General features: G+C 39.3%; 1 protein-coding gene across 1 annotated transcript; it reads right to left on the bottom strand.

The window, feature by feature from the left end:
• Window positions 1-18,762: 18,762 nt before the first annotated feature.
• LOC136881859 (zinc finger protein 782-like) lies at window positions 18,763-55,939 on the bottom strand. Its single transcript, XM_068229463.1, has 4 exons — window positions 55,840-55,939; window positions 52,268-52,395; window positions 40,173-40,264; window positions 18,763-20,716 (listed from the first exon to the last, which is right to left on the bottom strand). The coding sequence occupies exons 2-4, from the start codon at window positions 52,331-52,333 to the stop codon at window positions 19,768-19,770; spliced, it is 1,107 nt and encodes a 368-aa protein (XP_068085564.1). The 5' UTR covers window positions 52,334-52,395; window positions 55,840-55,939; the 3' UTR covers window positions 18,763-19,767.
• Window positions 55,940-72,089: the final 16,150 nt, after the last annotated feature.

Here is a 72,089-nt window from a genome sequence, read left to right as displayed (position 1 = left end):
TTGAGGTTTACTGCCGTAAAGATGACAAGAGTGAGGTTAACAATATTCCGTTGTTGGATTTTAAATTCCGCGCTATAACATGCATAAGGTGGCAGCCTTGAGGTTTACCGCCGTAAAGATGGCAGCAGTGAGGTTAGCGACGCTCTATTGTCCTTCAAAGTGAGGTTAGGGTTCGTCAAGAAGACAGCTGTGAAAAAAGCACGTGGCTATGTTTACCAAACAAGAGCACGTGGTCGTGACGTCACGGTCACGTAGTATGCTGCCTCAGCATGCAAAGTTCAATGTCTACACCTACGAAGTAAACATTCTGCTATGTTCACAAGATTTTTTACACATAACTATTCTTTATGCTTTAAGTTCATGCACATAGGCTATGCTAAGATAGCAGCACAAACACATGCGAACTTTGTACATTCTAATGGAATAAGTTTAGTACTGTGTGCATCATGGATACATGATGTGTGCACGCATTTAAAGTTGACTATACGTAATGCTGCTGCTTTGTTTAGAAGACTTTTATACATTGCTATTCTTTAAGTTCGTGCACACACAAGCGATAGTCGTACGCTCTGGCAGGAGAAGTTTAGTACGATATTCGATACATAAATTATCGATAGGTGATGTGTACACGCTTTAGAACATAGCTCTTCTATGTGCTTTAAGTTCGTGCACATGGGTTAGGGATACACAAAAGCGATTGCTACATGCTCTACCGGAAGAAGTCTAGTACGATAGTCGATGCATGTAAAATCGATATATTATGCTAAGATAGCAGCACACTTACACGATTTTAGCACAATCTAGTGGAAAAAGTTTAGTATGTTAGTCGTTTCATGCAAAATCATTAGATAATGTGTACACGCTTTGAAGCAAGGCTATTCTTTGTACTTTAAGTTCATGCGTCTTAGTTATGCTAAGATTGCAGCACAATCTACCTGAAGAAGTTTTGTACGAGAGTCGATACATGCAAAATCGATAGTTGATGCGTACACGCTTTGAAACATGACTATTCATTGTACTTTAAGTTCATGGGTATAGGTTATGCTAAGATAGCAGCACAATCTAGCGGAAGAAATTTAGTACGATATTTGATGCATGCAAAATCAATAACTAATGTGTACACACTTTGAAACATGGCTATTCTTCGTACTTTAAGTTCATGTGTATAAGTTATGCTAAGATAGCAGCACAATCTAGCGGAACAAGTTTAGTACGATATTTGTTGCATGCAAAGTCGATAGGTAATGTGTACATGCTTTGAAATATGGCTATTCATTCTACTTTAAGGTCACGCGTATAGGTTATGCTAAGATAGCAGCACAATCTAGCGGAAGAAGTTTAGTACGAGAGTCGATGCATGCAAAAACGATAGGTAATGTGTACACGCTTTGAAACATGGCTATTCATTGTACTTTAATTTTATGGGTATAGGTTATGCTAAGATAGCAGCACTATCTAGCAAATGAAGTTTAGTACGATGTTCGATGCATGTAAAATCGATAGGTGATGTGTACACGCTTTGAAACATGGCAATTCATACTGCTGCTCTGTTCCCAAGACTTTTAAGCATAGCTAATCCTAATGCTGCTCTTAAGGACGTCGAGCTAAGGATTGATTACGTGACCGTGACGTCACGACCACGTGCTCTTGTTTGGTAAACATAGCCACGTGCTTTTTTGACAGCTGTCTTCTTGACGAACCCTAACCTCACTTTGAAGGACAATAGAGCGTCGCTAACCTCACTGCTGCCATCTTTACGGCGGTAAACCTCAAGGCTGCCACCTTATGCATGTTATAGCGCGGAATTTAAAATCCAACAACGGAATATTGTTAACCTCACTCTTGTCATCTTTACGGCAGTAAACCTCAAGACTGCCACCTTATGCATGTTGTAGCGCGGAATTTATAATCCAACAACAGAACATTGCTAAACTCTCTGCTATCATCTTGAAAAGTTCAGTGTTCCAAACACTAGTTCGAAAAACGTAACTCATCGCACCTCGGGGATTTTATTAGGTAAGGCGTAACCCCTAGGTTCCATTCCTTGTTCTGAACATGAAACCATTTACAAATAAAGATTAATTTTCTACACTTAACAAAGTACAAGCGTTCTTGCTGATAGCGATCGATGAGGTTGTTGCTCCTTTAGCCCTTTAGCCCATTAGCCCTTTTGCCCATTAGCCCTTTAGCCTATTGGCCCTACAAGGAATGTGCGGTAAACTAATCTTCTTAGAACAAAGGTATCCCCTGACATGTTCTAAACACATGTTGTATCGAGTACAGTGTTCGGTTCTACTTATTTAGTGTTCTAAACACTTCAATCAATGTTCCCATCACATGATAAAGTTAACGGCATAGAGTGCAGTTTTCGATTCCAGCCTTGTTACTTTTCTTCTGTGATTTGCAAGTCTAAACATGCTTAATGACGTCATCACTGCAGCACGTGCTTACTCTAGCTATTCCGATGCAGGTTTAAACTTGTTCGATACAGCTATGCCTTGACATAAGAGGAGGCCTTAACAGCTTATGAAAAAGCACGTCGAATTTTTCAAATTACCCGCCACCACATTTCAAAGGTATGAGGTTTAGTGCTGTAAAAATACCTGCACGATGCAAAGCTAGCTTTCTTCATCAGAGCAGCCACCATCTTGTCTAAGCACCTCTAGGCCGTATCATAAGCAGCTGTGTATAGTCATCGTCTTGTCGCTGCTACCTCCCGCAAGCACCCCTAGGGAGTCTCATAAGAGCAGCAGTCATCTTGTGCAAGCGCTGTTAAGCTGTCTCATAAGAAGCTATGTATAGCCGCCATCTTGTAGAAATAGATAGCTGCCAATGCCAAAGGGCCTAAGTAGGAATCGAACCGTCGATCAAATCATTAGACTATGTTTTTCTTATGCTATCATGTTCCTGATACTGCAAACCTAGGTATCAGGTAGAAACATTTTGTCCGTTTTCGAGATATTTAACATTTTGCATTTAAGCCCCAAATGTAATGAATCGAACCTGCACGGTACGTTATACTCTCTACCATACCTAGACTTGATCATGTTACGAAGATTTGCTTCATTACGAGCTGAAACAGAGCTAATGCCAAAGGGCCTAAGTTAGAACCGAACCGTTGATCTCATCATTAGACTATGTTTATCTTGCTCCTCATACTGCGAACCGAGGTATTGGGTAGAAATATTTTGTCCGTTTTGCTCTACGATGCGCCGTTTTCGAGATATTTTACATTATGCATTTAAGCCCCAAATTTAATGAATAGAACTAGAACGACACGTTGGCCTCTAAGCTAGCTTTCTTCATAAGAGCAGCAGCCGTCTTGCGCAAGCACCCTTAAGGCGTCTCATAAGGAGTCGTGTATAGCTACCATCTTGCGTCCGCCATCTTGCGCAAGCATCTTTAGGGCATCTCTAGCCATCTTGTGCAAGGACCCTTAAGTCGCCTTATAAGAGCAACCGCCAACTTGCGCAAGCATCTCTAGGGCGTCTCATAAAGAGCCTTGTATAACCGCCATCTTGCGCAAGCATCCCAAGGGCATCTCATAAGAACCTATGTATAGCGGCCATCTTGCATAAGCACCTTTAAGGAGTCATGTATAGCACCATCTTGTGCAATTAGCGTCGAGAGATGGCTGATGTAGAATTTTTCTTTTTAAATTATCCGCCACCATATTTCAAAGGTATGTACCTAAAGAGTGTAGCACTGAGCTCTATAGATTAAAGATGGTATCGAGCTAAAGATGGCAGCACGGTGCTCGCTTGATTAAAGATGGCGGATGACAGCTAAGAGAACTTTTCAAATTGCCCGCTACTACAGAGAGCAGCACGGTGCTCTGTAGATTAAAGATGGCGGATGACAGCTGTCAAAAAAAGCACGTGGCTTTGTTTACTAAACAAGAGCACATAGAATTTTTCAAATTGCCGCCACCACATTTCAAAGGTATCTAGCTAAAATGGCAGCACGGTGCTCTCTTATTAAAGATGGCGGATGACAGCTAACAGAACTTTTCAAATTGCCCGCTACTACATAGAGGACAGCACGGTGCTCTGTAGATTAAAGATGGCGGATGAAAGCTGACGAAATTGCCCGCATGATAGCAGCACAGTGCTCTATTGATTAAAGATGGTGGATGACAGCTGTCAAAAAGCACGTGGCTTTGTTTCCAAACAAGAGTACATATAATTTTTCAAATTGCCGTCACTGAGGTTTGTGATGCAAGGTGGCGGATGACAGCTGTCAGAAAAAAGCACGCGAGTTTGTAAAGCACGTGGAATTTGCCACCGCCACAAAGAGGGCAGCACGCTGCCCTCTTGATTAAAGATGGCTGCTGTCACGTGGAATTGCCTGCCACCACAGGTATCTAGCTAACGAGGGCAGCACGGTGCTCTCTGGATTAAAGATGGCTGCTATCAAACAGCATTTTTCAAATTATCCGCCACCACATTTCAAAGGTATGTAGCTAAAGAGGGCACCACTGTGCTCTATGGATTAAAGATGGTGGATGACAGCTGTCAAAAAAGCACGTGGATTTGTTTACCGATTCAAATCTGGCGCCAGTAAGGTTAAGTTGGTAGCACTAAGGTTTAGGCCCGTTAAGATGGCAGCACTGCGGATGACAGCTGTGACGTACCACTTTTCAAAGGTAAGTAGCTAAAGAGGGCAGCACTGTGCTCTATAGACTAAAGATGGCGGATGTCAGCTGTCAAAAAAGCACATAGCTTTGTTTCCAAACAAGAGCACGTGGAATTAACCGCCACCACATTTCAAAGGTATCTAGCTAAAGAGGGCAGCACTGTGCTCTGTTGATTAAAGATGGCGGATGACGGCTGTCAAAAAGGCGCGTGAGTTTGTTTCCAAACAAGAGCATGTAGAATTTTTCAAATTGCCGCCACCACATAGAGGGCAGCACGGTGCTCTCTTGATTAAAGATGGCTGCTGTCATGTGGAATTGCCTGCCACCACAGGTATCTAGCTAAAGAGGGCAGCACGGTGCTCAAAGATGGCTGCAGTCAAAAAGCATTTTTCAAATTATCCGCCACCACATTTCAAAGGTAAGTAGCTAAAGAGGGCACCACTGTGCTCTATAGATTAAAGTTGGCGGATGACAGCTGTCAAAAAAGCACGTGGATTTGTTTACCGATTCTAATCTCGCGCTAGTGAGGTTAAGTTGGTAGCACTAAGGTTTAGGCCCGTTAAGATGGCAGCACTGCGGATGACAGGTGACGAATTTGCAGCTACTGCGATAAAGAGGGCAGCACTGTGCTCTGTGGTTTAAAGATGGCGGATGACAGCTGTCTTAAAAGCACGTGGATTTGTTTATCTCACGCTAGTGAAGTTAAGTTAGTAGCACTAAGGTTTAGGCCCGTCAAGATGGCAGCACTGCTGATAACAGGTGACGAATTTACATCTACTACGATAAAGAGGGCAGCACAGTGCTCTGTAGTTTAAAGATGGCGGATGACAGCTGTCAAAAAAGCACGTGGCTGTCAAAAAGCACGTGGCTTTGTTCACCACGCGCTAGTTAAGCTGGCACTACTGAGATTTAGGCCCGTCAAGATGGCAGTACTGAGGATGGCAGTACTGAGGTTAGCGATGCGTTTTTGTCGATGACAGCTGTCAAAAAGCACGTGGCTTTGTTTACAAATTCAAATCTCCCGCCGAAATTCAAATCTCCCGCCAAAAATTCAAATTTCCCGCCAGAATTCAAATTTCCCGCGGGAGGAGGCGCCCGAACCATCCAATTATACTACTATCCTAGTTTAACTTAAATGACAGACACACAATAAAATGAATTAAAGAAAAACAATGATGTTAACATCGCCTCACTAGAGGGGGAGATGTAACAGATTTAAACAAATTTAAATTCTGCGTGTATAATCTGCAAGGATAGTTGTAAATATATACGAGCATGCTGAGAATATATGTTAGGCCTACATTAGTTTTAAAAGAGTAATCAACATTACATGTAATATTTTATTTTCAAATTAAGATTAAATAATATAAAACTAATTACCAGAACATTGGAATACTTGACTTAAGTTAATATGATTCATTGTATGGATAGAAGCTATCCTTGTTAAATGATCTAGATAGATTTAACTGGTAGACACAATAAACTGAAGTAACATAAACACTATATTGGTATAGCCTACTAGAGTGAAATACAAGTAATTTAAATTGTAAGTCGATCTGGGGAGATATTTACGAATATATACAAGCATGTTAAGAATGTACCTACATAATTTAAGGGCAGGGTTACATTATATTACAGTAATATTGCAGCTAACATTTTATTTACAAATTAAAATTAAATAATAGAAAACTAATTACCAGAAAACTGGGGTACCCGACATAGTTAATATGATTTAATGTGTGAAGAGAAGATATCCTTGTTGAATGATCTACATAGATTTAAATGGCCGACACAATAAACTAAATTAATATAAATTCTGTAACTTCTGTTGCTCATTTATCTGAAGTTGCCATCGCATTTGTGATGCTTTCCAGCACATAAATTCCAATTCTCCAATAATTGAAATTCTCGTTCACTGCTGTACGAGGGTATTTACTCCTCTTATGTTCTTTCATAAAATAACATTTTAAACAATAATTACCTGCTTCTGCCCCTTCCGCCGCCCCTCATGTTATGACACATAACAATTACAAACAATACAGTTGGCTACACATTTAATAGATTTCAGACAACTTAATAATTTTTAGACTATAGCACAGAGCACTATTATAGAGAAATACACGTGCATAATATTATTTTGGAGCAACATCGAGATTGAAGTGTGAAACTATAGGTTGCTTATCGGCAACAATATTATTCTATTCATACAAGAATGCAAAGATCTACTTCCACTGTTGTTTTCACACAATTAACCTTTAAAGATATTTCCACAAATTGAACATCTAATCAGCCATACTCCTCAGTAAGTAGATAGAAGGGCATTAAGGGGAACTTATTGGACAAACAAACTTTCAGGCAGAGCAAAACTCCACGACACTTCTCCAGAGAGATTAGAATGTTATGTAATAATAACAATAATTTACACACCCCAGCTGTTGTTTAAAGAAAGACCTGTTAGGAAAACTTGGCGCTGTTTAATGTGAAAACTGCGACCTGAAACTTGTGTTAGTGGACTAGTAACATCCACGATTTTACCACTGAGAAAATTTACTATTGTATATATCGCCATGGATGGGCGCTGGCCCAAATCATGTGAACTCCAGAAAAATAGTGTGAAAATCGTAACATGAACGGTCGGAATAGGTGTGATACCACACATCCCAGGTGTTGTTTAAGGAAAAACCTGTTAGTAAAACGTGGCACTGTATACATGAGAAAAGTGCGACCTGAATCGTGTGTTAGTTGACTGGGTAACATGGACGATTATACCACTGAGAAAATTTAATATTGTATACATCGCCATGGATGGGCGCCGGCCCAAATCATGTGAACTCCAGAAAAATAGTGTGAAAATCGTAACATGAACGGTCGGAATAGGTGTGATACCACACATCCCAGGTGTTGTTTAAGGAAAAACCTGTTAGTAAAACGTGGCACTGTATACATGAGAAAAGTGCGACCTGAATCGTGTGTTAGTTGACTGGGTAACATAGACAATTATACCACTGAGAAAATTTAATATTGTATACATCGCCATGGATGGGCGATGGCCCAAATCATGTGAACCCCAGAACAATAGTGTGAAAATTGTAACATGAACGGTCGAGCTAGGTGTGATAGACCCAATAACAAAACAATTACTTACTTACTTACTTACTGGTCGGCGCTACAGTCCTTGTAGGTCCTTGGCCTCCTTTATCACCTGCCTCCATTCATCTCGGTCCTCAGCTTTTCTTCTCCAACGTTTAACTCCTAACTTTCTAAGGTCATCCTCAATATCATCAATCCACCTTTTCTTGGGTCTTCCTCTCCTCCTCCTTCCATCAAGTTTCCCTATAAACACCTTTTTTTACTGTGCAGGTTTCTGCCATTCTCTGAACATGACCGGCCCACCTAATTCTTCCCTGCTTAATTTTAGCAACAATATCTGGCTGGCCAAACAGTCCTTGCAGCTCTACATTTGTCCTCATTCTCCACCCATCCTGCTCTCTTACTGCACCGAATATCTTTCTCAATATCTTCCTTTCCCACCGTAACAGCCACTGTTCTTCTCTGGAGGTCATCACCCAGCATTCTGAGCCATACATAACTATTGGTCTTAGTACTGTTGTGTATATTTTAATTTTTGTATTCCTGCTGACATTCCTGGATTTAAACATATTTTGCAAGGCGTAAAAGCATCGGTTTCCACTTGTTATCCTCTCCTGTATTTCCACGGAGGTTTTATTGTCCTCTGTTATTATAGAGCCTAGATATTTGAAAGATGTGACTCTTTGATATTCCTTCCCATTTAATCTTACTGGGGTCCTTCCTCTTACTCCCTCTGTATCTCCCATCTTCATATATTTTGTTTTGTTTATATTCACTTCTAGTCCTAGGTCCCGTGCTTTCCTTTCTAATACTGAGTAGCTCTCTTCAAGAGCTCTTTCATTTCTTGCAATTATTGCTACATCATCAGCATATGCTATCACTTGTACTAATCTGTTCAAAATGGTTCCCCCTGGGTTGATGGGCAATTCACGGATTACTTTTTCCAATGCTAGGTTAAAAAGAAGTGTGGAAAGTACATCTCCCTGTCTTAGTCCTCTCTCCACTAAAAACTCCTCTGACAGATCTTGCTCCACTCTCACCTTGCATACCGTTGTTTTCAAAGTCATTTCTGTTAATCTAATCAATTTCCTTGGGATTCCAAATTCTTTCATAATCTTGTAAATTTTACCCCTATCTAGACTGTCATATGCCTGTTTAAAATCAACATACAGCTGATGTAGCTGTTTGTCATATTCATAAAATTTCTCTAGCACTTGTCGTAATATAAATATCTGATCCAGAGTAGAGCGATGTTTTCTAAAACCTGCTTGGCAATCCCCTAATATTCTTTCCATCCATAATTCCAATCATAAGGCTAGTACCTTACCAAAAACCTTGTACGTTCCATCCAGCAAGGTGATCCCTCGATAATTTCCACATACTGCCTTATCTCCCTTTTTATGTAATGGGTAAATTATACCCAATGTCCAATCCTTGGGTATTTCCTCCTTTGTCCAAACCTCCTTAATCAATTCATAAACAGCCATTTCTATTCCCTCTCCCCCATATCTCAACAGCTCTGACTCCATTCCATCTTCACCTGGGCTCTATTATTCTTTAATGCATTAATTGCAGCTTTGACCTCTTCTAAGTCTGGCTCTTTTACTGATTCCTCTTCCAATTCTCTTTCTTCCCCATCAACATTTATATTTTCCTCCTCTCTATCATCTTCATTATTTCCATTGAGTAACTCGTAAAAATACTCCTGCCATCTTCCAAGCACTTTGCTTTTATCACCCAGAAGGTTTCCATCTTTATCCTTGAAGAAAACAGCTCTTGGTTGAAACCCTCTCTTAATGTCTTTTGTTCTTTCATAGAACTTTCGTACCTCGTTTCTATCCTTCATTTCATCCAGTTCTTCGATTCTCTTTCTTTCAAAAGCTCTTTTCTTATATCTACATATCTTATCTGCTCTTCTTCGTTTCTCTCTATACTCTTCTACTGTTTGTCTTGTTCTCCTTTGAAGCATTCTGTTCCTAGCATCATTCCTCTCTTGGATTAATGTTGAACATTCCTCATCAAACCATTCTGCTCTCTTTACCAATTTCTTCTTTCCCAGGGTACTATCTGCAACTTCGCTGATAGTTGTTTTCAGTATCTCCCATTTATCTTCCACTTCTCCTTTCTCCCATAATTCCCTTTTTATTGCCAAAGATTCAGCTATTTTCTTTTTGTATTTCTCTTGCAATTCCTCATTTTTTAGTCCTTCAATATTGTGCTTTGCCTTTCTTGTTACTTTTTCCGTTCTTGCCAAATCTATTTTTTGTCTGTACTTGACTCTAACAAGATAGTGGTCTGTATCTGCATCAGCACCTCTGCAGCTTCTAACATCCATAATATCTGATGCATGTCGCCTGTCTATGATAACATGGTCTATTTGATTTCTTGTCACACCATCTGGTGAAATCCAGGTCTCCTTGTGAATGTTTTTCCTAGGATGCCAAGTACTTTTAATTATCATCTGCTTTCCACTCACAAAATCAATCAATCTCAATCCGTTATCATTACTTACTTCATGCAGGCTTTCTTTCCCTACTAAGTGTTTGTACACTTCTTCTCTTCCAATTTTTGCATTTAAATCTCCAAGGATAATTTTCACATCATGCCTTTGAACTTTATTAATTTCTTCCTCCAATTTGGTATAAAATGCATCTTTCTTCTCATCTTCTGCCTCCTCAGTAGGGGCGTACACACAAAACACAGTTACGTTGAAGAATTTTGCCCTAATTCTCACAGAGCACATCCTATCATTGATTGGAGTAAAGTTGATCACGCCTTGCTTTACTGACTTATGTATGAGGAATCCTGTGCCATTACTGCCTGCTTTTTCTCCACTGTACATCAAAATATGTTGTCCAGACATCATCATCCCTTGCCCTTTCCATCTTAGTTCCTGTAGAGCTGCTATTTTCACTCCATACTTACCCATTTCATTCCTTAATACTTTTAACTTGCCAGGTCTCTTCAATGTCTTAACATTCCACGTTGCTAATATAATATCATTTTTCCTTCTCTTTAGCCGTTTTTCTCGCCGGTTCGTCACCAAGTTTTCCAGTCCTGCATTATTCATTCTTAAGGTATCCGTAACAGTTGGTTTTTTTACGAGGTAGGGGAGTTAACCCTACGCTCAACCCCCAACCTGGAGGACCAGGGTATCACTCTTAGTCTGGATCATCACCTTAGACCTGTCCGGCTTGGGTGGCCCTACCAGGAGCAGATGCTCCCGCCGGCATAGCTCTAAGGATCATTTGACCACGCAAGCCTCCAATAAACACCCGGCAAAATATATTTTGCCTTCGTCAAGGTGGTGATACCTTCGGGAGGAACAAAACAATTACGTAAACCGTTTTATTGACTAATTTTGCACCAAACATATTATTCAATAAAATGGCATGTCAATACCCTGAAAACGTTCTTAGAATAGTCGACTCAATTAAAAACTGAAAAATATGCATAATATTTGGTTTGCAAAACACACATGGATTTGAAATTATGTGGCAAGCAATATGTACTTAATACATCTATCTGTTAAGAGTATTGTCAAAAAATGAACACAATGATTCTCAATATAGCAAGCAAAATGTAACATGTATATGACACTTAGAGAAGTTCCAACTGGATCACATTCGTCGGGTTCTTCTGCCTTTATCAACAAAATAACGAGGACAGTTATTTGCTTTTGAAACCTTTGTAATTACCGTAAAACTGGAATTAGCCATAGTTTTATCTCCAATGTCTCCTTCTCCTCCTTCAATAAATTAGCTCTTGGATTCAATATTAGTGGTTATCACAAAATCTGGGTCAGGGTTTGAATCATCATTCTAGGGTCAAACAGTCATCAAACAAGATGAGTCTTCAGTCATAAACATATCTGCGTGTTGAATATGAGGGTGTAGCCATCCTATAAAATCTTTCCTAAGATTAAGAATTCCAGAAAATAACGTTGCAATGTACCGTATAACACGCGCGTTACCAACAGAGTCCAAATATGTTTTCATAGCAAGTGTACTTACAAAAAGAACAAACGACCAATGATTCATAACATCAGTGTAGATATTCACTAAGGTGAGCCACAAGGTTTGTCCGAAAATTAGTATTGTAATAAAAGGTTTTTAAATCATTTATTAAAATGGCTTTATCGTTCTGCAGTGTTAGCTGGTGAGTTCTTCTTAAGACAAAACTTCTACGAAACCTCCTACACTTATAATACAGAATCATCTATTCTGGGGACTGAGTGAACAGGTGTTTAAAAAATGACCACCCTCGTTACAAGAGTGAGAGAGGTTCCACCAAAATCTTCAGAAGAACGTTCCCGTTCCACATCACAAGTCGGCATATGTGGTTTCATTGCACGCTTGAGAAAATTTACATTCACATTGAGAACACCTGCGTGACCGTAGCTTGGGAGGACTCACCGGTTGTTTTCTAAATTGCTTCTTCCCTAAATCTTTTACCTCATTCATTACACCAGTGTGAACGTTTTCCGTTATAAGTGACCTTGTGCATTTTAACAACAGGGCCCGGTTTCTTCAACGAATGTTAAGTGTTAACTCTGCTGTTAAGGAGACTTAACACATATTTTAACAAAATGGTCGTCTCATAAAGGATTGTTAACTCTAACAAATTGTTAATACATGTGTTAAATTAACCTGGCAGCAGCCCTGTGTTAAACCTCTTAACAACTGCTAAAATTTCTAAATGGAGGCATGTAGAAGACGTAAGTTTGAAGCTTTACTGCTGTATGAAGACTATTTATAAACTGAAGAAGGCAAAGGACGACCCATACTAATGAATAACTACTTTCTAGAGTTGTCAGAAGATATATTTCTAATTACCAATGTCATAATGAACAAGATACCAGCAGATATTGAAAATAGGTTAGAGTTTCCAAAAGTGAGGACAAATATCATGAGGCAGGATACGCTTCGGACCACATGGAGGTGATAGAACACTAAAAAGCGAACACATTTTATACAAACTTGTCAGGTCTGCAACCTAATAATTTCCGAAAAATTTATGGATCCCCCGATTCTAATGCAACACCTATGTACTTAAAGAGTTGCAATCTCGACAAGTCAACCATTGGCCGAGTGGTCATCATACTTATCTCCGAACCGTGACGACTTGAGTTCGGGTCCCACCAGAGCAGTGGCGGTGCGTTCTATATGTTCAGTTGTTCAGTGAACCCCCTAGAAATAGATAAGTCTATGTAAAATGGTTTATTACAGCCTATTCCTTTAATAAACTCGGTATATCCACGCACGTGGCGGTATTTTTGACATCAACACTCTGTTGCTCTTCGGAACCAACGAAGAGGTTCAATTTCAGGACTGCGCGAGCGGGGCCGTGAGACGTAAGGAGGGTGCACAAGGCGAGGGTCTGTGAGGAGCAGGGAAAACATAGCCCAGGAATCGCTGGCGACTGGACCAGCGATACACACGAGTTATATCGAGCAGTTCCGAAATTAGTCGAAGCGGAGTCAGAGAGCGCGGTTAAAAGTTTGCCGTATGTGGTAGGTTTTGGAGGGGTTTTAATTTGACGATTTTGCAATTCTGATGTAATTAGCCGCAATGAGCCAGAATATTTCGGAAACTACGTTTTGTATAGCATCAATAGGCGTACGTAGCCTACGTTTATGTAATTAATGAAACGTTTCATTAGTAAGTGGCGATTGTTTTAAGAGGTACAACCATCCTCTACATAACACTAAACATAGAGAAGAAATGGAAGGGACCCTACACTTCGAAAATGAAGGTGTAGGCCAAATAAAAACAAAGGCCACGAAGGGCGTGAAAATTAAACACTCCCTGGGCCTCGAGTGCCCTAATACCGTCGGGGTAGTAAAAGAACAAGGCTTGATCAAGGGAGATCGGTAGGATAGATGAAAGTGAGGAGCCTGGTGCAAGTAAATGGAAGCAATGCCAGGACTCAGCAAAGGGCCCCGTGGTTGCCAACCCACGCTCCCAAGTTGAGAGCCCCTGGAGCTTTTCATTAGTAATGCGTGTTTTACGAAAAGTAAGCAGCAAAACACGTCAATACATAAATAACAGTAGTCTGCCTAACATGTTCTTGAAGAAGTTATTTGTACGCAAGCAACGTCTCCAAAATCAGAAGAAATTGGATCAGCTTTAAGTAATCTCATATTCTCCGTCTTTCATCTTAATTGTTTTGGTAACTTCTTCGAGCTGTAGCCGTGTACCTTCAAAGGAAAGTCGCGTTTCTAATCAAGCAATGTCACTATTTTACATCTACGTAAACATCAAGTAACAATAAATCTCAACACGTTATTTTCGACAGCAGTGAACCCCCAGCCGCTATATCCACGCGCCGCCACTGCACCAGACATATTTATTAAAATACATATTATTGTTTCAGGGTATGTGAAGGTAAAATGCAAATAAAATGAATAATCAAATTGCAGTGGCACTTTATTTTCTACCTCAAATTAATATATATATATATAGAAAGAGATCCAGCAGTAACTGTGAGAACGTTTAGGCGTATATTAATTTCAGGTAGAAAATATAACTCTACTGCAATTTGCGTAATATTTTTGTTCCAATTTTTATCTTGACGTTTCCTCAAATAGTAATTTAATCGTCTTCTTCTTTATCTGTTTACCCTCCAGGGTCGGTTTCCTCGGACTCAGCGTGGGCCTTAAGGGCAGTGTCCTGGAGCTTCAGACTCTGGGTCAGAGATACAACTGGTGAGTTGACAGTACCTCGTCCAGGCGGCCTCACCTGCTCTGCTGAACAGGGGCCTTGCTGGGGGATGGGTAGATTGGAAGGGATAGAGAACGATGAAGGAAGGAAGCGGCCGTGGCCTTAAGTTACGAGAAGTGGGAAACCACGGAAAACCACTTCCAGGATGACTGAGATGGGAATCGAACACACCTCTAATCAGTTGACCTGCCGAGGCTGAGTGGACCCCGCTCCAGCCCTCGTACCTCTTTTCAAATTTCGTGGCAGAGCCGGGAATCGACCCTGGCTCTCCAGGAGTGGCAGCTAATCACACTAACCACTACACCACAGAGGCGGATATATTAATTTATTTTGTTCAAAAATCATAGCTGCGACGAGACTCGAATTTACGTCTACGAGGTTCGCAGACTTGGCCATCACTCCGCCCCGCTGTGATGCAAGTCCCTTGCATTGGAATCGGGGATTCATCAATTTTTCGGAAATTATTAGGTTGCGGACCTGACATGTTTAAGTAAAATTTGTTCTCCTTTTAGTGTTCTACCACCTTCACTTTGTCCGAAGCGGATCCTGTATAATGATATCTGACCTCTTTTTTCGAAAACGAAAGCCTTTAAACCCTTATACACGAGTTAACGTTGAGTGTCTCCCCACAGGTACATTGAAACTCGGTGAAATCGGTTGACCGAAGGGTCTGACCTCTACTTGTTAGATATTATGCTTGAGACACTTATGTAATTGTAGGCAACTATGTTCACGAGTGCAACAAAAAGGGTGTAGAATCCTGCAAAGAATTCCTGCTGCCATTGTAGCATTACATTATTTTCCCCGCAATAAAATAATGCCAGGAAACCATTCAAAAGACATCAAGTATCACGTTTTCCCGGCGATAAGAATATGAGAATAGGCTATATCGAATGTTGTGATCTAACAGTCCGTTCTTTTATTTTTAAGCACATTCGCATAATTTTAAATTAGAATTAAATGAAATAAATCTCGCATTTATCATAACGCTTTTGTTCCTCTTACTTAACTTAACATGTTTACGTCTTACCGGTCACCGCCAACCATAACCTAAAATAAAGTCAACCATGTGTCCATTTCAGCACACCACTAGGAGCGCTTTATGTAAAGAAACAACAGACGCTCACTGCCAAACGCGTTCAGAAATCTCACTGAAATGTGTTAATTTGTCTTTAACAACTGTTTCGTAACCAATGTTGGAAACGTGTTCGTTAATCAGGGCACTTTTAAACAAAGTGCTAAATTAATAACAATTGTTAGTTAACATGTGTTAAGTAAAATTTAACAAGCAGTTGAAGAAACCGGGCCTAGATATCTTTAATTACTTAATGTCACATTATTTACAAATTTGTAGGCGCCCAGCAATATGAGAAAGGCAGGTGTGGTAGAAGACGAGATAAAAGGGAAAACACTCACCAAAAGAGTGCGGAAGCTCTACAATATCTTTAGCAGTTGCTCATTAAGCGTGCAATTTTCACGAAATCTCTTACCACATTATCTACGGGAGTATGAGCGAAATTCAGTATGTATGAAGAGGTGTTTCCGAAAATTATACATGCAGGAAATGCGCCACGACAGCCAAGAAAGGAGTGACATCAGCCGAAACGTTCACCATGAGATTACAGAGGATTATACATGTCTTTTAGCAGGTGCTCATAAGATGTGCACTTGTCACGAAATTTTTTCCACAGTTACGGCTGTTTGGGCGACAGATGTTTCCGAAATATACGAGGGCAGATCAAAAAATATGTTGCACTTCCCAGTTATGGCCATTTGTTATACCACCTATACAACAGCAACACGACTATAACGACATACACTGTAACGTCACTTTTCCACATAATTTTCAAGAGACACCAAATATTTCTGCGAACGCACAACCAACTTGTCGATGCAGGATGCATAGAAATTTCCTACAGCGTTCTGCAACCACACGGAGACAGCGGCCTTCACCTCGGTCTGGAAACGCCGACCACCGGGCTCCGTTTTGAACTTACCGAACAGATGAAGGTGACATGGCGCTAGGTCAGGACGGTAGGGTGGATGTTGCCAGAGCTCCTACTTGAAACGCTGTAGCGGTTCTCTCGTTTGGCGGGCCTTGTGAGGTGTTGCCTTATCGTGCAACAAAATCACACCGGGGCTCAATTTCCCCCGACGCTTCTCTTTCATCGCTTTACGTATCCGGTGCAACGTTAGACAATACGACGCCGCGTTGATCGTCGTTCCTTTAGGTATGAATTCCACGTGCAGCAAACCCTCCATGTCAAAGAACACCGTCGCCATAACCTTACCGGCTCAAGGTTGAACCTTGGCCTTCTTTCGTTGTGGTGATGAGGGGTGCACCCATTCCACTGATGTTCTCTTCGTTTCGGGGTGACTCACGTTTCGTCGCCTGTGACGATTCGCCGCAGAAACCCCTTGCCGACTGCGGCATAGCGTGGCAAAAATGCCAGGAATGATTGGAAACGTCCCTTGTGCTCATCAGTGAGATGTGGAACCCATCTTTGACACAGCTTAGGATATCCAAGGTCCTCGTGAACAATGGCGAACACACTGCTATACGACATGTTCAGCTGCGTAGGGATTTCTCTGTTTAATGCACCGGTAGTGTCTAATGATCGCATTCACACTGTTGACCTTTGCATGGGTCCTGGACGTTGCGAGCCTGCCTTCGCGATGGTTGTCTGGTACCCGTGCGTCAGGCTTCGAATTGCTGACACCACTTTACGATATCTAGCCGGGAAATGGCCTGCTCCCCATACACGGCACTCATTTTACGATGAATATCCGTGCAATTCTTCCTTTTGGCCCATAGGAATCGGGTTGTTGCACGCCCCTCATATTTGGAGTGGACGTGCAGTTAACGCGCCATTGCATTTGGCCTCTGTTCGCACAATACTAGACGAGACACCACAGCGACCTGCCTAACAGACGTGTGGGCAGTGTCTGTCCCTTTCTCCACTGTGCCCACGTTTGCGACACACAGCGAGATGCTGCGCCGCGTTAGTGCATCTTAATTTCTGAACTTTAGATCCGTCCGTCCGTCCATCCATCCATCCATCCATCCATCCATCCATCCATCCATCTTCGCACTGTATTCAAATGTAGGAGATATTAAAATTGCCAATATTTAATTTATCATTATCATTATTTCATTTGTATATTTATTCATAATAAGTTAAACTGGAAGGTATCCATATGTGATATGAGTAATTTGTTTTGTACAAGCGGAGGGGAAACAGTCGTAATTACAACTCGGAAATTTGTATGAGTCATGCGGACATCCCTGGGTCCGATGGGGTGATTATGTTAACGTTGTTGTCGGAAGTTCCTATGAGTCATGTGAATAGCCCAGTGTCAGATGAGGTGGCCTTGTTGAAGTCATGAGATCCGGAAGATGTTCGGGTGACGATATCTTCTACAAGTGATTGGATGGCCAGGATCAACCAAGACGTATCATGTAAGAGTTCTATATAGGCATGTGATTTAACGGCGAGAAGCATACTAGACTTGGCTTGATACTGGAATTTGAACTTTGGTAGAGAAAACTTGACTTCAAACAGTGGAGGAGAGATGCACCTTGTAGAAACCTGGTTTTACTGTGTTTGTGAAGTGCGGTAACAACCTACAACTGTGGAGTGCTTAGGCACTTGGTATTATATGTTGGTGAGAGGTATGGGGTGCTGTATTTCAGGTTTCCACAATTTATATTCTGGAACAACAAGCGTGTTTTGGTCGAGTGATGTACCTTTAAACCAAGTGTTAGAGTCAGTGAACACAGTATTAGTGTGATATAACAGGTGCAATTAATGAGAATATGCAAGTTGTGTTGATACACAGACAGTGAAGGGTACTTCCATACGTATGTGCTTTATTCAATGGGTTGACTGCTAGCGATGGCTTGGTCCTCGCTTTTGGTCTCCCACTGGTTTTATTTATTTATGTGTAAACATGGTGTCTACCAGCTATATATTTTGAGTGTATTTTATGTATATTTTGTTCTGTTGACGAGGTGCCCATCACGGATACTTTTCAGAATACACTTAACTATATTGAAATCAGTGGAGTCATTGATGAAGCTAGCAGAAGTCCCTACCTATTGAGTAGTTTCCCGAAGGCTAGGAAATGCTTGAAGAAGATGTACCAATACACAGCCTTATGTTCACGCCGTGGTAGAGAAAGGACTATCATGATCTATTAAAATTCGAGGAATCCATTCTGGTGAACTCTGACGCCTATACTGTGAAAATTTGCAAATACAATTTTATTAATTTATTTTATTTAATTTTTAGTAATTTATTTAGATAGATTTAATTGGACGCCGAAGCGTGAGGCGATTCATTATTTTATTCACATTTGAATTTACTTTAATCATATTGGAATGGTTAATTATTAACATCTATTTACAAATGGCGGCCTGCGTGAGGCGTTCAAGTATTTTCCTTGATATCAATATTTTAGTAATATGTATAATGGTTATTAATGATTTTAATTTTTATTCACATATACTACAATAGGTGTGTAAGATTTTGTATATCCAGTTGGCACTCTTCAATTATCTTCCTACCGCATCTTCTACGACTATCTCTAGTATGCATAAATGGGTCTTCCTGAGTAGAAGTCTTATCTGGGCAGTATGCGTACTTCGTTGGTCAGGAAGATGTGACTTGTTAGAAAACTTACTGCCACACTTATAACAGGAATTTGGGCGACTACCAGTATGCATCAACAGGCGTTTCCGAAGTCTTGCCTTTTTATTGACGCTCACCAGTATGTGTAACTAAAGTGCCTCCTAAGACGACTTTTAAGTAAACTTGGAACCACATTTATCACAATAATGAGGGCGCTCAACAGTATGTGTAACTAGATGGTCCTGAAGTCTTAATTTTCTGGAAACCTCTTTACCACACTGATTACAGGATAAGGACGCTCACTAGCATGTGTATCGAGATGTTTCCGAAGACCTGACTGTCGAGTAAACATAGAACCACATTGATAACACGAATGTGGACGCTTACCAGTATGCGTGACGAGGTGTCTCCTAAGACTTGTCTTAAGAGTGAATTTAGAACCACACATATCACAGGAATGTGGACGCTCACCAGTATGAACATATTGATGTTGCCGAAGACTTGACTTTTCAGCAAACTTAGAACTACACTGATCACAGGAATATGGACGTACACCAGTATGTCTAATCAGGTGTTTCCGAAGGTATAACTCTTCGGAAACGGTTTTACCACACTGATTACACGGATATGAACGCTCTCCAGTATGCGTGACGAGGTGTCTCCTAAGACTTGTCTTAAGAGTGAATTTTTAAGCACACATATCACAGGAATGCGGACGCTCACCAGTTTGAAGATATTGATGTGTCCGAAGACTTGACTTTTCAGCGAATCTTGAACCACACTGATCACAAGAATAAGGACGGACACCAGTATGTCTAACCAAGTGTTTCTGAAGATATAGATTTTCGGTAAACATCTTACCACACTGATTACAAGGACATCGACGCTCATTAGTATGTGTGATGAGGTGTCTCTTAAGACTTGACTTCTGAGTGAATTTAGAACCACACATATCACAGGAATGTGGACGCTCACCAGTATGAACATAGTGATGTTCCCGAAGACTTGCCTTTTTAGCGAATTTTGAACCACACTCATCACAAGAATATGGACGGAGACCAGTATGCCTAACCAAGTGTTTCTGAAGATATTGATTTTTTGTAAACATCTTACCACACTGATTACATGAATATGGACGCTCACTAGCATGTGTGACCTGGTGTCTGATAACACCTGACTGTGTAGTAAACACAGAACTACATTTATCACAGGAATGTGGACGCTGAGCAGAATGTGTAGGCATGTGACGCCGAAGACCAGCCTTTTCAGTAAACTTATAACCACATTGATTACAGGAATTTGGACTCTCACCAGAATGTGTAAGCATGTGACGCCGAAGATTTGAATTTAAGGAAAGCTCCTTACCACATTGTTCACAGGAATGTAATCGCAATCCAGTATGTGTAAGCAGGTGACGTTGTAGATCGGAATTAGAAGAAAAGTTCTTACCACATTGTTTACAGGAATGTCGACGCTCACCAGCATCTTGACGCAAGTGACGCCGGAGGAGCGACATCCGAGAAAACTCAGAACCACATTTGTTACAACAAAGTGCCTTTTCTCCTTCATTCCATATGATACAATTACTGTTACATGTACCCACTGGACCCCCGGTCAGTAATGTGATGTTCCCACAGCTAGAAGACAGAAAAAAAAAATTATAACATTTTACAATTAACACAATAAAATCAAATACAATATCCAGAAGCAAACTCAATATATGTACCAATATTGCTTCTTATTACATAGCACTACAAATCTCAACAATATCAGATAAAGGCTCGAACACAATAGCCCATATAATTTCCAAATGCCAAATAGAATATGTGATAAGTTTGCGCTTAACCACAACAAATCGAAACAATTCAACTTTGTTTTAACTGAGACTGAAAATATTTAGGATGCCAAATAAGAACTAATGTTTGAATAGCTTCATCCTTAGTGAAGTTACATGTTGACAAGATTTATCTATCATCTACAGGGACATTGACAAGGGCTTCTGGGCCATATAGCATCGAATTTATGAGATACGTATGTATACTATAAAGCCGGGAAGAAATTACTGACTGAAGCTCCTCAGGTACTTCAACAGAGCTAGTACCCGTCAACACATCAACGTAAAACAAAGAATATGAATTAGGGTGAAATTCTGTGCGCTCGTCAGAAAGATGAACTACAAATCTCAGAACAAGAAATGGGGCAGAAATTGTAACAACAGTAAGGTGGTAGTCCTTGATCTCTTCATCAGAGGATTCATGCCATGCTATATTCTTAAGACTCAGTGGTCGGGATATATTAACACAAATTTATATATCTTAGGAATATCAGCTGATTGAGTAACAAGATACATTTTGAAACTCAAAGTAATATATAGGAAATCAGGCTGAATTTCAGAGCCAACCATTTACAAAAAGTTCCTAGCTATCCCATTTCAAGATTTACACCTGTCAAACTCAACTCCTGGCTTGGTTGTCATGCTAGAATATTTGAGCACACAATGATGGGGCATATGAAAGCTTGATGAGATAGAAGTCACAAGCGGTACGTTTCCCATGTGCCCCGTTTCACTGTATTCATGCATGAAACTTACATGCAACTGTTTAAAATCTGGAAAACTAGAAAACTTATTTTCAATGTTTTCGATTTGTTGAACAGCATTATGCTTAGACTAAGCTGCAGGTGACACTTCAAGACGAATATGAAGTTTGTCATTAAACACCAGAAACATCCATTTGATCATTATTCAAGAAAATGTCCTTCGCATGCCATTTCTTCGGGAGTAAGAAAAAGTTGATGGAATTCTTCAAGCTTCCAAAACCTTGGCAATTTTGTGTAAAGAGAATCAAGATTTATAAGCCCGACATACCGAACCTTGGCATTATTCTTTACACAATACTCAGGGATGGTGCCTGACAATCCCCAACCAAATTTGGTCATCTAACAAGATGAGATACCTTTCTTATGGAAGATATTAGGAGACAAAATATTATAATTGACTTCAGCTCTTAGCAAGATATAAACAGCAGAATGCTGCTAAAAATATACTAACACCTAAATGACTTCACGAGCAATATACCAACTGGAACAATCAAGTTGCTGTGCAGGAAGTTGGCTTGTGGTTGTATTCACAGCTGCACAGTTCAACTTCAATGTATAATCTGACACATTAGAGAACGAAACAAGATTGCATGTAGATCATTTCAGGCGATACACCTGTATTGCCTACGCCAAATATAGGCAGCAAGAAATCTCAGTACAAATGCCAAGCTTCGTGATAAGACTACAAGGCACTAAGGATAAATGACTCCCCCAGTCCAAAAAATCTTTAACTAGTACAACCTCTCCTGAACTGTTCTTCACTGCTACACAAGCTGTGTTAAAATAAATATTTGAGTGGGTGGCACAATTGTAGAACTTCTAACATTTCTATAATTATTGGGAATTGTTTGTTCTTCATACACCAATAAGGTGTGGGGTCCACTGTACCAGGGTCACTTGTGTTGCTTACACTGTTTAGATAAATGCGAAGCAAAAACATAGATAACAAAGGTTACTTTGACTCTCAAACTTGCTGCGATAATCAATGTTTTTGTGAATTTATACATTCAGAATTGCTGATTATCAAGTTTTCGACACTGAGAAATAAAGAAAATGCTCTTGTTGGTACTGTGGAATAAAATCTAAAACGAACGACAGTGACAAAATCACCATGATTCATAGACAAGAAGTGGATACAATTCGCAATGCCTTATTTTCAGAGATAATGCTTGTTGTCCAAAAGGGTCCAAAATCTACGTAACTGAACCTTGCAATAGTATTAATTACTGGTAAATCAGAACCATGGCCTTCCCCCTGTAGTGGTATTAAACACAAGTATCGTACTCATGGCGTTCGTCTCATGGTGGTATTAATCACAGGTAACACAGACCAAGGGTGTTCCCCCACATTAGTGTGCTACGCACAAGCAATGCAGACCGATGGTGTTACTCACATAGTGGGGCTGAACACAGTCACCGACTAGATCAATGATGATGATAATCATAATCCTGGTTTAGAGGGGCCTACCCCCTGGGTAACCAAACCATACTGGTATGAGGTGCAACAAATTGAAATGATAATTAAAACTACAAAATTTATTAATTGACAAGAATATAAAGTAAAATAAATGATGATTAGCATGATTTCAAAACAATCAGTGGATCCAATTGACAACGCTTTAATGACTTCACTATGCAGTGTCGGATTAAACGTAAGTTTACGATAAAACATACAACATAGCTAGGAGTCCCAATACTCAATACTGCATCAGCCTGTTTTCATCGAAGGGTCGGTGTGCTTTCCTCTTCCATAGAGCAAGTTTGCTAAATGTTTCTTTAGGTCCTATAGCCAAAACATCCACTCGAGGGATGGTAAGTTCGAATCCACAGTTACGAAGATAGTTTTAAAGTGGTTTCACATTTTCATACCAAACTGGTTAACATAACATCAATGTAGTGTGAAACTCCTTCTCCTCAAAGACGTTGCAGCGCTTGACCTCCTCCTTATGGACAGAGTAGTGTATGACCTCTTCCTACTGTACCGGTAAAAGAGCCCGACTCTCAGATTATATTTTAAAGTAAGTAAGAATATAGTTCTCAGGGCTAAAACAGGGTGACTAGTAGCTAGGGCTCGGTACAGGAGGTAGGGTCCTATCTACAAGAAAACTTTGACTCTGACTGAATACGTGTTTATTAATATAAGACATGAAATTGCACATCACCTCCAGGTAGATATAAGCTGTCTTGCACATAGTCCTATAATATGGCTCGGATTCTCCAGTTCACCAAGCCGAGCAGGTTGGAACACGTTCCAGAAGATTCCAGGGACTCCGTACAGAAGCAGCTGGACTGTCTGGGTTGGTAGAAGGTAGAGATGCCTCGAACTTTCGAGGCCCAGGTTGAACCCCGATGATCCTGGTGATGTTGAAGATAATCATTTGCTACCTGAGTCCAATGTGACTGAGAGGGTTGATGTCTCCAAGGTCACTCACAGTACTGATAAATCTGAGTTCATAAGAACCTTGGATGATTAACCTATTAGTGAAGTAACTGGTTATTATTCGTCAAGATTTTCAAAATTTTACACTCATAAAATGATATGTCTCTGCATACGAGGATTATGAATACTTTCAAAGTTAACCACTAGCCAAGTCCTCATCTCTGAATAAATATTGGCAAAAAAAACACAAGTCCCTTCTCATGAAACTATAACCAAATTTAAAGTTCATCACTGGCGAAGGTACAAGTCTTTGAATGAACACGGACGAAAAACATAAGTCCATCCACATGAAAATCTGAATAGATTTAAAGTTCATCACTGGCGAAATTTATAAAGTTTTGAATCAACACTGGCGAATGTACAAAAATTTGAATGAACATGGACGAAAAATACAAGTCCATCCACATGAATAAATTTACAGTCTATCACTGGCAAGGTATCCAAGTCTTTGAATAAACACAGGTGAAATACTAAATTTATGTTTTAAAGACGTTGAATGAAGTTAGAGTTCATCACCGGCAAAGTTTATAAGTCTTTGATCCAGTACCAGTAAAATCACAAATTTATGCTTACGGGAACTTAAAGCACATTCAGAGATCAACACTAGCAAAGTTTATAAATCGCTGTTTATTAGAGGAATGGGTCACTTAACACTCGCAAATATTGCAGGTTCAATTTATGAAGAATTCGCTCTTTAACACACGTAAATAATACAAGTCCAATTATGAATTTAGCATACGTAAATAATACAAGTCCATTTCATGAATAATTGGAAAAATTCCAGTCTCGAACACCCATAAATATTGTAAGTTCAATTATGAAGACTTAGAAAATGTTCTTTAACACTCGAAATATTGCAAGTCCACCTGAGAATACTTGGAAGAATTCGTTCTCCCACACTCGAAGAAAATACAAGTTCACTTTATGAATACTTAGAAAATTACAGAGTTCCTCGTCGGGACTGTCACTACACGACGATAGTAGCAGCGAGAGTATCCACGCTGACTACTCAGCTGTAATGAGTGAACAGGCTACAGTGCGCCCTCCTTTTATTCGATCCGGGGCGTCTAGGTCACAATACGGCTTGACTGAACATCTCCTGAATCCCTCGATGGATTTACTTGAAACTTGAGGATTGCGACGTTCAGGTGATCCCAAACAAGATGACATATCGCTCAAGCCGCTAGCATAATTATAACGGGAGTTACAAAATTTTCCCCGCCGAACATTCGGGAAGATGTGACGTGGAATCTAGAATATACGAGTCCAGGCTGGGAACACGTGTTGTGACGGGCGGGCGGTCTAGCTAGCCCCCGTGGCTACGTCACAGCTCACAGCTGTCCTTCACTCGCTTGCTTGCCCCGCTGACGGTAAACAAACCAGGCGTGCTCAGAACATTACGCGTGATAATTAAATGTCATTTATACCCAAAAAAAATATACATGTACAGGTCGTAATCGGTACATATCCCTCCCTCTCAGGGAAAAGAAAATACGAGGAGGATTTTCTTTACTTAACCTTATTCAAAGTATTTTTTGAGATTGAAAGCATTGTAGATGCCTTCAAGGTTGCCATCTAATCTTGCGACCCCATAAGCACCGTTGTCCAAAGATCTAGAAATCCTGAAAGGTCCAATGTACAAGGGGCAAAATTTCGCATAGATCCTCAATTCTGGACGAGACATCGCAGGTTTGCGAATTAACAGCTTGTCTCCCACTTGCAAGGGTGGTCTGAATTTTCGATTCCTATTTCTCCGCTGTCTGATATCTGCAGCGTTTCTCAATTTTCCCAAGGCCTTAGCGATTCTTGCTTCTTGACCGATGGCTGCATCAGACGGAGCAGGAAGAATAGCACCCCAAGGGCGATGAGGAATATGCCCATGATGCACCAACATCGGAATATCTCCTGTAGATTCGTGGATAGTGGAATTGACTATTTTCTACATCACTGGAAGCACTTCAATCCATCTCCAGTGTTCCTGCTGGCAGTAGACCCGACAGAATCTGGCAATTTCTCTCATCAATCGCTCAGCAGGGTTGACATCGGGATGACGAATGGAATTCATTATATGATGAATCTCCAACTCTTCTATCGCCGCCTGGAATTCTGCAGACGTGAACTGGCTTCCATGATCGGTTAGTAGAAACGTAGGTTTCCCCATCTCAGGGAAGACATTCCTGCGGAGTCACCTTAAAATATTTCCAGTGTTTGACTTCTGGATAGGTAACAACATGGTGAATTTTGAAAAGACATCAACAATAACTAAGACGTGCTTGTTACCCCTGGCCGCCTTGGGAAGTGGGCCGTACAGATCAAGCGCCATCACCTCCCGTGGGATCTCCGGAATGATAGGCCTCGGATATTCCCTCATAAGGTAATTGTTTGGTTTAATCCGTTGGCACAAGTCACATGTTCTTATGGTCTTTCTTATATCATTACGGAGGTATTCCCAGATGAACCTTTCCTTAATTACACCAGCCACTTTGTCTACTCCAGCATGTCCTGTGATGAAATGGCAATGCCAGATGATGGCTTCCCGAAGTTTAGCCGGGGCATAAATCCTTTTAGCAGTCTTGGTTGTATTAATGTACTTGTAAAGTAGGTTGTTGTCCCAAGAAAAAGATTGGGCTGCCTGCTCGATCCGTGCATCGTCTGGATCATGTTGTGGAATCGATCTTTCACAGAAGCGAATTATTTCTCTCAGCCTGTGATCTCTCCGCTGGGCTTGGGCTAGATATCGAAGTTTTCTTAGAAATTCTTCGTCATCACTATTAATGACTGAAATTGGACAAGCTACGGCCGCATCGGAAGGATTCCGACCGAGAGCGTCGGCTAATACGTTGTTCTTTCCAGATCGATGCACGATAGAGACATTGAATTGTTGGATGAATAATGCCCTTCTGGTGACTCGTTCATTCGTAAGGTCGGAAGACGGAATGAAGGTAAGTGCCTTGTGGTCCGTGTAAATGGTGATTGGAAACCCAAAGACAACCTTTTTCCAATACAAAAGCGAATATACAATCGCTAGGGCTTCTAGCTCCGTAATGGTTTATGACTTTTCATGTGTCCTAAGCTTCCGACCCACAAATGAAATGAACAACTTGACATCGGGCCTATTAGGGTCGACTTGGTAAAGAACGGCTCCAATTCCTATCTTACTGGCGTCACATTCAATATGGAAAGGCCACTCGTAATTAGGATAGCAGAGCTGCACATTATTTTTGAGCATCCTTTTAGTAGCAATAAAGGATTGCTCACATTCAGTAGTCCACTTCCAGCGATTGTTTTTCTTCAGTAATTCCTGGAGAGGCGCTACAGTTTCTGTGTACTGAGGGCAATGTTGCGAAAAGAATGAGCAAAGTGCCAGGAATTGCCGAACTTGCTTAATCCTGCAAGGCCTAGGAAAATCCGCAATGCATTGAATTTTGGCAGGATTTGGGCGGATGCCCTCCCCGCTAATGACATGCCCAAGAAAAAGAACTTCCGTCTTGAAAAATTGACTTTTCTTCAAATTAATTTTAAAGTTCTTTTCTCTCCATTCCTTAACCCTCTACTGCATGGATTATTTTTCGTTTTCGTTTGGTGAAGAAAATTTCAAGCTTTAATGTTCAACACACGTTCAGTGTATTAGATGTACCAGCAATTCTTAACTGGGGCTAATAGCTTAACACTCATATGTGATGTGGATTGCCATAGTTGAATATATATACGATTTTTCACGATTTTACGCTAAGCTTTTAACATTCAAAGACCGAACATTACTACCTACTGGCCATGGGTACGTACTGCAAGGCGCAAGTACAACTTGCAGAACCGTAGGTCGGTAATGTCTTTGAGGTTGAGCCAGAGGTACTCCTGAAGCCTGTGGTAATGTGATGGGGAGGGCCCACGTAAAATAAACGGTGGTTGGCTCGCGTGGATGTTGACGGGGTGGAAGGAGTACCTTTGGTTGTAGGGCTGTTTTGACTTATGTTATGTAAAAAAAAACAAGGCATCACTGGGATATGTGTTTAATTGATTGTACAGTTGAAGGTGTGCCGTAAAACTACCTCTGTCTACATTAATTATCCATTTATAGAGATGAAAAGTTATTTGTTGCCAAAAGGCAACAGTATGCAGTAGAGGGTTAAGTACAGTGTGTACATCTTCCAAGTGCTGCTCCCATGTATCAGATGCTATCAAGATATCGTCGACATAAATAGTGGCGATGGCCTTTACTTTATCAGATAACTGGCTTTCCAACACTCTTATGTTCATCCAGTACGATATGGAAGTACGATGATGTCATGTCCATACCTGAAAAATATTTCTTTCCATAAATTCGCTTAATGACATCTTTAAGCGGAGGAGGGTGGTCATATTCAAGGACCAGTCGGTCATTCAAGACACGAGCGTCCAAACACAAACGTAGATTACCATCGGGTTTCCTTACTATGGTAAGTGGATTAATATAGGGCGTAACGCATTTTGAGATAATTCCGTCAGCCTCCATCTGACGAATCAGTGTCCTGGTTTCATGCATGTACTTCTCGGGCACTGGATATGGTTTGCGTTTATAAGGCGAAGCATCCTTGACGCTGAAGTGGTGCTTAAAATTTTTAATTTCTTCGGGCTTCTCATCAAAGACGTCCGGATAAGGTTGATAGATTTCTTCCTCCGCTGCTGCTAAGTCAGGGTGGTAATATGGGGCTTCAGTTACACTGGAGATGTAGGTGAGAAAATCGGGCCCTTTGTCATTTAAAATTTCATCAACGGGTCCCCCTTCATCGGGATCTCCTTCTTCTTCTGACACGGGTCCCTCTTCTTCCTCGGGATCACCCTCTTCTTTCAGTACCTGGTCGACTGGGGCGGCATCGCCAATCACACCTTCGACTTGTGTACAGGGTAAATCGATCCCTTGAAGCCTAAAATCTTCACCATCCACCAGCTGCAACTCTACAGAACCAATCCTACATAGATGAATGGTGTTGGCAGAGTAGTCAATATTAGCCTTATATTTAGACAAAAAGTCTGAACCCAAAATAAGGTTGAATTTCATAGGCGAAACTATCAGAAAGGCATGTTCACACACTTCCTCATTAATGGTGAACTCAAGGAATACTTGCTGCTTGCATTTGATGTTCAGGTCAGGAATAATGCCCTTGATCTTCACTTGTGCAACTGGCAAAATCAGAAGATCACATTTATCCTTAATCAATGTTATCAGTTTGTCAGAAATTAGGGACACTTGCGCTCCCGAGTCCACTAATGATGATACTTGGAATCCCCCAATGGTAATATTAATTATGGGTAGACTTCGCTGGACATGTTGACGAATAGGTACCTCGTCCTCAAACACTAAGTCATCATCGATGTGCCAATAATTTATTATGTCTACGTGAAATGACCCGACCTCCTCATTTTCAGGCAAACTTATTTTGGAAAAATTTAAGTTTTTTTGTAACAGCACCTGTGGATTTTGAATTTTGACCAAAGGTGTTCTTTCTCCTATGATATTCTTGATATTCAAGAGAAGTCGCTCCAGGTTGATGACCCTCTTGTTTCATCTGATGAAGGTAGTCCTGTGTTTCCTTCCATCGTTTGTGCAAGTCCGAATTATTTGAGTCTTTACTCTCTTGTTTTTTTTCTTGTTTTAACCAAGTAGGTTTGGTTTGGTATGGCATCTGGCCTCGGTATGGGCGTTTCCTAAACCCTCTATACCGCGTAGGTGATGATTGAGTATCTCTTTCTTCCTTTCTATCCGTTCGTTCTGGACTTTGTCGTGGTTGTTCAGAAGCATTAACCTGAACTGGATGGGCGGCTATGTCCTTACACTTGCTTGGTTTCAAAGTTCCCTGCGCATGAGCAGTATCAAGACGTCGCAATACGGCATGTAATTGAGCCAAGTTCTGAATGTTCGCTGCTACTAAGATTTCTTGAACGTGAGAAGGGTATTGTAATGTAATAACCTGAGTAAGTTCCTTCTCAGGCAGAGGAGGATCTAAATACTGCATCTTCTTCAACTGAGATAATAAAAAATCTGCGTATCGAGAGGTGTTAATGGAGGTGTTATACCTTCTCGAATATAGTTGAAGTTTGATAAGGTGTTGAGTTTCTGCGTTCCAAAAACATTCAATTAAAGCTTTCTCAAAGTCAGAGTATGTCTTGAAATTAGATTTGAATACGGAATACCAAGAAAGAGCTTTGCCTTTGAGTAATCGGGCAACTGTTCTTAGCTTTCTATCCTCGCTAATGTTATGTTCTTGAAAATATTCTGCTACATTAATCAGAAATTCTTTAGCAGTATAATCTTCTTTACCAGAGAATTTAGGAAGTTTTTCCTCTTGGATTTTAACGATAGTCGTCTGGTATGACGTTCCTTCGACTCCTTCTATCGAACTAGAAATAGGTCTGGAAGTATCTCGAGATTCAAGATTAACGACCTTAGTGGCTAGTTGTTCGAGATTATTTTTTACATCTCCCACCTGGAGTTGGACTATTCCTTCGACTTGTTTGACATCGTTCTTCAATTCAGTTTTAAGTTCACCAACATCTTTGCAAATACGACTAATTTGTGTGGTCGTATTATCGGCTTGCTGCGTGAATCGTTTGCCAAACTCGCCCTGCTTAGCTTTTAATAAAGAAACGTCGTTTCCTAGTCTGGAAATGTCATTCTTAACCGTGTCCCGAAGAGTATCTTGGACAGAAACAATTTTAGCCTGCATTTGCGAAAGCTGACCATGTGACTTTTGAAATTCGGCCATGAATTCCTCAATATCCTGTGAAAGCTGTTGAACGGAAGGAACAACCTTCTGTAAATCTTCCTTAACAACTTCTAAGACTTGACCTTTAATAGTTTTTCTGATCTCCTCGATGTTACGAGTAAGCTGAGAATTAATTTCCGTAAATCGGTCATCAATTTTCTTATTGGACTCAGAGAATCTTTCTTCTATCCTAACAGTTGCTTGGTCGAAACGAGATTCTAATTTCGTGTTCATTTCAGTAAATTGGGATTGAACCACGTCATGTAAACGCTTATCTAACCTGGCATCAGCTTCCGCTAACCGCCTATCTATGTTGGCATTTGATTCAACTGAATTATTTAACTTAGCATTTGATTCAACATTTGCTTGGGCTAAGTTATTTAAACATTGGTCTACATTGGCATGATTAGCATTAGTTCGAACATTAGCCTCAGCTATGCTAGAAAGATTAGTATTAGTTTCTGTAATACGTCTCTCTAAGCTAGCACATGTCGCAGTAAGCCTAGTCTCTAAATTGGCGTTAGCCTCATTCATATTACGCTCTATTTTAGCACATGTTGCAGTAAGCCTAGTCTCTAAATTGGCGTTAACCTCATTCATATTAAGCCTAAGGGCTTCAATTGCTGCTAGTATATTTTCGATATTTAGAGCAATTTAAATATTTCAAAATGTGACACTTAGAAAATTTCAAATGGAAATTGCAATATCAGTGGCTTTAAAAGTTCGAAAGCACTCAGTTCATCATATATCAACACATAGAAATCAACCATATGACAAAGAACACATAAAACACAAATTATTTGCCACGTCCAGGGCATAAGTTTCACTTAGTAAAAAAGAAGAACACCACGTCCAGGGTGTTGTGATTGTCTATTAATTGATAGCACTGTTAACCTAGCTATCGAGCCCCAACATGTAGGGTGCCACGTATATTACCCTCCTCTCTGTACCGGTAAAAGAGCCCGACTCTCGGATTTTAAAGTAAGTAAGAATATAGTTCTCAGGGCTAAAACTGGGTGACTAGTAGTTAGGGCTCGGTACAGGACGTAGGGTCCTATCTACAAGAAAACTTTGACTCTGACTGAACATGAGTTTATTCATATAAGACATGAAATTGCACATCACCTCCAGGTAGATATAAGCTGTCTTCCACATAGTCCTATAATATGGCTCGGATTCTCCAGTTCACCAAGCCGAGCAGGTTGGAACACGTTCCAGAAGATTCCAGGGACTCCGTGCAGAAGCGGCTGGACTGTCTGGGTTGGTAGAAGGTAGAGATGCCTCGAACTTTCGAGGCCCAGGTTGAACCCCGATGATCCTGGCGATGTTGCAGATAATCATTTGCTACCTCAGTCCAATGTGACTGAGAGGGTTGATGTCTCCAAGGTCACTCGCCGTACTGATAAATCTGAGTTCATAAAAACCTTGGGCGATTAACCTATTAGCGAAGTCACTGGTTATTATTCGTCAAGACTTTCAAAATTTAACACTCATAAAATGATACGTCTCTGTATACGAGGATTATGGATACTTTCGAAGTTCACCACTAGCAAAGTCCTCATCTGTGAATAAATATTGGCAAAAAATAACACAAGTCCCTTCTCATGAAACTATGACCAAATTTAAAGTTCCCACTGGCGAATGTACAAGTCTTTGAGTGAACATGTACGAAAAACAAGTCCATCCATATGAATAAATTTACAGTCTATCACTGGCGAAATTTATAAGTCTTTGAATCAACACCGGCGAATGTACAAGTCTTTGAGTGAACATGTACGAAAACACAAGTCCATCCACATGAATAAATTTACAGTCTATCACTGGCAAGGTATCCAAGTCTTTGAATAAACACAGGTGAAATCCTAAATTTATGTTTTAAAGACGTTGAATGAAGTTAGAGTTCATCACCGGCAAAGTTTATAAGTCTTTGATCCAGTACCAGCAAAATCACAAATTTATGCTTACGGGAACTTAAAGCACATTCAGAGATCATCACTAGCAAAGTTTATAAATCGCTGTTTATTAGAGGAATGAGCCTCTTAACACTCGCAAATATTGAAGGTTCAATTTATGAAGAATTCGTTCCTTAACACACGTAAATAATACAGGTCCAATTATGAATTTAGCACACGTAAATAATACAAGTCCATTTCATGAATAATTCGAAAAATTCCAATCTCGAACACCCGTAAATATTGTAAGTTCAATTATGAAGACTTAGAAAATGTTCTTTAACACTCGAAATATTGCAAGTCCACTTGAGAATACTTGGAAGAATTCGTTCTCCCACACTCGAAGAAAATACAAGTTCACTTTATGAATACTTAGAAAATTACAGAGTTCCTCGTCGGGACTGTCACTACACGACGATAGTAGCAGCGAGATTGTCCACGCCGACTACTCAGCTGTAACTGAGTGAACAGGCTACAGTGGGCCCTCCTTTTATTCGATCCGGGGCGTCTACGTTACAATACGGCTTGACTGAATATCTCCTGAATCCCTCGATGGATTTACTTGAAACTTGAGCATTGCGACATTCAGGTGATCTCAAACAAGATGACATATCGCTCTAGTCGCTAGCATAATTATTACGGGAGTTACAAAATTTTCCCCGCCGAACATTCGGGAAGATGTGACGTGGAATCTAGAATATACGAGTCCAGGCTGGGAACACGTGCTGTGACGGGCGGGCGGTCTAGCTAGCCCCTGTGGCTACGTCACAGCTCACAGCTGTCCTTCACTCGCTTGCTTGCCCCGCTGACGGTAAACAAACCAGGCGTGCTCAGAACATTACGCGTGATAATTAAATGTCATTTATACCCAAAAAATACTCATGTACAGGTCGTAACCGGTACACTACTCAGTACTCATGTCTGTTACAAAACTGAGGAAACCTCAGATTTATCTCTTGGACATCTTAACAGACAATCAAACATACACCTTTATCAGATAGACCTAAACAAATTGCTGTTAAAATTTAAACTTCATCCATTCAGATTAAAATAAATGCCTTCCTCACCACCTCCACTAAGAAACAAATGATGAATCTCTGAGTTCTGAGATAAAGATTTGAACCCCAAAACCTAAAACAAAAACTACACCCGTATTCACTTAGCGAGCTGGTAATGATATAATCTTTTTACAGAGAATATGTTCATCATGGGATTCGATTATTGAGTAGTATCACTATTCTAAATAAACTTATGTTTTAATGGTCCACCCTTTCAATCCTATATTATGCAATGTGTATAGACTATGTAGTATTGCAAAGGTGGACCATTAAAACATACGTTTAATTATTACTGTGATCACAATTCAATACTTATCAAAACCATGAAGTTTATATCCTATGATATTGAGTATTATGGCAAAGCAAATATGAGCTGCCACGTATCAACTACAATAAAAACCAACAGAGAGCACCAAGAGAAAGAAATATACTACTTGTGGGAAAAGGAGAATGAAGAGAAGCAGGCTAGGAGCCTGGAAGACAGAGATTCTCCAAGCCCAAATCATAACACGTAGCTTGCTATTGCTCCAGAGGAATAAATTCCACTTGCATTGACTGGATGAACAAACAAACCACTCTCAATCAGGCGGTACATCACATCTCAACATCGAGTGATATTCTAGTACAGTTTGATTTACGAGCTGCGAACCCCTTGTTGGTATTTATCCCATTATATATCAGGAGCTAAGCAGAGGTAGCAAAAAACCCACACTGCTCACACAAAGTACAACGCAGCGGCACAACATCAAACAATGGTCTCCTTGTCCCATTCTGCATAGTGAAGATGAGAAATCTGAACCCGGATATCAACAACTTGCTCCAAATGTGCAATATAATCATCAAGCTTCTGCCCAATGCCACATGAAATTTTCCCTTAGAAATTCAGTAAAGCAATGATGACCACCCCATCAAAACTTCTAGAATTTTTTACACAGTCCTAGTCAACAAAACAGGACTGGCACATTTTTGACACATGCGGCACAACTAACCGCCTTTGCATCCAGCCTCCACCTGGTCAGCGGTGCAACATGGGGTTGACAGCAGCCACACGCAGGACGTTAGATCTTATTACAGCTGGAGACTTTAATTTGACATTAATTACTGGTGAGCAAAGTATTCTTGTAAATTTTGGACCTGCACATTGATCCTTAGCTGTGTTTATGTCATTCTATCAGTTGCACTTGGTCAGTAATATTCCTAATGCAAATGGAAATACACTTGATCTTATTATTACGAATGTTAACACATTAACAGTATATAGAAGTGAGTGCCCCTTAGATGAGGAGGATTGTTATCTTCCTGCAATTGTAGTCACACTACTATTAAACAGAGAGCGTAACCACGTTTCACAACAATCTAAGTAGTTATTTGCCTTTATAGGGGCTAATTTCCTTTAGATGTATGAAATGTTTGAGCAAATGGATTGGTCTAAGATTGTAGAATTTACGAACACTGGCCAGGCTATTAAGTATTTTTATGCTCAGGTACACTCCGTATTTTGTGAAACGGTACCAATCAAGAATATTCACAAAAAGAAAAATATATGGTGATGTCAAGATACATTGCTAGGTTAGGGCTGAGGATCAGAAATTCGGGGCTCGTATTTGATGTAGAGCGGGTTGGAGTAAGGGAAGGGTAAGTCTATCATGTAATAGTTGTATCATGATTTACTAGTATTTACTAGTATCTTGATTTACTAGTTGTCTATACATATGTAATAGTTGATCGTAAATAGCTTGTTGTTGTTGTTGTGTATATGAAGTAATTTTAAAATCTGTGATTGTGATGTGAGTACTGTATTTACGATCAGTATTTTCTACAAATTTCTGAGGTGGGGAGTAGCCAGGAGGTACATAAATTGTTGCTAAAGCTATTATTTGATTTCCATTAGTGATTTCTATTTTTAAATTTTCAGACAGATATTCATTTAAAGAATGATAATATTGTTCTGAAGGGATGGATTTATAAATACTAATTGCTACCCTCCGTGACATCTACTGGGGCAGCAGTCACTTGACCTTTTAAGAACACACGTTAATGTCATAAATATTCATTTACTACAACAGCTGAATAGGATCAACAAGAAATGATGCACAGTGCATTCACGTCCCAGAGAAAGTTCCGTCAAAGTGAGTCTGGAAGATCAATCGTGCCGCTAGCTGGATCTGGAACAGAATATCAGGACGTGGGAATGGGACAATATTCCGGAGCTAAATAGTGATGATTTCAGAATGGTCTTAGTGGAAGGAGGGGAAGAATGGAAGGGGAGGGTGGGGCAGGGATGTAAATTGGAGTGATAGGTAACACTTTTTCCGGCTGAGTGGGAGAAGTTTGACATTTACCCTTACATTTAACTGAGAATGTTGGATGATTTTCACTGCAAGTGTTGCATTTGAGTGATCCCTTTCTGCTGCAAGCACTTGAGGTTTGTTGACCACTACAAATAGCACATACATTGTGAAGAGAGCAATATTAGGTTGATCATAGAACTGGCAGTGATCGCAGTGTCTGCGCTGTGGTCAAGATGACCAAGAGGCTTCCACAAGATGCCGCTTCACATAGATCAGCAAACTATCCCTCAGACGCTGGTTCATTGTTGCCATAATCCGGGACAGGATACTCATCAGCAAGGTGTGTCCGTTAGAATTCCTGATCAGAATGGTTCGGAATATGTGATGTCCTTTTCCTGCAGACGGCCAGTGATAACGTCCTGCTCAAAAGTTTAAAATCAACAAGTGAGTGAATCCGTGGTCGCTCAGCTATGATACTGACCTGCGTTACATCCATATAAGCAATTCAAATGTGTTAGGCCTTACACCACATCCTTAGTCCCATAAAAATGTATACTCACTATCTTGTACAGCACTACACAATCAACTCCGATTCCCTCAGGTTGCCTTCCATTAAGCCCCTATTAGTATTAAACGTTACACGATCTCACCAGTTCCATTAGCAAAATGTGTAGCCACCATCTTGTTCCAAGTCCACCACAGAGTCCCGAAGGTCACCTTCCAATCTTTCCCCTCTATGAGTGAAGCATACTTGTTAAGTCTTACACCATGTCCCTAGTCTCATTAGTACAATGTGTAGCCAAAATTGTGTTCCAAGGTCCGCTCCAAGAGAGCTAACTCTTCTGCACATTGCACAAAAGATAACTGGAGGTATGTTGTCAAGGTCGGAAGTAGTATTTTGAAGGCTGTTAATTACCTCGATCTCTGTGAATTAAAGGATGAAGAGGGAGAGTGGTAATGGCTTAGCTGTGTTTGGGTATATATTTGTACTTTTCCCTCACCCATTATTGGCCCCTTTAAATTTCTCACAGAACGTTGAGGCAATGGCCTCGGGGAATGCAACTATTAACGTTAAGGTAGCATGCACTTCGTGCTGATTTGCCGTATTAAGGTATTAACACATGTCACTGCAGTTGTTACTTATCATGTTTATGTAGTTCTTGTGTGCTTCATGGATGAGTTTCTTGGTGGCATTCCTCACACATTTACATTTGTTCCTCACAAGATCGCTTGTATCCTGTTTCCATTTCCTGTAAACCATATTCCTTTTGCATATCATTTTGACGAATATTTTGTGATCTATGAAGAGTTTTTATTGGTAACAATGGGTAGATGGCTTCTTAGAAGTTATGATAGCAGTTCCCAACCAGCATTTTTGTAGTAATAGACTCTTCTATTACATTTACTTACTGGTGGAGTCTTGTATTGTTTGGTAACTGTAACTGCTAGGTGTTCGGAGGAACGGGGGATTACTGCAGTCTCCAGTACTGAGGATGGAGTGTTAGTATGGAGAAGTGTTTTCATTATACAGGTTGGTTCATTAATTAATTACTTAAGGAACATGTAGAATTCTACAACGAAAGTTGCTGTTAATGGACTAATGGGAAGAGGCAGGAGGTGATGGCGATCATGTTGCCAGAACATTTCCAAGATAAAATCAGCAGCCTTCTAGATACTTTTGAATAAATATTGTATATTTTGTACATGGCTTAGAGACAGTAGTAAATCCTCATTCATGTCACCGGTGGAGTTTGGAGCCCGGTAGATGGAACCCAAAAGGAACTTGCTTCCAGTGAACATGAATTCCACCAAAACAAACTCTGCCTTTGTTTCGAGCAGCTCAAAGCACACACGGTTGAATTCGGGTTTCATGGCAATAAGTGATCTTACCCCTGAGGTTTTCTAAATACTGTGTATGACTGAGGTACCATTTCTATGTCATAGATTGACAAATTCAGCCAGGATTCACTAACACACACAATTGGTGGATCTATAGCAGCAAGAGTGGCTAGAACTGCCTGTTTACACTTCACATATTTCAGGCTGTGAGTACTAAATCAAAACACAGTAACTGTCCTGTCATGTAAAGCTTAATGTTATGTTAAAAAATGATTCTTAGATTGAGGAGAACTACATTTCCAACATGACCATGCTTGCACCGCTGAGTTAATTTTCTACAGTAGAAATGTATTAATCATTCCACATGTTCTCTAGACTGCTGAGTAAAAAAATGTACATGTCACAAATAGCTAATTCACATTATGTTTAGAATTACACATGTTACACAGGCATTTGAATGAGACTTCTGAGTTTGGTCCTGGGTTAAATTCCACATTTCCACTAAAAGCAACTGAACACATCACAAGGTGGGGAAATGATACGGGCGGTTTGGCAACTTTGCACCCTCCTGCAATCCTCCAAACCCCCAGACGTCGGATACCCATTCCTACGGTGGACTCACGTTAATCTCACATTTACATACTACTAATAAGCACTTATTAATTTCTAAATCTGTATACAATTCTCTGTTTGTCAAGCAGTACTTTGAAACTACTTTTGTAGATGTTATTACAATTTATACCATTGAACTCGTATCACTACGGAGCTACTTGCCACTGCTTTGAACTATTTTTCTGGTCATTTTGTTGTGATGAGCTGCAAATTTCAATATTCAATAATAGCATTCTTGCAAAACTAAACATTTGACTCCTTTACTTTCATGCAACTCAGCCAGACACGAGACAGTGTTGCCAATATTCCTATCCCACTGGCCTGAACACTGAGGATGCACAGGCCAACCTCTTGCTCCGAATCAACCCCACTTTTGTTTTCTTTTACTCACGTTTTAACTGTACCAGGATGCATTCCTCAAATAGGTTGCTTACCTGTTACTCATGACCATATTTCAGTTTTATTGATTTGATAGTCCTTGGAATATTGTAATGTGTGAGTGAGTGGTGTATCATACATCGCCTGTGATTGTGCAGAAATCAGCTACTACAAAGATTGTGAAAGGGCAACAGGAGGCTATGTTAAATGTTGGAGAGCAAAAAAGACTTGACATTTAGACACTTAAATATCTCCAAACTGCATGGAGCAGTTTATAATGAGGTGATAGAGATGAAGAAGAATAAACACAATACAGATGATGGAATATAACACACCAGCCACTGTGCATCATTGTTGGATTTTTCAGCTACTGGATTTAAAGATCAAAATTTCAAAGGTCAGAATAAATTCTGAGTATGGAGAGCAAATTGAGTATATCAGAACGTGGTTTTCAAAAGGCAAATAATCAGGCCTTGAAATATAAGAAAGATTCTAGGCAGGTTTTTGATGTTACTCTTCCACCTGGAACAACTTTAAAAATATGTACCTAATAACATCAAGATAAAAATCTATTATACGATAATACGAGTCATCATACTTAATGGCTTTCAAAACTTAACAAGCCACTGAAGGTGACCGTAAATATACCGATATCACAGAAAGAAGGTGTATGCGAAGTCTCTCTAATGAAGGAAATAGGGGTTTTGAAAGAATCATATAGATGTACAGAGGTATGAAAGGAGACAGAATCAAGTGCCTAATACATAGCAGGTTGATACTCTGGACTGGTCATGTTGCAAGAATGGCCAACAGCAAAGCCACGGTCAACCAGACACCCCAAGAACACCTATTACAATAAGGAGATAAGAACTGGGATGGTAATTTTAATAATAATTGTACTGGCTCAGATACTGAGTGGTGCCAACTAGGCGGCCTGCTGATCACTAGATACTACAGGCTGATTTGTTTTAATTTTGTGGAATTTTCTCATGAGCCATGATCAAGCCAACAAGTTCAGAACACAAGTGAAGTACAGGATACAGAATTCAGGAATGATGTCGATGGATCTGTGCTCATCTTGAACCCAAGAGTCTTCAGAGGGAGTTACTCAACATGTAAATAGCAATATCCATATTGTCGAGGTTTAGGGGTGTAAAATCTAATTATGCTAATCTGTACTTACTCCTCTTCTCCTTTTTCTTCTTTGAAACAGGCGACCAACTGACCTACTGTGTGTTCTTCTACAGTTATTTCATTCTTAATATCGCTGGAAGGCTGTAAGGAACAAAAGTGCAAAACAAATTAAGAAATGTAAAGTAAACAGAAAACTAGAGTAAAAGACATGGCATAGCTGATAAAATAAACTGTATAGTTGCACAATACAAATATCAATTTATTCTCCCAATGTAAAAAAGAAACAAGCAAACAAGGGTCAAGTCAAAATTATACGAAGAACAGGAACAAGAAAAGGAACTCATAATAGAACAAAGGGGACAGCACTGGAAGAGGGAACAAAAGAAGAAAAACTTGAAGGAGAGAATAATCTGTGCAATTTTTTTCTTCCCTTCCTACAACTTCCTGTCAACTTGTTCATCCTATTATGTGTTCTTAAATGACTGGTCACTTGTTTGTTTCTTTGTGTTCCCACAGATGACTCTGATTGTCAGATAGACATACATTGGATCTTCACCTGAGAAATGTCAATATATTTCCCACCATCTTCAAGTTCGTATAACAAATAATCAGTTGTTGGACTTTTCATTGACTCTAGACAATCTGAAAGCTTTATTAATATAGACTTACAACATTTACATTCAGATTTTAAAAGATTATGCTGGCCGTGTTTTCTACGGATAACAAGTACACCGCATTCCCAGAATCCCCAGAATTGACTATGAAAAGTCAGAGATTATTATCAGACTCTAATGGCTAGTTGCTGGTTCAGTCAGGCTGTATGAGAACAAAGAAGTTGTCAATTGATAGAGGGGTAGAGTCCTTAGTCTAAAAAGTCAAGAATAATGGCCAAGAAAATTTGTTTTGCTCACCACACACCGACTTATAAATTCCAGGTCATCAGGCTGAGCAGAGGTCGCTTGACAGGGTAATACTCATCAGAGGTGTAGAGCCACAGGTTTTGATTTGGTATTAAAAGGACTCTGTTCAGAGAATTTAAAACCAACTATTATATTTCATAGACATGACCAGAAAGGCCAAACATTTTTCCTAAATTATCATTCAAGTGAAATAGTCTACACTTGACTTGCAATGTTAGATTAGTGTTATCTCTCGGGTTAAGATTTGTATCTAATACGAGCTGTTTTTGGGCTAATATTTTCAGCACTCTTCTTGAAATTTCTCCTTTCCTCTCAAGAAGAGAGCAGAAAATATTTTAAGTTCAACATAGTTACTAACTTAATAGGTGTTTTTTTATTTATTTATTTACAAATCGAAAGTTATTCTATTTCAAGTGTTTTATTAAATGACAATGCAAATGTAAAATTAGACACAAAGAAACATTTTATTCTTTTTAGACGTATATAAGGACTGAAGTTCCAATAGCAGGCAGATTTAAAATTTCAGCATGTGGTGACTAATTTAACAGATATTTTTAAATTTATGATTTGAAAATTTATATTTTAAAGTCTGTAGTAAATGGCATAGTAAGTAAGTAAAGTTGAAACACAAAGAAATATTTTAATAATTTCAAGATTTATATATAATTGTCCTGTTGATAAGTATATTTGTACCAATGTACAAAGACCAAAGATTATTCATGTTTTTTCACTGTTGAAAAAGAGAGTAGTTACCTCTGGAAACATGTATGGTAATTAAGTATAATAAAGTGAGTAAAGTATTGACAAGGCAGGAAAGTGTTCTAAAGAAATTCAAATATATGTCAATACAGAGTGGATTAATCAACATGGTGAAAATAATGAACGCTAATAACATTCTCACCATAAAATGGAAAGACAGAAAGGATGTGCTTCTACTTTCATCTGTTGATAAGGACTTGGACTTTGATGTGAAAATTCAAAGAAAATGAGTCTGAGGAGAGGAAGTAGTGAAAAACCCAAGGGTATTGGAAGATACAACCAGAAAATGAATGCAGTATATCATCAAGACCAAGTCCTGGCATGTTTCCCTGTAATAAGATGGACTATCATGGGTTATAAAAAGATAATGTTGCATCTATTGCATATGGCTATCTTCAATTCATACATTGTGTTCGTGAAGGTTACTGGCAGGTGGCTGCATTATACAGAATTTCTCATAGCATTTGCCGAGCAATTGTTGCAGAGCGTTGCTCTCCTGCCTACAACAACAAAAGGAAGATCGCCCAGTCAACACAGCCACCTGCGGCTCCAGGCAAATGTATGGGGACATTTTCCAGTGCCTACTCCTCCAACAGAAAGGAAGAAACATCCTTCTAGGCCATGCAAAGTTTGCAATGGTCATCAAATAAGGTCCGAAGTGAAGTGGCTATGTGAAAAATGTGGTATTCCACTCCACCTGGAAAGCAGCTTCAAAAAATATCACATGATGATTGACTACTGAAGACTGAGAAACAGTTAATGGACAGTTAGGCATTGACCTGTGAGGTATATAGCTTTGAAAAAGATGCCACTTTTTGACCAATCATCAATATATAAAATTAAAACATAATTTTTGAAAATAATTAGTTTCTTGTCCCTGCAAGTTAGACTACTAGTCAGGTTCATATGGGAATAATTATAGTTTCAGAATTTAACTGGTTTAAAATTGGGAAACCGCAGAAAACCATCTTTGGAAGAACGGCTGAAGGACAAGTGCAAGGATGTTCAATGCTTTATGGTCCTAGGAAAAGTAGACACTGCATGCAGGAAAAGCAAGGAAGCCTTTGGAGAAGGGAAAACTAGGTAAGAAAGAGTAGTGATGGGTGATAAAACAGTGCCAATGGATTAGATGTAGAGGAATATAGTCAACAGCTTGCTGATAATCCTATGAAACTGCAGTTAAATGATTGGGCTCATTTCGTATGTGCATCTTTCCTACTGTATCCAAGCAAATCCCCTCAGCAAGAGCTCACATGGAAAAACTTATAGCAAAAAAGACAAAGCAGAAATATGGCAGGAACATATCCAACTCCACTATCAAGGTCAAGAAGTATATGATAGGGTTCCTGAAAAATAACAAGCTGTTGATGGTGATGAAATAGGAGTCCCAATTTTGAGGTCAGATTTTGAGAAGTTCTGAAAGACCTAAGAATAAACAAGGCACCAGTAACTGACAGAATTATTTAAATTTCACATTTTGTTTACCTGTGCATTGTCATTGGCAAGCATAATTGGTGGTCATACAAATTTTAGTGAAAAATGGAAGAGTATGCATAGGTACTTTAAGGCAGAAACAGGTTCAAAGAAGGACATTCCAGGAATCATTAATGAACAAGGGGAGTGTGTATGCAAGGATCTTCAAAAGGCAGAAGTATTCAGTCAACAGTATGTAAAGATTGTTACTTACAAGGATAATGTCCAGATAGGGGAAGTGAGTAACACTAAAGAAGTATTAAAATTTACCTATCATAACAATGACATTTAGAGTAAGATACAAAAGTTGGAACTGATAAGATATCTGGGGATATACTAAAGGCAATGGGTTGGGATATAGTACCATATCGTCCCTGCTATGGCAAACTAACGAATCTGAAAATTGTCAAAAGGTTAGGAGAGCTGAAAGAAGTTGTGATTACTCATGTCAAATCAATTTTTATATTTAATTATTGGTTTTATGTGTTAGGCATACAGAATGAGCTGCAGATGTGAGACTTTGTCAGAGGGTAGACAATATATAAATAACAAAATCTAGACCAGAACTTCAGAACTACAGATTCCTTAGTTTGTCAGTTTCGCTAGTTTGCCAGAGCAGGAACGATATCTGAAATACTTATTTGATTATTGTTTGGTTGAAGGAGCTATACCAAATGAATTGAGAGTTGCTATAGTAGCCCCTGTGTATAAAGGAGAGGGTGATACACATAAAGCTGAAAATTAAATGCGAGTCAGTTTGACATGCATTATATGTAAGCTATGGGAAAGCATTCTTTCTGATTATATTAGACATGTTTGCGAAATTAATAACTGGCTTGACAGAAGGCAGTTTGTGTTTAGGAAAGGTTATTCGACTGAAGCTCAGCTTGTAGGATTTCAGGAAGGTATAGCAGATATCCTGGATTCAGGAGGTGAAATGAACTGTATTGCAATTGACCAATCCAAGGCATTTGATAGCTTAGATCAAGGAAGACTACTGGCAAAAGTGAGTGCAATTGGACTAGAAAAATGAGTGGCGGAATGGGTGGCTATATTTCTAGAAAATAAAACACCGGGTGAGTTGGCTACGCGCGTAGACGTGCGCAGCTGCGAGCTTGCATCCGGGAGATAGTAGGTTCGAATCCCACTATTGGCTGCCCTGAAGATGGTTTTCCGTGGTTTCCCATTTTCACACCAGGCAAATGCTGGGGCTGTACTTTAATTAAGGCCACGGCCGCTTCCTTCCAACTCCTAGGTCTTTCCTATCCCATCGTCGTCATAAGACCTATCTGTGTCGGTGCGACGTAAAGCCCCCAGCGAAAAAAAAGAAAATAGAACTCAGAGAATTAGAGTAGGCAAAGCTTTATCTGATCCTGTAATAATTAAGAGGGGAATTCCTCAAGGCAGTATTATTGGACCTTTATGTTTTCTTATATATATCAATATCAAGTTATCTGAGAATGGATCTTAAATACTTGTCATCTCCCAACAGCATACCTACAAGGTCAGAAACCTCTTCCCTGCTGAGCTTCCCAATTTACCGCACGACCGGGTACGGCAACTCATTCATACCTGCAACCATACGCTCTTGGAATTCCCTTCCGGCTGGAATTAGAGACATACATAGTAGAAATGTATTTTAAAAAACATGTTATAAATGGTACATAGACTTAAGAAATTAGTATTTAATGTTTTTTTTAAAAAAGTAACTCTCAGAAATTTTCCTTTTGTTTATAACTATTATTTAAGTTTAATTTTATAATTAATTATATGTAACTAGAAATCCTAATACTCTGTAGTTTGTACAATGTAGTACATATGAGATGGTTTGGCATAACAGCAGGCTTCATAGCCTGAGCCACGCCACAAGTCAATAAATAAAATAAATAAATAAATAAATGATATGTGTAAAGAAGTGGAATCAGAGATAAGGCTGTTTGCAGATGATGTTATTTTGTACAGAGTAATAAATAAGTTACAAGATTGTAAGCGGCTGCAGGGTGACCTCGACAGTGTTGTGAGATGGACGGTGGACAATGGTATGATGATAAACAGGGTTAAAAGACAGGTTGTGAAATTCACAAATAGGGAATGTCCTCGCTGTTTTAATTACTGCGTTGATGGGGTGAAAGTTCCTTTTGTGGATCATTGTAAGTACCTAGGTGTTAATCTAAAAGAAAACCTTCATTGGGGTAATCATATAAATATGATTGTTAATAAAGGGTACAGATCTCTGCACATGGTTATGAGGGTATTTAGGGGTTGTAGTAAGGATGTAAAGGAGAGGGCATATACATCTCTGGTAAGACCCCAACTAGAGTATGGTTCCAGTGTATGGGACACTCACAAGGATTACTTGATTCAAGATATGGAAAAAATCCGAACAAAAGCAGCTCGATTTGTTCTGGGTGATTTCCGACAAAAGAGTAGCGTTACAAACATGTTGCAAAGTTTGGGCTGGGAAAATTAGGGAGAAAGGAGACGAGCTGCTCGATTAAATGTTATGTTCCGAGCTGTCAGAGGAGAGATGGCATGGGAGGACATCAGTAGACGAATAAGTTTGAGTGGTGTCTTTAAAAGTAGGAAAGATCACAATATGAAGATAAAGTTAGAATTCAAGACGACAAATTGGGGCAAATATTTGTTTACAGGAAGGGGAGTTAGGGATTGGAATAACTTACCAATAATTCAATAACTTTCCAATTTCTTTGCGATCATTTAAGAAAAGTCAAGGAAAACAACAGATAGGGAATCTGACACCTGGGCGACTGCCCTAAATGCAGATCAGTAGTGAGTATAGTGTAGTGTAGTCTTTTATACTTATTTGTGATCGGCTGATTATGACCAAGAATAATGCTAAAAACTGGTGATAATTATAATTAAGTAGGAATGTAAAAATTACATTTCTTATTTTAATAGTATTGAAAGGTTGAACCATCATATATCTTCTTTTAACTGAATAGTGTGTAAAATATACCTCTAAATCAATTAAATATGTGCAGTATTTGCATGTTTCACAGTGTTACATAATATCAGTTTTATATCCGTACTGGCAGTACTGAATTACACATTTACAAGACTTTATGACATCCTCCTAACCAACATAAACTTCCAGGTAATTTCACTGATAACTTCAGGCCATGCTGCCAATAGCAACACATGGACACTGCACTAATGCAGTTTATATCTTGTATTGAATATGAGGATCCAATAGAGTCCTATAAAGGTATAATTCCTTTGTAGTGCACAAGCACTGACACATGTGGATAGGTGCAGTGTAATGAGTCTACATAAAACACATCCTCTTCTTATCATCATGGTTGAGATCCACAGTATGGAAGATATGACATTTATTGTTCATTGCCTCAGTGCTTGGACATTCATGTTATTCTATAGGTGTCAGTTAACAAGACTGCAACAGGCCACTATTATTGTTATTATTATTAATATTAATATTCTGAGTGGCTAAATTAAGATGAGAAGGACCATTCCTTGAAAATTATGTTTCATTCTTATTCTGATAACAAAACTCTTCTCTTATGGGGCTGATTGATCAAAAATCACATCAAGGAGGTGAACTAAGAGTGAACCAACACTCAGATCAAATAGCAATTTTGTATATCATGTAATAAGGCAATAAACTGATGACCGTGTGTAAGAATGCATTCAGTATTTTGTACTGCATAAAGAATACAGGAATCTTCCGGGCAACTTCAGACCATGCTGCCAATAGTGGCAAACACAGACACTGTGCTAATGCAATTGTTATCAATGAGCACATCAAGAAATGTCCTGTTAAAGTAATAGATACATACATACTCAATATAGACTGTCATTCCTTTTGGTGTTCAGTCTGCAAGTCTCTATAAATTTACTAATCATCACAACAATACCCTATTTAAAAGTAGTTCTATGTCTCTTATCTTTAAATCATTAGAAACTGAATCTAAACATCTTCGCCTCGGTCTCCCTGATTTCCTCTTACCCTCCACGACTGACTCCACCATTCGCCTAGGCAACTTATTCTGCTCCATTTGCCTCATATGACCACAGCATGATTTGTTCATGACTACAGCTTCATCTATTGAATTCAATCCTAACTTAGCCTTTATTTCTTCATAACAAGTACCCTCCAGCCATTGTTCCCACCTGTTTTTACCAACAATCATTCTTGCTACTTTCATGTCTGTTACTTCTAAGTTGTGAATATGTTATCCTGAGTCCACCGAGCTTTCACTCACGTAAGGCAAAGGTGGTCTGAAAACACGCCTATGTAAAGATAGTTTCATCCAGGAGCTGCATTCATTCTTCCAGAATACTGTTGATTGCAACTGTGAGCGGACTGCATTAGTTTGATTCAAGTTCACTTACTATATTACCAGCCTGGGAGTACACACATCCTAAATATTTGAAATTATCTACATGTTCCTACTTCATATCCCCAATCTGACATTCAGTTATCTTGGATGTCTTACCTACTGACTTGGAAAGGCTAATTTTCATACCATACTCATTGCAGCTATTTTCAAGTTACAAGACAGCAGACTGCAGAATTTAATAAAAAATCTGACGTTAAGATAAAGTTGTCAGCATACGCCAGATTGCTTACTAAATTTTCACCTTCCTGCTAATTTATACGTTTTAGCAGATGATCTATGTAAACTACAAACAACACATTCCAAGATTCTGGTGAAGAGAGAAAATACGATCCTGACAGCCCTTTATGGAATGAAACCACACTGCTCTTCATCCTACTTCCTATGAACCACTGATCTCAATCTCCCTTCCAAGATGGCAGTGAGAAACTTGCCAGATATACTGATTATTAAGATACCTTCTTAATAGGTGCAATCCTTCCTCCTTGCCTGCTTATAGGTACGTGCAATTACAGCATTCATCCAATCTAAAGGTACCTTAATAACAGTCCATGATAATCTTATTTTATGAAGCCATTTCAACCCTTCCTTCCCACTATACTTCACCATTTCAGGTCTAATTTAATTTATCCCTGCTGCTTTATGACAATGCAGTTTATCTACCATCCTTTCCAATTCCTCAAGTGTAATTTCACCAACACCATTGCCCTCTTGACAAAAGAGTTGAGAAAAAATAGGGAGTGAAAGTAATATATGACACTGTGATGTTGCAGAAGAAAGACTGTGTTCCATGACGACACTACTGTGGGAGTGTGATGCAGTCGTTAATTTCCGTCTTCTTGCCTCCTTGCCTGAAGATGTCAACCAACTTTCACCTTCAAGTATTTTGCAAGATGATGTCTGCATGGTAATACTAGATTTAGATCAACTGGATTCTGTGAACTTAAAGGAGATTTTGATTTCTAATACAGTTGTAACAAGCTCTTGAGAAGAGTACCTACGACAGTTGAACCAGAAAGAGAATACGAGGTATATAAACACTGGAGAAGGCGATGTGGTACTGGTTGCAGCTAATGGGAAGAACTGGATCGAATGGCCATTAACTAGGGTGCTGGAAGTGTATTGTGGGAAAGAGTTGGAAGATTTGTGAGGTTGAAAACATTGTCACATGAGATGAGTAGTACACATCAGTGACTTCTGAAACTGCAAAAGAGGATGCTGACAATTGTCCCTATAACTTTCACTCTAATGAACAGTCTGACTCAAAGTGGTATAATAACAGTATGTTTACTGTTTCATGTGAATATAAAAACTGATTAAATCTAAGTGATTTACAATAAATATGAAGTTCCTCTCAGGTAGAAAGAAAGTTTCTCACAGGCTATGTGCTTTAGGAATTAAGACTGTAAGGCAGCCTGAAAAGATATCTCCCTCATTAATCCTCATATCAAAATAGTGTACCTGAGCAGGAAGTTTTACAAATAGATTTCCAGTGAGGTTGGTAGATTTCAAATAAGGTTGGCCACGTATATTTTTGGGAGAGTAAAATCACTGTTTCAGTCTTCACATAAATCCCCAGTCACTTCATGGATGTTGAAATGATATTGAACCTAAAAACTATCCATGGATAAAAGGATTCTAAATGTGGGTTCAAATACATCCAGTAGTTTTTCAGTTACAGAACTCAAGCAACAACAAAAAGAAAGGCAAGATTCCTAAGCTAAAAAATATTTAGATATCATTATTACACCTGAAATGGATAATTAAAAGAAAATGCTGCCAAAATAATCAATATAATTGTTACAGTTTAGAAATATAGATTACAGTCATTACTAATATGCATGGCTCATTAGTCCATGGACTAGAATGATGCAGGGTTCCATATCAATTTATCCTGTTCTACCAGCTTCTTCTCTAACTAGTGCAGTGTTTTCCCCAGAAATTTTGTCAGCCGGGTATCAGAAATGAGCGGCTAGGTGAGGAATACTATGTACAAAAACAGATATGAAAAAAAATGTCAATTTATTCCCTCATGGCATTCATATTAACAGTAACTGCAAAATTGAACTATTTTAGTATATTTACCCTGAACAAAACAACAGAGGATTTTGAACTTCTAGAGTTCTACTGCTCATTCATAACCATTCAATACTGGGGTTTACCATTCCATTGCTGTGGATTACCATACGGGTTTGTGGCATCATTCAAAACCTCTAAATATTTAAACTCTGATGTAGTCATGATGAAAATAATGATTGATCATTTAACTAAGGAGTTTTCCAGTATGACATTAGTGCATAATTATCTAGGTTATGCTGGCTGGGCAGTCTGTAAATGTGGCAGGGCACCTCACCCATTAAGAGGTCTTAGGGATAGCAGTGTAGTTGAACTAATATTTGCTACAACTCTTATCACACTAAAATCAAGGCCTGCCTTATCACTCTGAACCATTAAACTTGCTCCTAAACTAAATTAATGAAATCCTGCAGAAATTTGTTCCTAAAAAGATAACAATAATAAGGTTGTTATAACATTTCTCGAGTTGTGCTAGATTTCATAGAACATTAGTGAAGCTGGCCCCGCAGTTTAGGAGGCAACTTGCTTGCATGTCACATGACGGTCCTGGGTTTGATTCCTGGCCGGGTCAGGGTTTTTTAATTGTAAATGATTTATATCCCTGACCTGGGGACTGGGAGTTTGTGTCGTCCTTAACGTTCCTTTCTTCATATTCGACACTCTACACTTCCCCCATTCCAATTACATACAGGTTCATGTTACATGTTGCAAGTAAGGGCCTGTTAATCCCTCACACTAACAGGGAATAAGTATAGTACTCTCCTAGATTAATCCCTCTGTGTAATATCAAAAACAACACTTCAGGAAGCCTTAAGAGTATTGTGACAGTGGAAAGTCCAATTATCAGAATTAACCATCAGTGTTATAAAACCTTTTCAAACAGGAGAAAAGATCAGAAATCAATAATGAGCAAGCTCCCCATATAAACATTAATGTAGATCTGTTCATGCCAAAGAGGATAATATAGAATTATCAATACAGCATTAATGGATTTGATCCCCTCATGATTTTAGGCAAAAAGGATGCGACCAGTCACAATCAGTAATTTTATCATGAACAGTAACCTAAAAGCCACTGCAGTAGTTTTACCTAATGAAAATAACGTCCATAGTACGGATAGGATCCATAATCAGCACTAAGTTTCAGGTACTGATATCTCAAATTCATTGGAAATCTTACTGGGGCCTTGTAGGTAGGATAAAGGTGCTCATATTTTAAAGAATAGGAACTGCTCAGTTAATTTACACTGACAATAATTAGTGTTATGTAACCAATCATAAAATTATCCATGGGGGAAAATAATGAATACACGGTTCCAATGCCAAGAACTATCCACTATTTCCAATAACAATGAATGACATCCAGCACATAATGTACTACGGGTGATGGTGTGGTCTGCCCTGAGAATATATTATCAGTTTTGAATTTTGTACAATTATTTCACTTGTACATGCTTTGGGAGCCCTAACTCACTTCATCAGCGATTTCTACATCATAAAACAATATTCACCATATCTTAAGATCTAACCTTTATTCATCTATACATAAGACATCATCAATATATACCACTATTTATAATGCACACATAATGACCATTTCTTGATCATGTTTGTTGTAATGGACCACTCTAAAACATTTATGAAAAATTTAGCTGGTTATTTTTATGTTATGTAACACTTTACAATATGTTTTAAAACACCAGATTTTTCATTAGAAAAATTATTCAGTGATAAAATGTTTCTTGCTACTGTTTGTTCTGTTGTAGCCCACTTAACCGTAGGCCTATTAAAAATTAACTATTATAGTACCAAAGTTAACATTTTTGCCTTGTGATTCTTCGAACACCTTCTAGAATCAACAGGTTTACCACTGAATTATTTGACTCCTTAAGATCTAAACATGTAATTCATTATATCATTTTAGATGGAACCCGTCTATGATGGTGTTGGGCTGGAATTTCGACAGAGGCGATCAAACCTCCCGTCATGTCCTTGAATTCGTGGCTATTATTTACTCTTCTTATTGTAAATTATCGAAGCGGAGGAAGACCACCCGCTTACCAGCCTAACACTTATTGATTCAATGTCATGCAAACTAGCTTTAAATGTTTTTAAAACACTAAGATGATGGAAATCATTCCCGCAAGAGGCTAATATATTTGAGCACTTTAACACCATCAGGGTGAAAAAGGATTTAATATGCCAACTTGAAAACAGAAGTCAAGCCCTCCACAATCTGAGCTTCTGAGACTGCCATTTTTCCTGACAAGAGCTACAAGGCAGAGATAAAGAGAAACCCACTTCTTCATCAGCTTTTAGACATGATGTGCCAAATAAAATTCTGCAATTGTGTAATCATAAAAATATACTTAGTCAATTTTGAGATAAGTATTACAAACATATATGTGCCTCAAGAATAGACAGTAAGATACTCATACATCTCCTGAACAGATAAAAGTAGAGTTATATAACCAATCAAACTCAGACGACTGCTAAAAGTTTAAATGTAATCACAACAAAGTTACCTGGAATGATACTTACAAATGAAGTATTTGAAGTTTCCTCAAAGCAGATTGGTTCCTCTTTGATCTTAACTTCAAAGTCCATTTTAAATAGCGTGTGAAGGTATAGATGGTTCTAGGATGTAGATTGCTTCCACAGATCTTGCACTGAAACATGAGCAACAAACATTATTATTGCTGTTTTCTCGTCGAGTCTGTATTTTTAGATGACTGTTGATATTGTGCTCATAGCTATAGGACCTCCAGTTTTACCTGGAGACTGAACTTTAGGGATAAACATTTTCAATGAAAGAACATCCCACACCCACAGAATGGGATTAATTTGCACAGTACTTCTGAAAAGCCTGTGACTATGCAACTTACATATATCGCCCACTACACTCAAGAGTCTAGAGTGGTTTGATGTACCTTTTTTTTTCTTTTAAGACTTGTTTACACCACACTGACACAGATAGGATTTATGGCATTATGGCTAGGGGTGGGAAGCAAGTGTCTGTGGCCTTGAGTAAAATAGAGTCCCAACATTTATTTGATGTGAAAATGGGAAAACACAGAAAACTGTCTCCAGGGCTGCAACTCCTTCCCACTCTTAGCCCTTTCCTATCCCATCATTACCATAAGTCCTATCTGTGTCAGTGCAATTTAAAGCCAATTGTAACAAAAGAAAAAAGAAATTCTACAGACAAACATTCGAAACTATTCATTTCTTCCTCAACTTGCAGGTCAAATGATCCGCATTAAGCCACTGTTAAGACACATTCCCCGTGCCCTTTCCCTCCGCTCGCTCCATTGGTTGTGTACATTTTGCACCACCCAATATAAACCTCACTCTCTTTACACTAGAGTCCAGCGGTGATTCAGATACAATATCAAATCTGAAAGTCACTATTAGGAATGTTCTGATAGTGTAAGTTCAAGTTTTGTTTTCAATCTACATACCTTCAGATAGATAGTGGTGAGCCCAGTCTAATTCATAAAACTTACAAATTATGTAAATAATCCTGGATGTTAATGACATTTGTGGGTAAGCCCTGTGCCTTATGTATTTTAATAAGCCAGTTTCTTACACAGATATAGCCATAGTAGTTCTCTCGACGCACAGTACTTACCAGGGCTAGCAGCCTCTTTACGTTCTAACATATAATATGTTGAATTCAGTAGCAGTTTAGCCAGATTCCTTATTGACCAAACAAATTATTTGATAGACAATAGCTATTTTTGCTATTTGCTTTACGTCGCACCGACACAGATATGTCTTATTGTGACGAAGGGATGGGAAAGGCCTAGGAATTTGAAGGAAGCAGCTGTGGCCTTATTTAAGGTACAGCCCCAGCATTTGCCTGGTGTGAAAATGGGAAGCCACAGTAAACCATCTTCAGAACAGTGGGGTTCGAACCCACTATCTCCCAATTACTGGATACTAGCCACACTTAAGCGACTGCAGCTATCGAGCTCGGACTAAAAAGTTGCAACCAATACTGATTATGCTACAATGTATACTGTATGTCCATTACAACAAACAGTATCGAACTGGCTATGAACTACTTTCTTACAACAAAGAGATCCAAACTGGTTATGAACTCCTTCGTTACAACACTTCCGTACTGGCTATAAACTATTTTGTTACAACAAACGGTTCTGAACTGGCTATAAACTACTTCATTACAACAAACAGTTCCGAACTGGCTATGAACACCTTCAAAATTATCTTAATGAGCATGCATGAATCAGAATGCTTCCAGAGCTGATTGTTAATAATGGTTTGAGTGAGTTAGTAAATAGTATTTGTGAACTGTATCAACGCCATCTTCGAACTGTTACAAAATATTAAACAATGGATGATGGAAGATCGCATACAATACAAATGTATAAATACTAGGAACATTATATGTATACCATTAACCCTTACTCAATAAAGGAAATAATTTGTATATTAAACTATTTTCTAAACACAACATAAACAAATGTAATCTACTAAATTAGGATTTTCACCTGCTCAAAGAAGTATTGGCACACTGGACGTCGTTTGTTATTGAGCTTTACAGACAGTGCCGCACATAGCAGATTTGTGCAATTGGAGTTGACAATAATTCAGTTCAGTCACTTGCCTGACATCGGTGTATGGGTCATTCACTTGTCACAATGAATCAGACAGCAAAGGTGTATTCTGTGTCATTCCGCACCAAAGAGGTTTTCTTGCACTTGCAGGGTAAAATTTACCATGACATTAGTAAAGAACTTTCTGTTAGTTATTCAACAGTGTGGGCAATCATCATGAAGTTTCAAGAGACTGGTGCAACAGACAATAAACGCAGATCTGGACGTCCAAGAGTTCTTACATGTAGGGAGCGTCGATTCATAGTTCGTCTTGCATTAAACGTCCTTTAAAATGCAGGGTCGATTGTATCGGACAACCAGTCAACGTCCAAGAAACAGGTCAGTACTCAAACTATTAGGAATGTTCTGAACGCAGCTGATATTCATGGGAGATCTCTCAGAAGGAAACCATTATTTTGGAAATTAATCGAAGAAAACACTTCCAGTTCGCCAAAGACTAAGAGAATAAATCGACTGCATTTTGGAATTCTGTGGTATTTACTGATGAATCAAAGTTTAACTTGTTTGGATCTGATGAAAATGTAAACGTGTGGTGCAAACCATATACAGAGCTCCAATCACAACATGCCCTGCCAAGAGTAAAACATGGGGGAGGAAGCATAGTGGTTTGGGCATACAAGGGAACTTCCGGTGTTACTGACTTGGCAATTATTGAAGGTGTCTCTGGATCATCGTAAATACACCGATGATTTGCGAGGTCAGTTATGTAGCAGTGCACAGAAACTGTGTCTTGATGGCATCTTTTACTTTCAACAAGACAACGACCCAAAATATACTCAAACAACTATATATTTACTACTGTACATTTCAATAAATATATTGGTGTGTTGGCTTCACATTTATTTGTGTGCCAATACTTTTTGGTGTCAGTGTATACAACTGCGCATGAGCAGGCTACTCAGAATCTATTCGGTACCATGTTAGAACAAACTTGCATGTACTATCACTAAGAATGGTAGCTGAGATACATTTAATGTAGACAGCCTACATTCGGCTGAAAAACAGAATTATCTGCCGCTGATCTTTTATGTTTAAATACGAACTGAACAATAAAGCTTACCTTATTTCCTATCACGTAAAGTACTGTATAAAGTTCGTTATGGAGATGTGCAAGTCTGAGACTCCTTTGGACAGAGTGTACAACGTAAGAAACTGTAATTACCTGATGTAGAATATCTTAAATGAAACAGAACAATCTACACAATAAACCTGCAGCCGCAATATGTCCGAGATGCACAGTACATATTAAATAACGACAAGCCAACTACTTCGAAAGTAAACCCGAAAGAAAGAATGGTCTCTTCACAAATTTACAACCAGTGCGTCGTTCCTCGACCGTATACATACACACCCCGTATAATTCACTATCTCCAGCTAACTACTGCACATGGATAGAATTAAAAACACATCTGGGACAACCAAGACTGAACATTACACTCACATTACAAGCCAGAAAATACATGGCGTGCGTACCTACTGAGAGACGGGAGACTTGCTTGCTTGCTGATGCTTATGGGCTGTGTCTACGACATTTCACCCAGTCAATACTCCCTTACTTATGACAGAACGAGTACTAACGAACACTTCCGTTCAAGAATATATGTTTGATCTTGCAAGTAGGTTACACTAGGGATGGACGCGACTGAAGCCGGGAATCGAGATCGTCGACTCCGAACCAGTGTTGCCAACTTTACATCCTAAAATATCGCTAAATTCGTTTATGAAAGTCCTTAAAAATAGCCAAATTTTTGTCAAAGTCGCCAAGAAAAGTCGCCAACATTAAATTACAAATAAACATGAATAAAATGGACATACCTTTGCAGAAAAAATATTCCGTCTTCATCGTCTTCCATTTCCTCCTCAGCAAACGATGTAGCCTGTGAAGTGGAAGGTTGCTGAGCTGTTGATGGAGCAGGTAATAGTTCAGCCGTTGTTGAATAAGCATTTTTAATTCCTATCTTCCTGATGACCTTCTCTGGAATTTCGTGGGAATGGCAGGTTTTTCCTAGGCACTTAAGCGCATTCCTGATGTGCAAGATGGATGCTGCTGTTTCGACTTTCATTCTGTTTCTCACTTTAGATTTCACAATACCAAGTGTACTAAAGAGCCTTTCTACTTCGGCATTTGAATGCGGGAGAACCAAAATTTTCATAGCAAAAGTAGCTAGTTCCTTGAAGGGATTTTGTCCTGCCGAATCACTATACTATAACACCTCTACCCAGAAATCTGTGGTATTTGAAACTTGACTCCACTTTATTGCGTTTAAATTACGCCACTGATTCTCAATGTGATCTATATCTGAAACACTACAACCCATATCTTCCACTAACTCAAATATTGGGTTTTTGACAACATTCAGACAGTTTTTAATAGAAAGAAGAGCCATTTTTCTCGGGTTTTGAAAATTGTTCGGCAGCCTATTTTGTAGTTCTGTAATTAGCTTTTTTGTGAAGTTAATACAGCGGCCCCTAACCACTTCTACCTTTTCTACTGATAGAGTTTCCGCCAGTTTTTCGAAGTCATAACCCAGATAGGGTTTGGGGTCCACGTAACTATCAATCTCAGTTGATGGAGAAAACAGATCAAATCGAGCAGTTGGGTTAAGGATTTTCCTTCCTAAAAACTGTATAAGATTCATGAGATCATCAAGTAAACGAGTGGGGTCTGCATTTTCAGATTCAAATACTTTAATTACTTTTTGGACCTCATGCAGAATACTTTTTAGATAAGTCATGAACAATCTGTTTGATAAATCAGAGTACATTTGGAATAACATCTCTGATGTATAACACTTCTCTTGTGTCCTTACTATATCGAAGTGTAATTTGAGCTCATCCCACTGTTCAACAATTCGCCGAACAGAAGGTTCAATGGATAACCATCTTGTTTCACAAACTTTTAGAAGTTTGAGAGGCTCTTCACTATTTATTGCATTGTAAATTTGCTTGTAAATGCCCTGTCTCTTGCTGCAATGACCAAACCAAAGGTAACTTTCACGGACAATGAAGTCAACAATACGCGGCAAAGTGTCTTCCGTAGCATGAGAAACAGCTAGCTGTATGGAATGACACACGCACCTAATCATTTTCAAATGAGGAATATTACACTCAATTTTCATAAGTTCATATACCCCATTGTTCATCCCCTTGTTCACGGAAGCGTTGTCTACACCTACACCTAATAAATTAGCAGGCTTCATCTGCAGTTGCTGTAAGAGTATTCCAATTGCGTTAACAATAGCTGGTGCTGTGCCATTTGGCAAGTCTACCAAACGTAAAAATCTTGATACTATCCTTTTCATACTGACGCTGAAGTAACGAATTATGACACCCAACAACTTAGTAACGGATATATCTGTCGCCTCATCTATTCTTAAACTGTAACCCTAATCGCCAATATCAGAAACCATGTCCTCAACAAAATGTGGTGCTAGTACATGTTTTATTACTTCAGTACATTTTGTTCTGTGTAAACGGAGATCTGCTGCTTTAGAACTATCGCCAACATTTTAACACACAGTTCTGACAAGTGATCTACAGTCAACAATGAGCAGTGCTCTGCAATAAACAATGCCAAACTTCCTTCAGTCCTAGCAGTACTTATGTTTACTTTTGTAAACGGTATTTTTTTCTGCAGTGGTGAGGTAAACGGCCCTGATCGCATTTTATGTTTCTGAGTTTCAGAATGTTTCTTTAAATCGTTATATTTAGCATACAGTTCTGTTTTACAGTAGATGCAGTAGGCTTTCGACTTATCAGAATCTACCGGTCTTCACCATTTAAACTGATGTTCCCAGTCTTTACGGTAGTTTTGCTGATACTTTGGCTTACCCATGGTGTTGAACAAAAAACAAAAACACAGTTCACAAACAAGAAAATACGAAAATGAATATTTGAAATCGCACGTTTAAATTTGCGTAAATACACCTAACAAAGCATGAATGACTTCAAGAAAAAACACAGATCACAACAGAACTTATTATTACACTGATAGCTGCGAAGAGATCGATTCATTTTCTTAGCGCGCGCGCCTGAATCACCTCCGTCCGCTGTGTAATGTTACGCGTAACTGAGACAAAAAATAAAAAATCGAATGACTGACTAATCTACTGGGTTAATACTGTATTAACGCTGTCTGTGCAACTCCCAGCGCCTACGCATGATGTCATCCAGCAGATAAGAAGAGGCATTGCCGAATGATGTCATAACGTGATTTTAAAATCACATGAAATGATATACAAGGAAGCCCAGATTAAAAAATAACCGGTCATAAATATTCACGTACTGAACTGCAGTTTATACTGTTAAATTGATAATTTTACTGAACTATGAAATTCACCAGTTTTCCCTCTGAAGTGCTTGAATAATCCCCGGAAAAGTCGCTAATCGGAAAAATAAAATTTTGTCGCTAACAAGATTCCCGAATTCCCTAGATCTAGCGACTTGTCGCTAAAGTTGGCAACACTGCTCCGAACACCGGTCTCGGTTCGCATGAAGCCTCTCGACTCCAAGTTAACTGATGCGCACTGCGGGGCCGCACGATCGCTTCGCATGAAGCCTCACGACTCCAAGCGAACTTGACTGTCACTGCGGGGCCGCTTGGGGTCGAAGCGCGGAAAATAATACGAAATATCATACATGTTGCTGCTCATTTCCCCATTGGGTTTTTTACGAGTATTATAGAGTGAAGTACGGTATCGTTAACGAAGACGACGAGCGTAATCGTGTAGTTGAAATAAAATTAAACGCGTCAAGTCAGAAAGTTTCGGCATAGCAGACCACGGACATTTAATTTCACGTCTTTATTTGTCGTGATCAGGAAATTGATAAACAGATATCGATGGTAAATCATTATAAATTCCACATGAACAATATGAGTAAATCCTCTAACATGATTCGAACACACATTAAACCACCGTAAGCCTCCATGGCTCAGGCGGCAGCGTGTTGGCCTTTCACCGCTGGATTCCGTGGTTCGAATCCCGGTCACGCTACGTGAAATTTGTTTTTCTCCGGGTACTCCGGTTTTCCCTGTCACCTTTCATTCTAGCAACACTCTCCAACTTCATTTCATTTCATCTGTCAGTCATTCATCATTGCCCCAGAGGAGTGCAGCAGGCCTCGGCAGCCGGTACAATTTCTATCCTCGCCGCAGGATGGCGGCTCCATTCATTCCATTCCTGACCCGGTCACTGACTGGAAAACAGGTTGTAGGTTTTCATTATAATTCAAGGACCACGTGAAGTCTTGTTGCATTATTATTATTATTATTATTATTATTATTATTATTATTATTATTATTATTATTATTATTATCAAATATAATAAATATTATTATTATTATTCATCTGTTTACCCTCCAGGTTCGGCTTTTCCCTCGGACTCAGCGAGGGATACAACTGGGGAGTATGACCAGTACCTCGCCCAGGCGGCCTCACCTGCTATGGTGAACAGGGGCCTTGTAGGGGGATGGGAAGATTGGAAGGAATACGCAAGGATGAGGGAAGGAAGCGGCCGTGGCCTTAAGTTAGGTACCATCCCGGCATTCGCCTGGAGGTGAAGTGGGAAACCACGGAAAACCACTTCGAGGATGGCTGAGGTGGGAATCGAACCCACCTCTACTCAGTTGACCTCCCGTGGCTGAGTGGACCCCGTTCCAGCCCTCGTACCACTTTTCAAATTTCGTGGCAGAGCCGGGAATCGAACCCGGACCTCCGGGGGTGGCAGCTAATCAGGCTAACCACTACACCACAGAGGCGGACTAAATTTCGTGGCAGAGCCGGGAATCGAACCCGGGCCTCCGGGGGTGGCAGCTAATCACGCTAACCACTACACCACAGAGGCGGACTTTATTATTATTATTATTATTATTATTATTATTATTATTATTATTATTATTATTATTATTATTATTATTATTATTATTATTACTATTATTATTACAAGCAATAACTGATAAGAAATTGCTGCCATACGTAATACGCTCGCCTGTGTTTTGTTATTATGTAATTGAATTTCATATTGGCGATTACTTACGATTCTGTCCTAATACATTATTAATAACAGTTGATGAAACATTTGTTGTAATATTACATTAGTACATGAAAGTTGTTTGTATTATCTACTTCAAGTTCACGTTGGCGATTACTGAAGATTATTCTGTCAGAATTTTTTATTATTATTGTAACTATTATTATGCACAAAAGCCCCTTTTCGCGACAGCCCTGGTAGGCCTTGGCCTACCAAGTGATCCCTGCCCAGCTCGAAGGCCAGTAGATTACGAGGTGACGTGTGTTCAGCACGGCGAATCCTCTCGACAGTTATTCTTCGCTTTCTAGACCCGGTCTCTACCTCACCGTCATCACGAAACCTGAGATACTGGTAAAAATCCCTGACCGGGCCGGAATCGATCCCGGGGCCTTCCTAGACTGTGGAGGTAATGTTTGCAAAATATTTGTTGTAAAATCAGACTCTAAGCACTCGCTTCTTTTTTTCTGTTTTATGCCCCAGGCCAGGGATATTAATCATTTACAATTAAAAAACCTAACCCGACCGTGAACCGAACCCGAGGCCGCCGTGTGACATGCTGACGCTTTGCTCCCTACACCGCGGGGTTGGACTGATCGAAGTTAATATTGGCGAGTATGTAAACGTATACTGTCAGATTATTATTACCACTACTATTATCGTCATCATTATCATCATCGTCGCCAAAATAGACCTACAACGTGAACAATAACGATGATAAAATCTCGAAACAATATTAAATGTTTGCTGGCTAAATAATCATCTTGTATTCATCGTATCACAAGTTACCAAGGGACGAACGTGGAACTATAATTCCAAGCAGTTCCGAAAATACTTGTTAGATGGCGTTAGTGCATCACTGGAGTCGAGAGTGTCGGTTCCAGAGGTAGCAGTCTCGACTCTTCGCGACTCCATTCGCAGCCCATCCCTAGGTTACACAAACACAAACGGGAGACGAATGATCAGGGTTGCCACCGGGAATAACATTTTCGTACTAAATTTTCCCCTAAAAAGGAACTATTAAAAATAGTTTTTGGAAAAAAGTACTAAAGAATTTATTTACAATGGAATAGGGTTATCCATAAGGTAAGTTACTGAAAGCAAAGTATACTTATCAAAAATATTTATTAAATGAGAACAGAACTTACCGGTTTTGGTCTTCATATTTTGCTCTTCTCTTAATCCTTGGAAAACATTGCCAAAGCAATAAACTGTTTTGAAATATGAAAAGTATGGGCAGACGAATGTTTTAGTTTCTCCTCCGTCAGAAGCAGCCAATTCAACATACAGGTTTGGTGTTTGTTTCTCAATTTGGTCCTATTGGTAGTAACAGCAAAAAAACCCATTCTGTTGCAGCAGAAGAATGTAGTAAACAGAACACTGCCTTCACAAAATTCGTCAAATTTGGAAAGGTGTAGTCGCCTACAGGATTTTTAATTGCAAATACCCCGGGCGAGTTGGCCGTGTGGTTAGTGGCGCGCAGCTGAGAGCTTTCATCCGGGAGATAGTGGGTTCAAACCTTCATTGTCGGCAGCCCTGAAGATGGTTTTCCGTGGTTTCAATACCATGAAAACATTCTTAGAATAGTAGACTCAATAAAAAAAACTTAAATGTCCACTGAAAAATCAGCATAACATTTTGGGTTCAAAACCCACATGGATATGAACATTTGTGGCAAGCAGTATGTACTACATCCATCTGTTAAGCGTATTGTCAAAAAACGAACACAATGATTCTTAATATGGCAAGCAAAATTTAACATGTATATGACCCTTAGAGAAGTTTGACCTGGATCATTTTCGCTGGTTTATTCTGCTTTTATCAACAAAATAACGAGGAGAGCTATTTGCATTTGAATCCATTGTAATCACCGTAAAACTGGAATTAGCTATAGTTGCATCTCGAGTGCTTCTTGTTCTTCTCCTTCAAAAGATTAGCTGTTGGATTCAATATTACTAGTTATTACATAATCTGCATCAGGTTATGAATCATCATCCTAGTGTTAAACAGTTTTCAAACAAGATGAGACTTCAGACATAAACATATCTGAACGTTGAATACAAGGGTGTAGCCTTTCTATAAAATATTTTCTAAGATTAAGAAATCTAGAAAATAACGTTGAAACGTAGCATATAACAACATGAGCGTTAGTGATAGGGTCTAAATATGTGTTCCTTGCGAGAGTACTTACAAAAAGAACAAACGACGAATGATACAAAACATCAGTGTAGATATTCACTAAGGTGAGCTACCAGGTCTGTCGGAAAATTAGTCTTTTGAAAAAAGTTTTTTCTTAAATTGGCTTGATCGTTCTGCAGTGTTAGCGGGTGAGTTCTTAAGATTAAACTTCTACGAAACCTTATAACACAGAAGCATCTATTCTGGAGACTGAGTGAGCAGGTGTTTACAAAAATTACCATACTTGTTACAAGAGTGAGAGAGGTTCCACAAAATTCTTCAGAAAACGTCCCCGTTACACACCACAAGCAGGCATATGTACTTTTATTGTACGCTTGAAAAATTTACCATCACATTGACATATCAGTGTGACCGGAGCTTGTGATGCCTCACCGGATGTTTTCCAACTTACCTCTCCCAAAATCATTTACCTCATGAGTTACAACAGGCTGAACGTTTCCGTTATAAGTGACCCTGAGCATTCATAAATTAGATTTCTTGAATTGCTTACTGCCACATTATTTACAAATTTGTAGGTGCCCAGCAATATGCATGGACAGGCGTGTTAGAGGACGAGATATCAGGGGATACGCTCACCACAAGAGTACGGATGCTTATAAACGTCTCTTAGCAAGTGCCCATTAGGTGTGCTCTGTTCACGAAATTTTTACCCCATTAGTTACGACAGTTTGCGCGATAGATGTTTCCCAAAAATATATTGGCGGTAAACGCACCACAGCATTCAACATGAGAGTGTGACCAATATCCATGCTGTGTGTGTGTGTGTTGTGATGGTACATATATCACACCCTCGCACTGTGTTCACAAGTAGGGATATTATTGTCAATATTTGATATTATTACCATTCTTTCATTGGCATATTTATTCCTAATATTTTAAAGTGGAAGGTATCATATGTGAAATGAGTAATTTCTTTTGTACAAACGGATGGGAAACAGTGCTAATTATAACTCGGAAATTTGTATGTCATACGGACATCCCAGAGTCCGATGAAGTGACCTTGTTGATGTAATAGTTAGAAAATTCCTGTGAGTCATGTGAATAGCTCAGAGTATTATGAGGTGGTCTAGTTGATGTCATGAAATCCGGAAGCGTTTCGTGGCGCGGTCTTGACGAGATCTTCTACACGTGATTCTCTGGCCAGAATCAATCTAGACGTATCATGTAAGAGGTCTATATAGGCATGTGATCAAACGGAAGGAAGCATACTGGACTGCTTCATAAAGAACTGGACTTCAAACCTTGGTGGAGAAAATTTGACTTGAAAGAGCGGAGGAGAGGAGATGTAACTTGTGCGAACCTTGCTTTATTGTGTTTGTGAAGTGTGGTAATAACCTATAACTGTGGAGTGCTTAGGCATTTGTTATTGTACCACTTAAGGCAACTTGGTGTTATATGTTGGTGAGAGCTATTGGATGCTGTATTTCCGACTTTTCACAATTTAGGTCCCGGAACAACAAGCGTGTTGCTCGAGAAGTGTATCTTTAAACCGAGTGTTAAGAATCGGTGAACACACTATGAAAAACGTACAGTATCTGTGTGATATACAAAGTACCAATAATGATAAATGGAAGTTGTGTTGGTCCAGAGAGACGTACATATTTATATATGTGCTTTGTTCAATGGGTAGACTTCAAGTGGTGGCTTGGTCCTCGCTTTAAGTTTCCCAATATTTTTGTTGTCAATTATTGTGTAAATATGGAGTCTTCCAGCGATATATTGTGATTGTATTTTATGTATATTTTGGTGCATTGATGAGGTGTCCATCACTGATATTTTTCAGAATACCGTGAATTATTTTAGAATCAGTGGAGTTATTGGTGAAGACAGCTTAAGTCCCTACCTATTGAGTCACTTTCAGACGGCTAGGTAGGGCCTGGAGAACGTGTACCAGTACACAGCCTTACGTGCAAATGCTGGGAGAGAAAGAATTGTCGTGCTCTATGAAAATTCGAGGGATCCATTCTGGTGAACTCTGGCGCCCATACTACGGTAATTTCGAAATATTATTTTATTAATATATTTTACTTATGATAGCAATTTATTCAGATAGATTTCAATTTCGCCCAAGCATGAGGCGATTTGTGTATTATTCATGTTTGATTTTGTTTTAATCATATTGCTATGGTTAATTATTAAAAATACAGCGTGAGGCGCTTACGTATTTTATTTGATTTAATTTTTGTAATCATATGGCGTATGGTTACTAATGATTTTTATGGTTATACACATCCATTACAATATGTGTGTATGATATTGTATACCCAGTTTGAAATGTTCAAGAAACTTCCTACCACATCTAATACAACAATATGGGCGCTATCATTAATCGCAAAAATGTGTTGTCCAATAAAAGATTAGGTTGAAATATTACCACATTGAACCCAATGATGTGGACGTGTCTAATAACCGCTGTCTTTTTTCACGCACATAAGATATATATAAGCAAGTGCATATTCAACCCAGACATTTGACCAAAACTGTCACACACATCGTTCTCAACAAAGAGGGAGAGCTGCAATATATCTTGTTTTCGAAGGCTGCACTTCGTAATAAAACTAATTATATCATTGACTATAAGAATGTAGACGCCCCCCAGTATGGGTCAGCGAATGTTGTTGTACAACGTCCTTTTCAGAAAACATTTTTGCAGTGTCATTACCAGAACATTGTAGCTCATTAGTAGACAGAAGCAGGTGTTGCTGAATAGTCGTCTTGTGTGGACGCTCGCCATTATACGTACATAGCTGTTCGCGAAGATGCGACATCTTAGAAACCTTATTACTTCATTAGTCACAAGAACGTAGACGTTTAGCTGTATGTGTAAGCAGGTGACGTCGAAGATTCCGCACCAGAGAAAACTGTTTATAGCATGTTTGACAGGAATGTGGACGCTCACCAGTATGTGTTACCATGTGTTGCCGAAGATTTGACTTTTGAGTGAACCTAGAACCACATTGAGCACAAGAATAAGGACGCTCACGAGTATGTGTAAGCAGGTGATGCCGGAGATTCGTTTTTTGAGTAAACCTAGAACCACATTGATCACAAGAAAAAGGCCGCTCACCAGTATGTGTAAGGAGGTGGACCCGAAGAATCCGCGCATGAGAAAAGTTCCTACCACATTGTTTGCACGTATGTGGACGCTCTCCAGTGTGTATAAAGAGGTGTTGCCGAAGACTTGACTTTTGAGTAAACTTCAAACCACATTGAGCACAGGAATGTGGACGTTCACCAATATGTGAAACCAGGTGACGCCTTAAAAGATATTTCCAAGAAAACGCCTTACCACATTCTCTGCAGGAATGCGAACGCACACTAGTATGCGTAAGTTTGTGTTGGCGAAGATGGTACTTTCGAGAAAATTTAGAACCACAATCATTACACCGGAGGGCCAATTGGATTGGCCTTTCATCAGAGTCACAGAACCTGTGTAGGTTGCGTTCATTACGAGTCGGCAAAATGCACATTACCTCACTCTCTTCTTTCAAAATCTCGCACCTACTGTTACATGTACCCACTGGAACTCCAGTTAATATTCCAACATCCCCAAATCTAAAAAAAAGAAAACAAAAGTTATTACATTTGACAATGAAGATAACGAAATCAAATACAATATCCAGAAGCAAATGCAATATATGTTCCAAGATTGCTTCTTATCACATTACATAGTATTCCAATTCTCAATAATTTCAGATAAAGGCTCTAACACATAAGCACATTTCCAACTGCCAAATACAGTAGAATATATGATAAGTTTGCACTTAATGACAGCACATCCAAACAGTTCAAGTGGGTCTAATATGGAAGCAATTACTGTGAGGATGCTAGCCTTAGTGGTTTCCTTATGTACATTCTTCAACTTTATTTTAACTGAAACTCGTCATATTTAGCGTGACAAATAGCAACTTGTGCTTTAATAGCATCAGGCTTAGTGAGGTTACATGTTGACAGGATTTCTCTATCATCTACAGGGTCATTGGCAAGGGCTTCTGGACAACTGGATGTCCAATTTCTGAGATATACATGTGTACTATAAAGTGAGGAAGAAATTTCTGACTGAAGCTCCTCAGCTACTTCAACTAATCTAGTAACACGACATCCACGTAAAGACAAGAATATGCATTAGGGTGAGATTCTGTGTGTTTGTCAGCCAGGTGACTAGAAAACTTGGAGCAAGAAATTGGACAGAAATTGTAACGGTAGTAAGGTGGTAGTCCTTGTTCTATTCATCAGAGGATTCATGCCATGCAATATTCTGAAGACTCCTGTGGTCGGGACATATTAACACAAATTTGTATATCTTATGAATGTCAGCTGAATGAGTAAGAAGATAAGTTATGAACCATAAAACGATAGACAGGAAGTCAGACCGAATTGCGGGGCCAACCATTTACAAAGAGTTCAATGCTATCCCATTTCAAGAATCACAACGTCTGTCAAACTCAACTCTTGCCTGGGTTGTCATGCTAAAATCTTTGAACACATAATGATGGGGCACATGAAAGCTTAATGAGCTAGAAGTCACGAGGAGTACATTTCTAATGTGCCCGTTTCACCGTATTCATGAATGAAAATTACATACAGCTATTTCAAACCTGGAAATATAGCAGACTTATTTTCAATGTGTTTGAGCATTTTAACAGCATTATGCTCAGACTGAGCTACAGGTGACACGTCAGGACGAAGAGGAAATTTGCCATTAAACCTGCCAAAATCATCCATTTGGTCATTATTCAAGGAAATGTTCTTCTCATGCCCTTTCTTCAGGAGTAAGAAATGGTTGTTGGAGTTCTTCAAACATCCAAAACCTTGTGGGTATTACTGAGTTATAGATTTTACAGTACAGTTAGTACAGTACCTTTCTTCTTTTCTGATGCAGACTCTTCAATAACCTACATCTCTTATGGTGTTATCTCCAACTCTATCTGTACAGCAGGTTTCAAGCCTGGAAACACCCGAAATGGTAGGCTAGATAAAATGGTAGTTTAGGGGAAAGTAAAAAATATAATTCTTGTATAACAGCATTAGTAGTCGTTCTATCGAAAAATGCTGCGTAACTAAAGATGTAAAACATAACATTCCTAATCATTTCTGGCTGAACTTGAGTTTTCAAGTTTTGTACACGCTATATTAACAGATATTCATGAATATAATCTTAACTCAGTTGTAAGGAGATAGTTGCATAAAATGTAAAGAGAATTGTAATGCACACCTCATTAATCCACACTTTTTAGTCACTGCTCATTAGCCCGCACTCATTAGTACCCAGTAACTGCTAATACACCCTTGCTCAATTACCCTCTGATCATTTGCAACTGCTTATTAGACGCTGCTCATTAATTCATGCTGAACTGGCCCTTGCTCATTAGTGACTGCTCACTGCTGATGACCATGCAGTTTTCAACAGTCTTACCCCTCACCTATGCAGTTTACCAAACGTGGAAGATGGATGCGTGTTTATACCACATTTAGAATTAGATGACATTTTCTCAGCCTAAGTCAGTCTATAAAAATTAGATATGGCAACATGGCACTGGCTGTGTGACGGTAGTGCTCCTCAATATTTTATGGTTATGGTTGTACCTCAATTGAGTAAGAGAGTGGAACTGTGTGCGACTGGATTACGTATTGGATAGTAATTAGATCTTAATTAGTGATGTTTTACCGGTTAAGTTTAAGTCATTTGAGGAAGAATCTGTCCATATAAACATTGAGGTGAAGAGCTACCAACCCTAACATAGTTCCAAAGAGTAGTGAGGTGCAGTTACACTGAGCATACACAATCGATTTCTATATCGATCGTGATACCTTTGTTCACCACCATGAGCTCTCGTGTAGCATGTCAGTAGCAAGGTCAGTCTAGGAAGGACTGGTCACGCTACCACAATCCATTGCGGTGGCAGCCATATTCGGTCTTAAATATCGTTGTTATATGGGCGTGCCCGACGTGATGATGTGAGTCATTACTTGTATTTTGAAGGAAAATGTGATACTGTGCCACACGAAACTGTCCAAATAAGACAACTGACTGAATTAGACTCTTTCGCTTCCCAAGAGATAAGCAATGGAAAGGTCAGTGGGTACAGAACTGTAGGCGCGGCAAATGGCAACCTACAAATAATTCCGTCTTGTGCGAGGTTAATGAAGTTATACATTCGTATTAACCATGAAGAATAATACAGTTATATGAACGATGCTCTATAATTATGAACCGACAATATATTTCAAATGTTATAAGTGGAAATTAATGAAATCTTACTTAGAGTGCATCCCAGAGGAGAGATGTGTTCATGGCGATGTCCAGGAACCCAAGAAGTAAATTTACATTTATAACCTAATGAAGAATATTACACACGCCATTTTCATTTCCGAAGTAGCTACTGGCATTCCTATTGGCCAATGTAAAGCGCCACGCGATCTCGTTCCCGTCAGTAATGTTAAACATAATCCGTTACCAAACCCCGACCAATAAAAGCGCAAGAGGACGTTAGGGTAACACAGACAGGGAATCTGTCACCTGAGCGACTGCCCTAAATGCAGATCAATGGTGACTGACTGAGAACAAGAGTTGAGCAAGGGAGGTCGGACAGGATAGATGAAAGTGAGGAGCCTGGCACAAGTAAGTGGAAGCAATTCCGGGACTCAGCTAAGAGCCCTGTGGTCACCAACCCATGCTCCGAAGATAGGAGCTCCTGAGGCCCCTGTCAGTCGCCTTTTATGACAGACAGGCGATACCGTGGGTGTTATTCTACTGCCCCATACACAAGGGGAATCTAATCTGGGGTGTGACCACCAGGCCCTTAGATGAGTCCTGATATTGCCTTCACTTACTTGTGTCAGGCTCTCACTTTCTTCTACCCTATCCGACCTCCCCTGGTCAACACTTGTTCTTTTCCGACCGCGACGGCATTAGCGCATTCGAGGCCTAGAAAGTTTTTCATTTCCACGCACTTTGTGGCCTTCATCTTTCTTTGGCCGATACCTTCATTTTTCGAAGTGTTGCACCCCTTCCATTTGTTTTCTTCTGATTAGTGGTTGCCCAGTTGTACTTCTTCTTACAACAATAATCGCCACCACCACTCTGTACTATATAGCTGCATAGGTTATCAATAAACTAGTTAAGAGTGGCTAGGAACATCACTCTTGTTGCATATGTGCAGAGTATATTTGCCTTAGAGCCCAAAGAAATGACCATATGAATTGATAACATAATTTAATGCCCTCAACCCAAGAGGCATTCAGCGTTGATCAACATACTGGGGTAACCTTTTAGAAACGCAGTACCGGTAATTACTTTCTTAATAAAGAAAACGCTGAAGGTAATTTACTACAACTGTCTTTCAGTACTTTAAGTACAGTACTTCAAGTTCAGTATTTCATGTACCAGTAATCATAATATTCTGTTTCAGTCTATCAGATTACGTATTTGACAGATGCCATTAATAAGAAACACAGTAAGACCAAGTTGTAAAGAAGTAAAAGAGTAGGACATGAGCTTTACTGTTGATTCTTCTTTCTAAAAAATGTAAATCAGGCTCTGTTAACTATCATCCTATTCAAATAGCTGTGAATGTATTCAGGTCATTTACGTGTTGTACAGTTATATATACATGGTCAACCAACTGCAAATAATCAGGCCTTGAAATATAAGAAAGATTCCAGGCCAGTTTATGATGTTATTCTTCCACCTGAAACAACATTAAAAATATGTACCTAATAACACCAAGATAAAAAATCTACTATGCCATCATACGACGCATTAGGCTTTGAAACTTAACAAGCCACTGAAGGTGACAGTAAATATATCGATATCACAGAAAGAAGGTATTTGTGAAGTGTCATTAATGAAGGAAATAGAGGTTTTGAAAGAAGAATCATTAAGTTGTACAGAGGTATGAAAGTGCTTAGTACACAGCAGGTTGATTCTCTGGACTGGTCATGTTGCAAGAATGGCCAACAGCAAAGTCACCGTCAAACGGACACCCCAAGAACACCTATTACAATATGGAGAAAAGAACTTGGATGGCAATACTAATAATCATTGTACTGGCTCAGATACCGAGTGGTGCCAATCATTGCAAGCTGTCCACTTCATGAGTGTATTGATGAATTCAATCAACAAATTATTATACAAATTAATTTAAAACACCACCTAATCGATACTTCATTTCTTGCCTTTTGGCACAATTATAAGAACATTATCATATACAGAACATATTTCGACCACTTAGTGGTCATCTTCAGCTGTCTTTAAATAGCTTATATGAAACAATTTGATTAGAAGGTACATTAAAATCTTAAATTACTTTCCCATGGGAACATATAACCATTGCTTAAAGCGCTCGAAATTTGAGGGGGTGAAAGTGGAAATAAGAGATGTGGTGTGTAATAAGGTACTTAAATTACTATTCACGTCTACAGTAATATTAGAAAAATTTTCAAACTGAACACATTTAAAAAAATCTTAAAACATCTTTATGGGTACTTTTTGTAAATAAACTAGGTGGCTGGTTGCCGTGGGGCAAGCTGCCTAAATCTGAAGACCACTAGTTGATGCAACTCAATAGAGAAGTCACCAAAGGACCAGAGTATATTAACAGTTCAACAAAACCCGGTACTTAAAATAGAAAGCAACTTTAAAGGAGGATAATGAACACAACAGACAATCAATCAGAAGACTGTTTTACACATCGATTTTAACATAAGCAAGATGAAGCCACCTAGTGTTTTTAAAAAAGTGCCTGAAATGAAATGAAATGTCGTATGGCTTTTATTGCCGGGATATCCCAGGAAGGGTTCGGCTCGCCAGATGCAGGTCTTTCTATTTGACACCCATAGGTGACCTGCGCGTCGTGATGAGGATGGAGTGATGATGAAGACAACACATATGCCCAGCCCCCGTGCCATTGGAATTAACCAATTAAGGTTAAAATCCCCGACCCGGCGAACCGAAGGCCAGTGCCTAAACAGATGTTTAACATTTTTTAAATATGTTCAATTAGAAAATAAGCTTTTTAATATTACCATAGGCGCAAATTGTAATGTAAGTACCTTTTTGCACACCACGTCACTAAAATCCCGCCTTTTATAATTCCCTCCTTTCCCCCAAAATTACAAGTGCTTTAAGCAAAAGTTATACGTTCCCATGGGAAAGTAATTTAAGATTTTACTGTACTTACTAATCAAATTGTTTCATCTAAGCTATTTAAAGACAACTGAAGATGACCACAAAGTGGTCGAAATATGTTCTGTATATGACAATGTTTTTATAATTGTGCCAACAGGCAAGAAATAAAGTATTGATTAGGTGGTGTTTTAAATTAATTTGTTTAATAATTTGTTGATGGTCCCAGCTAGGTGGTCTGCTGATCACTAGATAATACAGTCTGACTTATTTTAATTTTGTGGTATTTTCCCACGAGCCATGATCAAACCAACAAGATCGAACAATGAGCGAAGTACAGGAGACAGAATTCGAGAATGACCTAGATGGA

The sequence above is a fragment of the Anabrus simplex genome, chromosome 10 (assembly GCF_040414725.1).
Source record: "Anabrus simplex isolate iqAnaSimp1 chromosome 10, ASM4041472v1, whole genome shotgun sequence".
Taxonomy (NCBI): domain Eukaryota; kingdom Metazoa; phylum Arthropoda; class Insecta; order Orthoptera; family Tettigoniidae; genus Anabrus; species Anabrus simplex.
Note: the sequence above shows the minus strand (reverse complement) of the source record. Positions and strands in the feature narration are given on the sequence as shown.

Excerpts from the sequence above, each read along its gene's own strand:
- LOC136881859 (XM_068229463.1), bottom strand. The coding sequence starts at position 52,333 with ATGGACTTTGAAGTTAAGATCAAAGAGGAACCAATCTGCTTTGAGGAA. Across the intron at positions 40,265-52,267 it reads AAACTTCAAATACTTCATTT|CCTTCCAGCGATATTAAGAA; the intron begins GTAAGTATCATT and ends TGTTCCTTACAG. Across the intron at positions 20,717-40,172 it reads GAAGAAAAAGGAGAAGAGGA|CTGTGGGAACATCACATTAC; the intron begins GTAAGTACAGAT and ends TCTGTCTTCTAG.